This window comes from Lucilia sericata, unplaced genomic scaffold, assembly GCF_015586225.1.
Source record: "Lucilia sericata isolate MDLA Ls3-8-SP2 unplaced genomic scaffold, ASM1558622v1 Contig000629F_arrow, whole genome shotgun sequence".
Classification (NCBI taxonomy): domain Eukaryota; kingdom Metazoa; phylum Arthropoda; class Insecta; order Diptera; family Calliphoridae; genus Lucilia; species Lucilia sericata.
Genome location: NW_023994635.1, coordinates 41,066 through 113,154, shown reverse-complemented (window position 1 = coordinate 113,154; position 72,089 = coordinate 41,066). Strand labels below are relative to the sequence as shown.

At 29.1% G+C, this 72,089-nt stretch overlaps 1 protein-coding gene across 1 annotated transcript; it reads left to right on the top strand.

Moving 5' to 3' along the window:
• Positions 1-17,999: 17,999 nt before the first annotated feature.
• Positions 18,000-29,499, top strand: LOC119606849 (myb-like protein I; the record flags this gene model as incomplete). Its single annotated transcript, XM_037960497.1, has 2 exons — positions 18,000-18,242; positions 28,329-29,499. A coding segment is annotated over exon 2 (358 nt), but the record flags the coding sequence as incomplete, so codon positions are not given.
• Positions 29,500-72,089: the final 42,590 nt, after the last annotated feature.

Genomic DNA, 72,089 nt, shown 5'->3' with positions numbered 1-72,089 from the left:
TCTTAGAATGGTGGGTATAAAAATAATGCATAAAATGTGCGCTAAAAACGTATAAACTTGAAATAAGTTGTTAAATTCAAATCATTCAAAATTATGCTTTTATGGGTAAAATATGCATAAATAGGCACTAAAAAATTGGTGCCATATACACTAATAGAAAACTTGCATACAAATGCACAATTTGGTTTCCCTGTTTATAACATAAACAAGATTGTTATATATTCAATAAAATTTTTATGTGGTAATTATCACAAATTAGAAAATTATTTATTTGTTTCTCTTTTTGTATTTGTTTGAATTTTAAATATAAAATCAAATAACATTTTCGGTATTTTTAGTTAGAAATACTGTAGTGAGAACAGTATTATGAGTTTTTACTGATGTTTGTAATGCCATAAAATTTACCATAAATTTGTACTGATCGACCCAGAATCATGTCAGGACACATATCGCATATGGCAATATAAAACTTGGCACTTATTAATTTTTTGGGCGAATTCCTTTTGTAATAGTTAAAACTAACATTTCCATATAAACATTATATATTCTAAATGCTTATAGATAGGAGGAGTCGATTAAGCCATGTCCGTCCGTCTGTCTGTCTGTTTATCTATCTGTATGTCTGTCCGTCTGTTGAAATCAGTTTTCTGAAGACCCCAGATATCTTCGGGATCCATATCTTCAATAATTCTATCAGACCTGCTTTCAAGAAGTTTAAATCAGCAAAATCCGTCCATAAATAATGGAGATATAAGCAAAAATCCGAGACAACCTCTGAAAATTTCATCAAAAAAAGACAAATTTTGCATGCTTTGATAAATAAGCAATGTCTGTGGCGTTGTTTTTTTGTGTATTTTGTTTCGTATGTTTGGATATCTGTTAGTTTCATTGAGTTGTGTATTAAGCGTTGTTGTTACTTCTTTTGTTTTTATATTGCTTAAATAATGTTAGAGTCGGGATAATGAAATAAATTGAAATTTTGTAAAAGTCGAATATAGACTTCTTACTTCTTCATCATTAAATTGCTTTAATATATCAGAATAAAACTACTACTCATAACTGATGTAGAATATTATATGTTCGGTAATGGACGACTATACTTTTTTAAATTTTTCTATTGAATTTTTGCATCAAATGTTGATTAAAATTATAATTTTTTTAGAATTATACAATATGAATACTTTTTGTTCTCATTGGGAAATTCATAATTTCATTATTTTTATATTTTTAGCAAATACAATATCTATTATGGTTCTCCGCAGTTGAATGCTGACTAAATAATTAATTAAAAAAAATATTGATAGTTTATTTTTAACTAACTTGTTTTCTACCTTGTTATATATGGGCAATTTTGTGTCAAGTGACATAAGTTAAAAAAACGATTTGGATGGACAATGTGACTCTTTTAAAATAGAAACATATTAAAAAATGTGTCTAGAATTTATGAAAGGGATACTCCTATCCCAAAAAGAATTGCACCTAAATGTAATGTAGGTTACGTTTTGCATTCCTTAAAAACAGTTTCCTAGATAGCCGGCCTTCGGAAGAGCGTAGGGGTATTAAACTCTCAGGTATTTCGTATACCGGATTCGCTAAATTAAGCCTTGGACTTTATGTCATTTTGCTCATTTTGTCTAGAATTTATGAAAGGGACAGTCTTATCCCGAAAAGAATTGCTCCTTGATGTATGTTGGCGTTTATTATTAATTTAAAAAGTGTCCTAAATATCCGGCCGAGCGCAGAGATTTTAAACTCTGGGGTATTTCGAATACCGGCTTGGCTAAAAAAAGCTTTTTGATAAATATAATCTTTGAAATCTATGGAATTTATGCCATTTTGCTCATAGACATTGTGACACTTTTTAGTGTTAAAACATTCATGGACATTATAACACGCCACTGCACAGTGGGGCAGAATGGAAATTTTTTGGAAATAAATCTGGCATTTCTAAACGGCTGATCCGATCGGGATAAAATTTGGCGTGAGCGTAGCCAAGGAGTATTCGAGTTTAAGTTTTGAAGATGAACCCTGCAGATGCCCCAGGGACGGCGCTGTGGCGGCTCAAAGTAGGGTACCTACGACATGTAAAATTTTTAAACTCGTGCCATTTTTTTGTTTTTCACCCAAATACAAAGATTTTTATATTTTGTGAAAGCGCTCGACGAGATCTTGAAAAAACATGCTTGGACATACTACTTATCTCTTATAATATCCGAGTTATAGGCATTTAAAAATTTAGTGATACAAAATTTACCATACCTTGGTCCGCCTTTTTTTGAATACCGGGCGTAATTTTGGACCAAATGGACTCAATTTTTTCTTGTTTGTTAGACAACAAAATTTCCAATAATATACAAAAAATTTCAGATCAATATCGTTTACAGATCCAAAAATATACGTTTTTTAATTTAAAAATTCAAAAATTTTTAGATTTTTGGCGTTTTTTTGCCAAAATGTGTCTTAACTCTTTTATTAATAAAATAAAATTTTCTTTAAGAACATATAACAATTTTATAGTTTTCTAAAAGGTATCTTTACGCAGAACGCTTTGGCGTAAAAAACTAGTCCTATTTTTTGAAAATGTTGCCACTGCGTCCTTCCGAATATGACCTATTTTTTATCAAAACTTCAACTTTGGTCGACATGTTCTAAAATCCCAAAGCTGGGATCAGAAAACTGAAAGCAGTTTTGGAAACCTCAATATGTTTTCTATTTACTCCAAAAGTATTTTCCCAGCCCTGAAAGAAATGTGGACCCTATGGGCAAAAAAATAAAAAATCCCATTTTTGGGATTTTCATTCCTATTTTTGGGAATTGCGGGATGCCCTTTGACCTTTTCAATTTTTTTTTTGTATATTCTTATTTGAAATGAAAAATTTAACAAGCGTTGAAAATTTCATTGAGTTTTGTTCATAAATAAAGATTTTGTCATATATTACATATTTGTTTAATTTCTAAAACTATGATTTATATCAAAATTTTAATAGGATCGCAGATAGCTACAACAATTTAGTCCATATTTATCCCTTAATATCATTTTTTAGTTAGATATGGAAATTCTCGACCCTTTACAAAAAATTTCAAGCCAATATCTCAATTACATTCAAAAATATGTTCATTTAAACCTGTGTCCTTTAATTTCATCTTTTTCATATTTTAGTATTAAGTATGACAGAACATACATTTGGTGTTGAATAAAATATTTGGACAATTTTTAAAAATTATTTAGTTAATTATTTTATTATAATATTGTATATTAAATAAAAAAATTATAATTTTATTATGAGCCACGCACAACAACACCTAAATCACCCCACACAAATTACCTTTCCCGCCCACCGAAATATAAAACACAATTTAATACAATATCATCAGTTAGTATAATAGCTTTTTTTATTTGAACTGTTTATCTTAAACATAATACAATTAATTCTTACAACCTACTTATATAGTTAATTCCTAACACTACTTATTTTCTATAAAATAATCTGTCATATCGGTATACATATCCAGAAGGTAATATAAGTCCTTTAAATCTTCCTTGTTTTGAGATGATAGAGTTTCATAACAAATCCATCTTTTTCGCATAGTTGAAAGAACAGGATCAGAAGATAGAAGTAAACTATTAAAAATATCTTCATTCTGTGATTGCCTGGAGCATTTTCTTGAGCTGAATAGTTGAACATGCTTAAAATCTCGATTCCTCGCTTCCTGGGCTTCTTCTGTTAACTCTCCAAGTGGAAGAATATTCGATTCAATTATTATTTGACCATGACACAATACTTTGTGTACTGTTGGTGTTAGTTCCCTCCATGTATACAGAGATACAAGTAATTTAGAAATTTCAGATGTGTATTCCCCAAATTGATTTTCATTAATTTTATGTTTACTATTCAGTGCCATTAAAATAGTTTTAACTCTTCGAAGCAACTCCTTGTCGATTCCAGTTATTTTTGAAGTAATTTCAAAATCACGAAAAAACCTTCTCGACGTATTACCGTCATTTGTACTACCGCAACTTGAAAGTGGTTTGTCGATGTTTAATCCCATCTGAACTTTAAATTCTTCTTGGATTCTGCTTTTTTCCGCAGCTCTCAGTTCTTTCAATTCTTCATTATTTTTTGTTGATTTAGTAGGATAGTTTTTTTTTTTTCCTGGATCGCCTTGTATGATGGTAATATATTGTGTCCTTTTTCATGCAGAGCTTTTCTTAATATTTGGTACTTATTTCGACTGAGACCCAGTTCCAACATAAGCGCTATTGCTTCCTCTTCAGTAAAATTTGATTATGATGTTGGAGTTGGTATACTTTCCACAATTCGCTTAAGTCGTTTTGGTGATGCATTAGGAAGAATAGTTGCAATATGTACGACATCCATAGGTTGGTTTTCCTTTTTCAGCATTTCGTTAAATGTATCAGCAATATCCTCACTTGAGATTCAAAAAAGTTTTTGTGTGACCCTCTTTTTTTTTTTGACCTTGAACATAAGTCTTCGTATGACTTGCAAGGCGCTCCTGTTGATGTGTTGTAAGTTGAGATTTCCGTAGTAGTTTCCATCCAACTACAAAATTTTAATCGAAATTTCTCTTGATTTCCATCCACAGACTTACTTTTTACATCAAAAAGTTTTCAATTTTTGATATGCCTGTTTTGTCTACTTTTCTACTATATGTAGTTTTTATATAATTTGAAATGTCTTCAATTCTTTCTGGCCCTTTTGAAGATATACTCCATAAAACGGAACACAACTCTTCGTACTTTAATGTAATCTTCATTGTAGATTTATTAAATATGGTACTTAAAATCTGAGAAGTTTACTTATATACCAATTCTTGTCATTTCCGATACAGGTATTCCAAAGTAAAAAAATTACGAATTGTCTACCTATTAACATTTAGGACTATATTACTATAACCTGTAATTCAGTCATTGATATTTCTTATTAGTGAATGAATCGAAATTATCATTACCTGTATATTTTTACCTCCATGATCATAAACGAAACAGAACGAAATGATCTGTCGAAAAAATTTAGGTAAAAAATAGTTATAAATTTTTGAAAATTTAAGCATAATAGACCCTTTCAATTATAAGGATAAGCAAACAAATAGAAAATAGGTAAATATAAGATTTAAATATGTTCTGTCATACTTAATACTAAAATATGAAAAAGATGAAATTAAAGGACACAGGTTTAAATGAACATATTTTTGAATGTAATTGAGATATTGGCTTGAAATTTTTTGTAAAGGGTCGAGAATTTCCATATCTAACTAAAAAATGATATTAAGGGATAAATATGGACTAAATTGTTGTAGCTATCTGCGATCCTATTAAAATTTTGATATAAATCATAGTTTTAGAAATTAAACAAATATGTAATATATGACAAAATCTTTATTTATGAACAAAACTCAATGAAATTTTCAACGCTTGTTAAATTTGTCATTTCAAATAAGAATATACAAAAAAAAAAATTGAAAAGGTCAAAGGGCATCCCGCAATTCCCAAAAATAGGAATGAAAATCCCAAAAATGGGATTTTTTATTTTTTTGCCCATAGGGTCCACATTTCTTTCAGGGCTGGGAAAATACTTTTGGAGTAAATAGAAAACATATTGAGGTTTCCAAAACTGCTTTCAGTTTTCTGATCCCAGCTTTGGGATTTTAGAACATGTCGCCCAAAGTTGAAGTTTTGATAAAAAATAGGTCATATTCGGAAGGACGCAGTGGCAACATTTTCAAAAAATAGGACTAGTTTTTTACGCCAAAGCGTTCTGCGTAAAGATACCTTTTAGAAAACTATAAAATTGTTATATGTTCTTAATAAAAATTTTATTTTATTAATAAAAGAGTTAAGACACATTTTTGGCAAAAAAACGCCAAAAATCTAAAAATTTTTGAATTTTTAAATTAAAAAACGTATATTTTTGGATCTGTAAACGATATTGATCTGAAATTTTTTGTATATTATTGGAAATTTTGTTGTCTAACAAACAAGAAAAAATTGAGTCCATTTGGTCCAAAATTACGCCCGGTATTCAAAAAAAGGCGGACCAAGGTATGGTAAATTTTGTATCACTAAATTTTTAAATGCCTATAACTCGGATATTATAAGAGATAAGTAGTATGTCCAAGCATGTTTTTTCAAGATCTCGTCGAGCGCTTTCACAAAATATAAAAATCTTTGTATTTGGGTGAAAAACAAAAAAATGGCACGAGTTTAAAAATTTTACATGTCGTAGGTACCCTACTTTGAGCCGCCACAGCGCCGTCCCTGGGGCATCTGCAGGGTTCATCTTCAAAACTTAAACTCGAATACTCCTTGGCTACGCTCACGCCAAATTTTATCCCGATCGGATCAGCCGTTTAGAAATGCCAGATTTATTTCCAAAAAATTTCCATTCTGCCCCACTGTGCACTGGTTTAAACTACAATACCAAACCAACCTTATCTATAGGATTCGAACCTTATCGTACTTTAAACAGACAGACGGACGGAAGGACATGGCTCCCATCTACTATATTTTTTGATTGTGTGCATAAAAATCGACCTATAATTCTACCAGATATTTAAGTGAGTTCTGTGAAAAGAAATGCATTTCAATAAATAAGTGGATATTTAAAAAATGTACACTAAAACTTTTTATGAGCCTTAAATCTTGTACATACTGCTACTTATTAACTATAATTACATGCAACAGAATTATTCTCCATAATTGTTTATAATTAAGCTAAAGCATTATTATGAATACGATTTATATTTTTTTAAATCTAACAATACTATTTAGCACAATAAACGCTTCATTTTTATAAGCAGTTATTCATGTTACACCTCAACGTATTATTCCATTTTCATTTTTTTTTTTCATATTTTCCAACATTTTATTGTTCTCACGATTTTTAAGTATTTGATGTCTTTTATTGGAATTACGGTTGATGAAGTAGGGAGTCAACAAAAGGGAAACGAGAATATTAGAAAAAAATGTTATTATACTATAATGAAATATCTTGTAGTTTTATTATTTGTTGTTTATCCATGCATGGTACCATGGAGAAGTATTATTGTCGTAGAAATCATAAAAAATAATAGTTATAAAAAAGGTTGTTGCAATTGTTCTTTTGTCATTGTTAGATTTTTGTTATTATAACATTTAAATACATTCATATGATTATTTTGCAATACACACACATACATATATAGTTAAGAAATAGACTACTACTTATAAATATGATGTTTATATGAAACCATTCTAATATTCTCAGAGACGAACCCAGTTGATAATTTGGAATATTTTTACAATTGATTTAACATGTTATTCTTATTCTTTAAGATTCTTTTAACAGACAAATCAAAAGTTAGTACAACGATTTATACCATTTTAAAATTTGTATCATATATCCTTATGAACAAAATTGATCACGCTTTGACTCTTGCTCTTCCAATTAATAATAAATGGAATTTCGTTTAAAAAAATTGATACTTTTGGCTTTAGCACTTTTAATTTTGAAAACTTTTGTTTTTCCTCAGAAAATCGATTTATAATAGTAGCTAACTATGTACTTTGAAAAGAAAAATATTTTCCTAGTATTTTTGAGTCACAATTTCCATTTGGGTTTCAAAATGCTTAGAAGAAGGAGAAAAAATGCAGAATTAGAAAAAAAAAGAGAAAATCTAGAAAACAAAGATGTTAAGATTATAATAATAGCAACAAAAACAATAGCATATAAATACTATTGTTGTTATTGTGTTGTTAGTTGAATTGCCTAACGAAGCTGTATATGTACATTCTATATAAGCCCTATGACAATAATCAACAAAAGCGACAACCAAATGAATCCTGTTGCAAATACTTTTCTTGTTGCTTTTGTTTTAGTAGCACTTTCTTTTTTTATCTAATTTTTCCTCTATTATTACAAGGGCGTTAAGACTAAATAGAATAAAGAGAAAACAATACAATAAACGTATGTACATTACGATGGCTCTAAATCGAAATGTTCGATCCCAGGAAATTTTTTTTTTGAGAAACGGTTTTTAGAATGAACCAAGTTTTAATTTTCAGTGGAAACATCAGTACTTTATTTTTCTCCATAATAACGATGCTACCCTAATGTTCATATATTTGTATGTGTAAGCGTGAACGTATAAGAAAGGAGTTGTTATGTTAAACGAAATTAAGAAGAATTAAATAATATTGTAAAAAGGGGCAATTGTCATTGTGGTGTGTGTGAGTAAGCCTGTTTCTGGCTTTTAAAAATGCATGAGTTCGAAATGAAGTAAATTTACAAAATTGTTTATGAAAATCAATAATAAATCTTACATTTTCTGTAGATTTTCCAGACGTCTTGTCTTTTTATTAAAAAAAAAAAATGTCTAATGTATGTACATTAGGGTGTCCCGAGGATCACTTTTTAGTAGGAATAACTCTCAAACAGAGCAGTCCTCAGTTCCCAACCAGCTGGTAGGGAACTCAGTAGTAACAAATAAGAATTTATAGTCGGGCATTGTCGACCATATGATACCCTACACCACTGATTATGTTAAAAATGCTAATTATTTTTTTAATAATATTTCATTTAATTTTTTTTACCTTAATTCAGAAATATTTTAACAATTTGTTAACATAAGAGGGATTTTATAAAAGAGGGGTTAAAAGGGGGCAGGGCGTTAATTTGGTCCTATCCTTAAAAATTTTGGTAGAGAAATTTACGTCTACATTAGTTATTTATGCAGAATATCATCGTGATATTAGAGTTTATAAGTGAATTTTGACTATCAAGTCATTTTCTGAAGGGGACTTTATATTGGTTTTGGGTATTGGTTCAAATAAGGTCCGATCGTTACGAAAATCAGTAGTATTATTAAGATTAAAATAAAACTAAGTTTTGCCGCCTTTGGAAGTGATACAAGAATATTTAACATATTTATGTGCTCAAAAGCCCCACTTGTGGGGTACGGTTGTATGGGGGCTATTCAAAATAATGGACCGATTTTAACCATTTTCAAATTATCTTGAAAATTGCGACCTGTAGAGTACGCACAAGGTTTAAGTGGATACACAGATGGGCAGACAGTCAGACAGATAGACAGACAGACAGACGGACGGACATATCTAAATCGACTCAGAAAGTGATTCTGAGCTGATTTATATACCTTAAGGTGGGTGTAGGATAATACCCTTCCCACTACAGTGATGTAGAGTATTTAGGGTAGTTCCATCAAGTAAATTATCAATTGAGAATAAGACGAAAATTTGTGATCACTGTAATTTATAAATAAAAATATACTTTATCCTGAAAATAAAAAAGTGCAAAATTTCTTAAAAAATATAGATTTTTTTGTAAGATCAAAATTTTTGTAAGATCAAAAATGCATTCAACATTTTCAATATTATTCAAACTTATTTAAAAACTCAACAAATATAAATACCACATTTAGTCGAAAAAAACATTTCGATTCCTCCCCCACTGTGCAGTATCCATGGACATTATAACACTCGTCATTTAGGCATTAAAATTTCAAACAAACCTTCCTTTATATACTTATAAAAAAAACCTTAAAATTATAAATGTTATATTGTGATGTGTCCTGGTGTGTCCTTTCTTCCTGCTTTAGTTTAAATAATATATTTGAACTGGTTTGTTTTATTTCTTACGTTTGTTTTTTATTCTAAATACAACAATGTTGCATGCTAAATTGCATGCAATTATGTTGCTGTTGCTTCTTCTACTGCCACTACCACAATTGCTGTAGTTTCTGTTTTTCTATGGCTGTAGCTTTGTTTTTATGTTCTTTACACTTAAGCTGGTGTTGCTGCTAATGTTGTTGATATTTCGCTTTTCATTCATTTTAATTCTTATAATTTCTCTTTCATTTTATTGTGTTTATTTCGTTTTGTTTTCAGCACAGTTTTTTGTTGTTGTTGTTGTTGTCGTTTTAGTTGTCTCCTGCAATTATTTTCAAATTTTATTGTTAGTGGTGGTTTTATTGTTGTTGTTTTGTATATTTCATACAATTTTTGTTTCCTTTTTGTTCTTGTCACATTTTCTGTTGTGTGTTTGTGTTTTAATTACAATACAATATGCAGCAGTAACTATAACAAAACAAGTAGCAGGAGGTAATAGGAGTCAAAGCGTCAGCAGCACCACCACCACCATTTACATATTCTCATATAGGGAAACATTTACATATACATGAGTATTAACATTTGAAAAAACTTAAAACGCATACATACTATTTAAAAATGCTTATTTAGCTATAATATTTAAAAAAAAAAAACAACTATGCCACTTGGTGCATAAACGTGTAAGACTCTACCTTTACTCACATGCAATTAAGCTGAAGCATGAAGGTATGAAATATAAATGTATACACTGCTGGACATAGTTTCGAAGGCGCTTGTTTCTATATTTATAATAAAATATATTTTCCATAAAGAATTGTCTTTGATATTTAGAATTGTTTTACAAATTACTTCAGAATATTCCAAATAAAAACTAAATTGATTTTCAATAGCTCGTTTTTATATCCTTCACTTTCGTGAGAAGGGTTTATGTATATAAGTTTGTCATTCCGACCGACCCTATGAAGTATATATATTGCGAGTTCTTACAGATAGCGGAGTAGATAAAGATATGCCCGTCTGTTTGTCTGTCTGACCGTCTGTCTGTATGTTTATTGAAAAAATCAATTTTCTGAAGACCCCTGACATCTTCGGGATCCAAACTTCTCGAACATACTTTCGAGAAGTTTTCTATTGAAAATCAGCAAAATCGGTCCATAAATAATGGAGATATGAGCAAAAATCTGAGACAACCTCTGAAAATGTCATAAAAAATTGAAGAAAAAAAATTAACAACAAAAAGAAAACCTGTTATTGGTTTTTTTCAACTGATGTGGATTATGAGAAAAAACTTACATATATACATATGTATAAATGAGCAACAACAACACTTTGTATTGGAAAAAAATGTATGCGTGGATGTATTTGGTTTCATTGCGTTGTGTATTTTGTTTTTGTTGCTTTTTTGTGGATTCATTTCGTATGTTTGGATGTCTGTTGGTTTCATTGCGTTGTGTACGAAAACTGGCTAAAAGTGATTATAAGACACGTCATCAATGTATACTATACACAATCATCGGACATTCCTAATCGCATACCAGACACAGAATATGTCGGAAACTTTGAAGCGCTGATTCCAGATAGAATGTCTTGGCCAAGTGGAAAACTAGAGCAAACACCAGTAAGAATCCGTTGTTACATGGATGGTTCTAAATTGGGAGATAAAGTGGGCCTGGGGTTCTATATTGACGACCCAGAAACAGAAATATACCACCGTTTACCTAATCATAACACAAACTTCCAGCAGAAGTCCGAGCAATAACGGAATGTGTAAATTGGATAAAAATAAATATGGCGCCCACAGTCCTTAATATATTTACCGATAGCCAGAAGGCAATTAGGACGATATCAGGTAATAGAATTAAATCTAAGATCGTATTAGATTGTAAGAAAGCTTTAACTGAATACTCTCCCAGAGGTAAGGTTTACATCATATGGGTACTAGGCCACTCGGAAGTAGTTGGTAACGAAAGGCGAATGTAATAGCTTTAAATGGAAGAGAGCTCGAAGTAGTTAACGTGAGGAATGCAAACCCATTTGACGAAACAAAAGCTGAATTAAGAATATGGGTTAGAGAATACCATAAGGCCTCTTGGAATAATGAAACGGTGGTTTGAACCACAAAGATGCTATAGGGTGACCCTGATGAGAACAAGACGAGAAATCTCTTCAAAATGACCAAGTCTGAAGTTAATATGATGGTACGTATTCTGAGTGGATACACAGGATTACGAGCACATCTATTCAAAATTGGCCGTGCGGATTAAAACGAATGTAGAGCATGTGGAGAGAACAGTGAAACTCTGGAGCACTTTCTTTCCCACTGTCAAGTATTTGTCGAAGTTAGATCCAAGTATTTTGGAAGTAATGTTATTCCGAAAATAACATTCTTGACTAAGACTGATTAGAAAATTCTTAAGAATTTCGTCCAGGAAACTGAATATTGAAAAATAATATACTCAGTGAAAATTTTTTTCATGAAAAGGAGCGCACAACAGGCCCGATAGTGGCCTAGGTGTATTTCTTCGGATTTGATGTACTATACACCTTCCTAGCAACCTAACCTAATCTAGCACAAATTAGTTGTATATAATGTAAATGTATAAATACTGGTTCATTATTGTAGTAGTTCACTTTGAAAAAATTGTGAATTAGAGTCGAAGGATTCCATTTTGACAGGATCACACCTCAACTAAGATATAGTATTTAATAGTATTAGATCCAGTCATTAAGCGTGAAAAAATATCAGTAGGTCATTAATGTCTTTGCAGATAGCGCAGATTTTCCTTCTCTTTGCAACAACAATAAACCTAGCACGCAACGCCCTAGTAGCCTGCAAGCAACATCTACTACAATACTAGTATCTCTATGAAATTTAGCAGAAGTATGTTTTACATAAAGCTTATTTTATAGGGATCGGACCACATTTATATCCAGCTCATAATCATTTCTCCATCACTGTAAGAACTCATGTTGTAAGTGTATTAGTACTTTTTTTACATAGTTAACTTTCTATTATGGCTACTATTGTTATTATTTTTTATTGTTGTTTTTTTTTATGGTTTATTTTTTTCATTTATAATGATGAAAAGTATTTCATTATAATAATTTTTTAAGTGTAGCAAAGAACTCTATGCCGTATAATGCATACATCTTTCATACGTTTAGTTGTACGGGGTAACCTACAATACGTTTAAGTATGGGTGTTTGGGTAAATGTGGATAAGGACAATAGTGTATTTTTTTTTTTTTTTTTTGTTAGTTTTGTGTCCCATGTAGATTAAGTGTTAAAATAGGTTTAGAGTACTTAGCACACCATTTTACTTTTATACACATAAAAATAGAAAAATAATTTTTTAATTGTCGTTGCAAAAACTGGGTAGTTATTGTTAATATTATACATTTAAACTATAATAATATATATATAATATTTGTACAAAATATGGATAAATTATAGATAATTTATACCTGGATATATCAAAAATCATAAAAATTTAGTAGCTGACGTCATATAACTTATCTAAAAGTCAACCAAGAAATATTTCAGATAAAATTATTAGGACTTTTGTGTATTTTGATAAATAATTCTAATTCATAATACTATACACATACCAATCCAAAAACAACCTAACTGCTACTATTTTGACCACCACTTTACCATAAATATTTGCATGCATTACATTTTTTATGTCGCCTATAAAAAAATTTACTCGTTCTACCAAAATATTTGTCGTTACCTTTTACAAGTATTATTAGCAAAAGATTTTCAAGCATTCTTTTCTTTTAATTAGGGTAATAAATCAATTATTCCAATTAATTTGACAGAGTTTGTTATTTGAGTAGGGTTATTCTTCTTCTCTAAACACTCTCTACATCTCAGTTTGTATATGTGTATATCTATATTTATGTAAAATATGTAAATAATTTTTTTCTTATTTTGCAGCCTGAATATTGATTATATCTATATATATGTACATATAATATAATTTTGTTTTGTTTTTTGTATATGAGTAATTAAAATTTCAGGTTGTGGGGTTGTAAATATACTTTGCATTCTTAGACAATGTTTGGGTTTTGTTATTGTTGTTTTTGATGGGTCTTGAAATAATTTGTGCAACTTAAGACATTTTTTTACTTTTTTATTAATTGGTGATATCCTTTACATTTTTTGTTATAAATATGTATACTATTTTTTGTTATTTTATTATGTAAGTTAATTGAGTTGTTAATTTAATCGCTTTATTATTCATCAAGAAATAAAATTTTGTTTTACATATCGATACCATATATTCAAAAAGTGCTAAATCAATAAAGTCTAGTTTTCAGGAAAGCAAAAAAACTATTTAATTCGTGAAATATTACACTAAAAGACAATATTTCTTCCATAATACGTTTTTAACATCCTTACTAATTCTTACCTATGAACAAATTTTAATATTTTGCACATTTTAGCGACTTATTTAAGATAGCACTTTTTGGTCGACAAAAAAAAAAAAAACAAATATTTGTTCTAAGTTAGCATGTTTTGTTCAAAGAATAGAACAAAAATTTCTTCTAATAATATGCGTTATTTTATAATTTTATGAAATGTTTTTATACTCTTCACCTTCGTGAGAAGGGTATATATAAGTTTGTCATTCCGTTTGTAATTTCTATAATATAATTTTCCGACCCCATAAAGTACATATATTCTGGATCCTTATAGGTAGCGGAGTTGATTAAGCTGTGTCCGTCTGTCTGTCTGTCTGTCTGTCTGTCTGTCTGTCTGTCAGTCTGTCAGTCTGTCAGTCTGTCAGTCTGTCAGTCTGTCAGTCTGTCCGTCTGTCCGTCTGTGTGTTTGTTGAAATCAGTTTTTAGAGGACCCCAGATATCGGCGAGATCCGAATCTTCAATAATTCTGTTAGACATGCTTTCGAGAAGATCGCTATTTAAAATCAGCAAAATCGGTCCATAAATACCGGAGATATGAGCAAAAATCCGAGACAACCTCTGAAGATTTCATAAAAAAAACAATATTTTTTATGCTTTGATATAAGCAACAACAACAACACTGCTTATTCATTGAGTATTTCGTTTCATATGTTTGGATGGCTGTGTGTTTCATTGCCTTATGTATATTGTTTTTGTTTCTTGGTGCATTCAGTTTCGTATGTTTGGATGTCTGTTGGTTTCATTGCGTTGTGTATTTTTATTTCGTTTAGCGTTGTTGTTGTTTTGCTATTTTCTATTGCTATAATAATAATATAAACGGGAAAATGAAATAAATTAAAATTTTATAGAATTGATATTTTTTAAATACACTGTGGTGAAGGGTATATAAGATTCGGCACAGCCGAATATAGCACTCTTACTTGTCATATTTAAAATCGTTTATTTTTGGTATGTGATCGGAATTTTTTGGTCCAATTAAAAAAAAAACGTTATTTGAAAGTTACATCCGATGTTAAAAATAATGGACCTGGGTATGGAAAACTTTTATAAATAAGTGCTTGATAAAAACATAAACGTTTTTTCATCTTCAAGATCAAAATCGCAACAAAACGTTAAAAAAATATTTTAATTGTTTCCCTAATTTGGCTTATACTTAATATTTGTAATAACAATAAATCATTGACACGTATACGTACAGGTGTCGCTAATAAAAACATAGCAATTTCAAAATGTAAAACTTTCCACTTAAAATATAAAGATTAAGATGAAGTTATTTGGTTTATATGTTCACAATTTGTATTCTTTATGACGAGAACAACTTTGTCTCAGAGAGAAAATCAAACGGTTTGCAAGATATTAACCTGATCACTTTTTTGCAAAAATGACACCACATAAAAAGTGCATGACTTTGGGCAACACAGGGAGGTTCTTTTATCACGTAGTGGTGTCCGTATATGGTTATATTTTCAGGACATAAAAAAATACACACAGTGTAACACCATAAACTGTTATACTTGTATTAGTAAGAATTATACACTTGCCAAATGTATGCTGTTCTGTTATATAACTAAAAAAAATATGCCATAAAATATCTAAAATATAACAAAGAAGTCTTGAATCAAAAAAATACTGGGAAATTGTATACATAACATACATATACTTTAGAAAAAAATAACAAACTTCTTGAAGTGGTGAAAAGTGGTAAGTTTTCTAGATACATTCCTTTCAAGATAACCACAATAATAGACAAATTTTTATGAATTAAAATATATGCATAAATTTACAATTTTATCAACTAAATACTCTTGGCGTTTGGAATTTAACCTTTAAAACATTACTTTACTTTATGTTCTAGAGTAACTTTTTAGTCGAGTGCTTAAGTCTCAAATCTAATTGACATTTTATATGTGTACTGTGTGCGCCAGTATACGTATAGAATTTTTTATGTATATTTCTATTTTTCTGGTGTCTTTTTCAATAAATCCTATAGGGAATTGCATTATTTTCACATTATGTTTATTATTTTTACTTTTTTTTTATGTGGCTTTAGTTAAATACGTTTTGGCGCTTTATATGCGGTGTGCTATGGCACGGTGATGTGTTGTTTATAAAAAGGGGCATGCCACATTAAAACGAAGAAGAAGAAGCACATGTATAAAATTATGCCAGTAACCAAACAATCAACCATACAATATAGGAATAGAAATAAAAATCTAGAAATGTTTTCAGGCCTTGTGTGTTGGAAATGAAAATAAATGCGAATTTTCGAGCTATGAATGTGTTTGGTTATGCACATACGACGGAGGTATTTAAAAGGTATTTAGAAAAGTTAAAGATCTGCAAGGATTTCTGCTTGTTTGAAACATTCATTATAAAAATGTTTGAGAAAGGAGATGAGAAGTAACAATAAAAATTTAATACCCTTTTAAGCAACAAAAAATTTTTGAATTATTAAAAAAATATTATAAATTATCTAGAAATTGTAGACAGTAAACACTTAAGTATTGCCCTCTTTTGGTCTCAATATTTCTTTTTTACAATTTTTAACCAGTTTTTTTTTTTTGTATTATCGGATTTGTGGTCCTAAATCTAAAAAAAATCTCATTGCTTTAAAGCAACTTCTCATATGACCACGTACTTAGAGTCAGTCTTATATCAATAATGAAATTGTAAACATTAACATACATCGAGAGACTTACACATGCACGCACGTACACATTCACATATGGTGGCGAGATAAATAAACGAAGTAAAAATAAAAATATATATATATATATATTTTTTTGTTATACGTTCGTTTTTAATACCGAAGGGAATTTCACCATTTAATTTCTAAATACGAGGTCCTTATACATGTGTATGTGTGTAAGTGTGTTAAGGCGGTTAAATAGAAAAATTCAATAGTCTCTTGTTTTGTTAGCGTTAGCCTTATTGTTGCTACTGAACTCTTGTTGTTATCGTTGTTGTAGTTGTTGTACAAAAGGGTGGATTCGGCGCATTAAATGAAATCGATTTAATGCAAAAAAGGATTTAAATTACAAAAGGCCAAAAGCAACAGCAACAACTACAGACAAACATTCGCAGCAACAAAGAAACGAACACACGAACAACAATACAAAAGCAGAGCAGATGGCAGCGTAGATAACGTTGTTGATAACGGAAATTTTGTCAGAAGAGAAAGAGCAAATGAAAACAGATAACGGTAAAAACGTTGAACGTAAATGAGAACCAACTATAAAGAGTGTTTTCAACACAATAACGACTATATCTTATGATTTACAAACAGGACAAGACAGGAAAACGCTTGTTGCTGCATTTATTCAACACTTTTCGAAATTTTGAAAAATTATGTTGAATTTTTTCAATGTGTTGAGTTTCTTATATCTAAAGAGTATTTTACGCACATGAAGTTGTAATGGTTTATTGTGTTTCCTTCATAAAATAACACTCACTGAAAACAAATGAGTTGTTGCTGTTATCCCTATCAAAGAGTTGTTGATATTCTACTCCACATAACGTTAGAGCATCATCATCATTATCACGAAGGAATAAATAAACGAACAAAGAAAAACTACAACTCTATAGAGAAAAAATAAATAACACAAAGAGCATTTATACGTATGAGTGTTTAGGGAAACTTTCAACGTCAACTGCATCAGAGTTTGTGAAACTGTAAAATCGTACTCGGAAAATAAACACACAACATGTTTCGTTCAGCTGTCTACTACACACTCACTTATACATTCATACAAAAATTCCTACATTTTTCGTAACGTATATTTTTTCACTTCACAATACGTAGTTTTCCCTCTATGTGGCATTTTCACAATATTATTTTTCTGTTGTGTGTTTTATTTGATTTTCTTGCGTTTCGTTCTATGTATTTTTTTTTCCTTTTTTGATGATTTTAAAGCGAATGCATGAGTTTTTCAGTAAGAAAAGCGTCTCCTAACGGTTTAGTACGTACGCTTTGCGTTTTTTTTAGTATCAAAGAGTGTCGTTTATTTAATTTCGTAGGGATTCTTGTTGTATGCGAATTCGTTACTTTATTTTAACGTCTATTTTGAAAAGCGTAATAAAGTACTGGCGTGATTTTATTATTGTTGTAGTGTGCTCGTAAAAGTTTTGCGTGTGTGTGCGAAAAATGTTTTAATGAAACAAATAATAAAAATAATTCTAAATAAAATAAGGTTGGAATTTTTTAAAAGTTGTTTATGAAATAATTTGGAAATTTTAGAATTTTCTAAAGAATTTCCACAAAAAAAAACTTTTTGTTTCAGTGATTTTTTTTTGTTGGTTTGGTAAACTTGTTAGAGTTGTTGTCATTATGCATATATTAAAAAATTCACAATATATACATATTTTTAATAAAAATATTTATTTTTTATAATATTTTAAGTATTTGATAATTCATATCACACTGATTTAGTTGAGTTTACAAAAAAATTATGATATTTAGTCACTAATTTTAAATATTTTCTATAATATTTTAAAATTGTATATCATACAGAATTAATTTTTTGAATTCAACAAATTGTGTGCCCCCAATACTTGTACAATAAATAGTAAGTTCTAAATATAATGTTTGTTTTATGTTTGTATTGCTGGTCCGTGAATTACATTTTAAATATTTTTAAAATTTATAATTTTTATTAAAAAAAAAAAAAAAAAATAAAGATTTTAGTAACAAATCACTTAAAAAGTTTTTTATTGTTATTTTATTGAAGTATTATAGGGTTTTTATTTTCAATAGAAATTAAATTTATATGATTTGACTTTTTCAAAAAAATATTTATCAAAGAGGTTTTGTACCTTACCCTTTCCGATTATAATGAAACTTGGTACGCACATTCTTTGTATAAATACGAAGATTAGAGTTCTCCAAAATTTCCAAATTCATTACGATTTAGCTTTAATTGAGGTTAAAAGTTCACATTTTTTAAGATTTTTTTCAACAAGCATTAAATTTTATATCTTAGATATAGGCCTAATGAAGGCCTATGTCTTTTAGTTTGATCATATTTTAATTAAAATATTATAGTTTTAACATAAGGATAATGATATCGAAAACGCCTTTCAGTTATGAACATATTAAAAAGGGTATCTTCCATTTTCATTATTCCTTCACCAAAAAAGCTTATAGTGTTTTCAATAAAACATAAAAATTTCAGAATGGGACAATGTGAACATTTCAAATAAATAAACTTTTGGTAAAAAAAACCCACATCATTTCCATACAAATTTCAAAAATTATAATTTTATTTCCTGATAAGCTCAATAAAAGTCTGAAAAATTCCAAACAAAGAATAAATAATTTATTAACAAAAACTTATAAATTTTTAAATTTGTATGGAAATGATGTGAGTACTTTTAATAAAAGATGATTTTCTTGAGATTCCCTCATTGTTCCCACTCTGAGTTTTTTATATTTCTCTCATGACATTATAAGCTACTTTTGGTGAAGGAATACAAAAATGGAAAGTAGCTATTTTGAGATATCTTTCAATCAACAACATTTTTGAATATTATTATCCTTGTATTGAAATTATAATATTTTAATAATAGTAATATTAAACTGTAAGATATAGGCTTTATTTATAGACTAAAACTATTAAAATCGGTTAGATAGTTTAGAAAATATATGATGTCAAATTTAATGCTTGTTGAAAAAAGTCTTAAAAGTATGAATTTTAAATCTCGATAAAATCTAAACCATAATGAATTTTGGAGAACTTTAAATTTTTTATATACACGAGGAAAATGCGTATCAAATTTCATAGAAATCGGAAGGGGTCAAGTTCAATATCCAATTTTTTAGTTCGAAATTTTTTGAAATTATCCAAAGTTAAAGAATTAATATAAAATAACAATAATAATCATAAATCAAATATCACAATAGAAAGAAAAAAATCAAATACCATAATTAAAAAAAAATTGTTTACCAGTTAAACCCTCTAACATCACTTTGAACTTAGTTAAACATTTCATTACATTTGTAATTAATTCAATTATGGTATTAATTGGCTTTTCACATTTTTCCCCTTACTTTTCTTCTTATGATTTTTTGTTTTGATATAAATTTAAAATTTGTTTCAATAAGCTATTTGCAACAAGTGAGAATACAGCTGCGCCTAATCTTAAAATAGTGTATTTTAAAGAAATGTTAGTTTGTTTTAAATATATTTTTTAAATATTCTTATTATTTTTATTGTTTTAAAATTTAATTTTTTTTTTTTAATTTAAAAAAATCTAATTTTATTAAATAATTCTTTCCATCCTTTATGGTAATCGTTAACCGTTACAAATCTTATATAACACCCTGTAACAATTTTGAAAAAAAAAAAACTTGCACACACAGAAAAGTTGATATGCATGTGAAACAAGAGTTCATTTATAGCAATTCTGCATACTCCGACTTTTATAATCAGCTCTTATGTCCTTGTAAAAGGACTTCAAAATTTTTAAGGACTTACAATTTCAAACGGATATTTTAAATATTTATATGTGTTGTATGATGCTAATATTGTTATCAAATGAAAGCTGGGAATCTGTACATTCCACCTTTGAACTAACAAAATATTAATTATTAAAAACAATATATTTTTGTTCAATTTTTAAACCGTGATTACCTTTATATGCGTCAGTTATGAACAGATACTCATAAAATTTTGTACATAGATTTCGTTTTGTATAGAACTTGTTTATGTCACTCGTATTTTAAACAAGGAAAACTTTATTTAACCCTTTCCTGAAGGGAACCTTTTATAGGGGCTATGGTCAGTTATAGATCAGTCCTCATTAAATTCGGAATGAAGAATTATGTTATTTAGTATATACATTTTATGTCAATTTTCATCGTTGTACTAGTAATTTTCTGAATCCTCCCCATCAAATTTTCTAAAGAGGACCTTATATGGTGCGTAGGGTCAATTATGGACCGATCCTCAAAAAATTTGGTTGAAAGATTTTGGCTCATATGAAACTTACTTATACCGAATTTCATCCCTATACTCGTACTTCTAAAACAGTTATGCCCGTTAAAGCTGTTTTTTGGAGGTCCACTTGTATGGGGGCTACCCGAGAACAAACCTTATCAATAAAGAATATTTATGTAAAATTTCAACCATCTAGCTTCTCCCATGTGGGCCCTATCGTGATTTCAACAGACGGACAGACAGACAGACGGACGGACATGGCTAGATCGTCTTAGAATTTAATAACGACCCAGAATATATATACTTTTATGGGTCTACGACTAATATTTCGATGTGCTACAAACGGAATGACCATCTTTTTTGATGGTGGGTATAAAAAGGTCTCATTTTCGAAACAAAAATTGTTAACTACTTTTTTGGTACAAATTTTCTTTAAGCTTCCATTTCCTTTTTAATCCTGTTGAATTGAAATAAATAATTTTATTTTAAATCAAAGGTTCTCAGCTTCATTTGATATTAATATTAATACCAACTTTTTTATATAAATTTGAAGTCGTATGTCCTTTAAACTTTAAGGTCCTTTTACAGGGCAATAAGTTCTGATTATGAAAAACTGTGTACACAGAGTTAATACCAATGGTCCACAGTTTCCTGTACAGATAGATTTTTTCGTGTGTGAAAATGAGTGCTGCAAGGTGTAATAAAATCTAAACGACATAAGCTATATGCTTTTATTATCAGATGTGCTTTGTCTTTGTATGAAACAACTACCCTGGTGTGCAAAAATTACCAAGCATACCTGACCATACCATTTTCCTTTATATCTTCTTCCTTTTTTGTAATATCTCTTGATATTGATGATACTGCACCAAGTCAAAAAATGTAGTTTCATTTAAAATTTCGATATGCTGAGAGCAGTTCTTGAAGTTTGTATTTATAAAAAAAAAAAAATACAAACAAATACAATCCAATAATTATGTACTTAATTAAGCTTTATTTTACATACTTCATCGACCTTCTTAAGTTTACATATTTGTGGACATTAAAAGATTTTATTTTTTAAGATTCCAATCTAACTTTGGAACCTCTTTCGCAAATTTCCTTGATGTTATATACAACTAACGATGCGAGATTACAAGTCTGTATCCAGCCCTCATTGACAGTATTGAATAAATATCTTATCAAATATTATGAAAAAAGAAAATTAAAATTTTATAAAGTTAAAGCGATAGGTGTAGTTTGATCCTTATATCGATTTGTCTATATATCAATAATTCAATCAGACATGCTTCTCTAAGTTAGCTATTTAAAACCACCAAAATTGGTCCATATATAAAGTAGAAACGAGCATAATTCCAAAAAATCTGTAATTTTAATTTTATTATTTTTTTATAGTTTTCTGGATATGATGTGAATTTTATATATTGAAAGTTATGTATTATTATTGATATACATAATGCCTGAAAAAAATAATGTGTTTAAAATATATAAAAATATGTGTTTTTGTACAATAAAAAAAATAAAATTATATCTTGAATTTTTTATTTCCGGTTTAAATTAAAAATATAACGTATTTAGTTTGAACTTATGTATTTTAATTTAAATTTTTGCAAATTGTTTTCTATTAAGTACTGTTAAAGAATTTTGTAAAAATTTTAGTAAAAGGATTAAATTTTTAAAGTAGTATTGTTCAAATGCTTTGCATTTCAAAAACCTTAAATATTTATTTATATCATAAGTACTTTTTACAAACAAATGTATTTTAAAAAGTAGAAATACAATATATTTTGTAATATTCCTTACAAAATACCACAATTTCATTAAAACTCAGCATTAAATATTTTAGAAATTTTAAATTAAGAAATTTATTTTTATAAAAGCCAACAACTTTAAATACCGCATTCAACAATTTTCTTTTAATGTTTGAAAATCTAAATGGCTAAACATGAAATAAAATTACCAACAGTAAAACGCAAAGATGAAGTAATTGATGTTAATAATTTAATTATAATCACTTTTAATTTTTCATTCATTTCCATTTAAAAGCTTAAAACCACAGGCAAGAAATAAACTCTAAAAGGTTTTCATTTATACTCGAGAGAGGGCAAGGGAAAACACACAAAATTTAAGAAGAAAAAAAAATATATTACCATTTAAATTTGGGTCAACATTCATTTTTGTTTTGGCGTTGCTGTTAATGTGCAAACATTTGTTTTAAATATTACAAATTGATAAAGATTTTTTAGTTACGATTTGGAAATATATACCAACATATTTGAATTTAATTCGAATGATTCAAAAGAAAATAATAAAAATTCATTATATAATTTATTGCAAAACAGGATTTTGTGTTGGCTTTATTTATATTCGGTTGTAAAAGTCCTTATAATATTTTAAGAAAATTAACAAATGTTAATATACACTACTTTATGATATTTCATCTGAAATTATTCTTCATTATTTACGTTAACAACATTTTATTTATTTTTCCACAAGAAAGGAAAAGAAAATATTTCCTTTTTTATTCCAGCCCTAAGTTAAATGTATTTTATGTATTTAAATATGACTTTTTAAATTATTGTTATCTTTGTATATATTTTCTCTTTTTTTTTGGTTTTGCTATTATTTTTTCATTTTGTTTTAATTTTCGGTTTCTTTTTACGCATTTTAAAATACATAATAATTAACAATAAAAAAACGCAAGTTTTCACTATACTGACACTATATAAACAAATATATATATTCGGCTGTGCCTAATTTTATATACCCTTCATCATAATGTGTTTAAAAATATATATACATATATTTTTATTAATTTTTGAAAAGTATATAATTCTGGTTCCTTATTAAATTTTAAGGCGATTAAGCCATGTCCGTCCGTCTGTCTGTTGAAATCACGTGGGAGGAGCTAGACAGCTGAAATTTTGCATTAATATTCTCTATTGATAAGGTTTGTTTGGTATTGAAAATGGGCGATATTGGTCAACGTTTTCGGATAGCCCCCATACAAGTGGACCCCTAAAAAACAGCTTTAACGGTCATAACTGTTTAAAAAGTACGAGTAAAGCGATAAAATTCGGCATAAGTAAGTTTTGTATAAAGCAAAATATCTCTACCAAAATTTTCGATCGGTCGGTCTATAATTGACCCATATAAGGTCCCCTTCAAAAAATGACTATAAATCTCATGAAATTCTACACACATAAGTTTTATATGAGCCAAAATCTCTCTACCAAATTTAGTGAGGATCGGTCCATAATAGACCCCATATAAGGTCCCCTTCAGAAAATTACTTAAACGATCACTGCTGGCTTAAAAATACGTTAATCTTGTTACCGAATTTCATATAAACCCCCTTCAGAAAATTACTTTAACGCTAAATACTGGCATAAAAATGCGAGTACAGCGATGATATTCGATGTAAACAAGTTTTATATGAACCTAAATCGATCTACAAAAAGTTATGAGAATCGGTCAATATTTGACCCTTCCCTCCTTTTCTGAAAATGTTAACAACAGTTAACTTTTTATTTATAAAAACTGAATACAACACCAACATGTGATCAACTTCTCAAAAGCGACAGAATTATTAAAAAGTTACATACCGAAGATATCTGGAATCTTCAGAAAATTTAATTTAACAGATAGACGGACATAGCTTAGTAGACTCCTCTGTTTATAGGGATATAGTTTATATAACATTTGGATTCGGAAAATCACACAGAATTAAAATGTCTTGTATTCCCTTAATGTTTTAGAATTAGAAAGCTGTTTGATATATTTAATTCGTTAAAGTTGAGTATGAACCTTACGTATCCAAAATTTAAGCTTTTTATCTGTTAAGAATATGATCACTTAAAAGTTGAAAATTAAAAAAAAAGGTTTGAAATTTAAAACAGATTCAAAATTCTACCCAATGGATTGACTTTGTGTTAAAAAATGATTTTCAGCAGATTTGGATGTGGATATTCCATAACAGATGATTATTATAGTGGTAGTATAGGGTATAAATATGTGGGGGAATAAGGCATAAGGCATGTTCATAAACCAGAGAAAGAACATTAAATGAATAACTAAAGAACAATTACAATAAAAAAGAGCATAAATATGTATGTAAAATAGAGTGTCCCTAGAAACAGCCTTTTAAAGAAACTAATATAGGAATACCACTAAACCAATACGCAATAATTTACTGAGCACGAGAAAAATAACAGAAAATTTGGAAGGGCCATAGTTTTGAATCTCATCTCAATATGTAAAAAAAAAATCTGCAATTTATCCAAAATTGATCTCAAAAGTTCGGTAATTTTGAGATGATTATGGAAAAATATTTATAAAATTTTTTTAGAGTATTTTTAGTGCACAAAATGATTTGTAGTGGGTGGGTACAAGGTATATTATTTTCACTTTTTATCGAAATGGGTGTCAAAATTGTGGTAATTTTTAGCTAATACAGAAAAATATTAAAAAAAAATTATCATTTAGTTTGATCCATTTCAAAATTTTTTAGATTATTTTATAATTTATGTGCCCCTTATAATGCATTAAAAACCGTTTTACTGACCCGTAATACTCAAACAAACATTTTAATAATTTTTCTCGCAAGAAGCTTAAAATTTAGAAATTTTGAGCTCATTATACCCTACACCACTTTAGTGGGGAGGGTATATTGGGTTTGTGCTGATGTTTGTAACATACAAAAGTATTCGTCCTATAACCTTAAAGAATCGATTAAGCTATGTCCGTCCGTCTGGCTGGCTGTCCATAGAAACCTTGTGCGCATGGTACAGGTCGCAACTTTAAAGATAATTAGATGAAATTTGGCCCAAGGACGAAGTTTGTTGAAAATGATTAAAATCGATCCATTATTTCACCTAGCCCCCATACAATAGAACCCCCCGAAAAGGGCTTCTGAGCTCATAAAAAGCGGCACAACTAAGTTATATACAAGTCTTGATGACCTCGCTAAATTTCATAAAGATCGGGCTTCATTTGACCCTAGCTCCCATCAAAGTCCCCTTTAGAAAATTACTTGAATGCCCAAAATTAACTTATAAACACAAATATCGCGATGAAATTCAACACAAATAAATATTATATATACATATATAATACATTCACAAAACTTTATCGGGTTTGGTCCATATTTGATTTTCAAGCGCTGGTAGAGAACCCTAATATACAATGTACACCCTAATATACAATGTACATTGTATATTAGAGTGGTCCCAAAGTGAAAGATGCTTATATTCTCTCGAACTAAAGGTAGCATTTTACAATGCCGATAATTTGCTTCTCGTTATTATATGTATACGGGAAGATAAGCTGGCGGAAAGATCACCATATGTAACTTAAAACGATTTATCTGCATGTAAAAAATTTAAAATTTTAAAGAAAAATTTAAAAAATTTTAATATCTTTGAAATATTGTAAAAATCGAAAGCACATCTCAAAGACTTTTCATGCGATGTCAAAATTTCTTAGATAGAGACCTTTTATAATTTGACCCAGTTTACCAAACATTACCCTGAAAAAAAATTTTGAGATATGGCATCATTGAATGAAATAATTTTTACGTTTCGTTAGGAATATCAGTATAGGGGGATTACCCTATTTTACATATATTCCTACATACAATATTTTTATATACAACCAAAATAAAACAACATTATTATACTTTGTGAAATGTAAGGAAAAACAAACAAATAAACAACGATTTCACATCATCAACAACGATTAAGAAGAGACAACAGCTGCAACAACAAGCCGTTGTTATCTTTTGTACCCTACATTAATAGTATGTTATACAATAGCATGTAGATATCACTGTGTGTAATTTTTTAAGTCATGGATGAATAACCATATACGGACACCACTATATGATAAAAGACCAAAAATAAGAAGACCCGTGTCTTCCAGTTTTGACCAAAGTCATGAACTTTTTTAGTTATAAGCCCCACAAAGATTTGACGCCTAGGTGTCATTTTTGAAAAAAGTGATCATTTTCTCAGGTTCATATCTTGCAAACCATTAGGAATTTTGATTTACTCTCTGAGGGAATGTTGTTGCTCTTATCACAAAGAACAAAAATTGTAAAAATTCGTCATGATCAGAATCACAAAAATTATTATTTTTTTTTTAATGTCTTTCCATGTTCAGGTCTATAAGTAGCAAACCGTTCCAAATTTAAGAAAACAAAAATGTACCTAAGATCTCAATAAACAATTTTCCAGAATATATGAACTTCCTAGGAATGATAGGTAAGTCGCAAAAGTGAAAAGTTTCCTGAAAATTGTTTTAATTCTGATCATCAAGATTTTGTTCTTTGTGATAAGAGCAACAACATTCCCTCAGAGAGAGCAAATAAAAATTCCGAACGGTTTTCAAGATATGAGCCTGAGAAAATGATCACTATTTTCAAAAATGACACCGAGGCCCCAAATCTTTGGGGGCCTATAACTAAAAAAGTGAATGAATTCGGGCAAAACTGGAAGACACGGGTCTTCTTATTTTTGGTCTTTAAGCATATAGTGGTGTCCGTATATGGTTAATTTTTTCGTGTTGCACTGTGTATTTGAATAAGCCATATCCTAAAAATAAGAAATAATCAAAACAATAATTTATTTTAAATAAATATATTTTTTGGACCGAAAAAAACAATTTGGTTTAAAACGTGACTTTGTTTGTGACTTTGTAATCAACAAATATAAAAAAAAAATCAATAAACCATTTATTTATTTTTATTGACTCTTTTTTGATTATTATAATAATTATAATAGATATGTAAGCCGAAGAAAATCAAAGCTAATTACAAAATGAATGGAATCAAAACTTAAATATTTTACAATTGTTAAACCCTACAAACATTATTAAACTAGATAATTAGTTTATCTCATTTGCCATAAACTTCAATAAAATACAGGTGATGTATGAGTAATAAATAACTTATACCTCTCGAAATACTCACTTTAACTTCCGGATATGTAGTGTTAATTGTGACTGATCCCTGCCGATTATGGTTTTAATTTCTCACTTGCCTTTATTATTACATACATTATCTATATACTCACTAAATACACATACATTTGTATATTTTTTAAATAATAGTTTGTATGTTTTATTCCATACTAGTTATTTGGCTTTGCATATTGCTTTTAGCTATATTTTTCGGTAGCATTTGTGGCAATGTTTTTATATTTGTTTTTATACCATAGCATACAACTAAAACAATCACAAACAAGCATCAACAACATTAGAATGACAACAACTGCTAGCTAGTATTCAAAATCCCTGAAATAAGAAAAACGAAATAATAACAACCAAAATTCTCTATTCTTTTAGTGTGAAATTCGTAATAGCAAACAAAAAAAATGAAACAGATTTGAAGGAAAAATTGTTAGAGAACAAAAACTGAAAATCGAATATACATATAGTACCCTGTATGCAGCAGAAAAAAAAACAATAAAAAACGAAAGCAAACATCTAGCATGGAGAGTGGAAAGCAACATTTGTGAACTTCCGGTTGAATAACTATATAAGTGCTAACACAGGGAGACAGAAAATTCAAGGGAACGCAAGTAGGAGAGAGTGCAGAGAAGCAAAAATATACAAAAACATACCAGAAAAAATAACAGCAAAAATCAACAAAAGCTAACAAAACCAGCAAAAATAACAAACAAAATAAAAAAAAAACTGAAAATTGTTCAACAAACTCCCACATTCACACACAGAGACATTCATACAACACTAACACACACACACATAAAAGCAGACAAACATTTTGCAATTGCAGTAGAAAAAACATCACATGCAGACACATTGATTTTAACAAAAAAAAGTACGAAAAAAATATATAAAAGTATACACATATAATAAAAAGTGAAATTTTATAATTTTAATACCAAAACGAAAGAAAGTTTGTAAAACAAAAATTCCCTTGTATACAATATAAAACGCAAAAAAAAAATAATATTTATTTCCTAAACGACCTTTTGCCAACAAAAATAATTTAAAAATAAAATTTCTAACGTACTTTGTATTGAAACTGAAAACGTTTTAATTTAAAGTGAAAACAGAATTACACTTCTAATTGCAGTTAAATTCAAGTGATTTAAAAACCAATAACAAACAAAACCAAGAAATACACATAAAATTATGCTGGCCATGTCAACACTCATGATGCCAGCACCTACTATAGCCATGGGTGCGGCACCACCACCGCCACCCACACAAATAACAATGGGTCCTCATAAGCCACCGGAAACTAAACTCTTAGCCATACATCCGGCTGCTGCTGCAGCTGCGGCGGCAGCTCATGCTCAACATCATCATCAGCAACAACATCCGGCTCATATGCAACAACATAATGGTCAACATACTCAACAACAGCAGCAGTTGTTAGCAACACATCATCAACAACAGCAACAACCACACTATCAACAGCAGCAACAACAACAACAATCGGATCGTCTCTTACAGCAACAACAACAGTTGTCAACTACTTCTAAACCAGGTAAGTGAATGAACTTTTTGTGTTTTCTGTTTGGGAAAAGGTTTTAATATATAAATATGTACACATGCACTAGAGTGTTCCGTGAAAAAGCTTTTTTGTGTATTTGATTTAGGTTTAAGTTTCAAATCATGTGTATTTATGTACTGAAAACATACTGAACTGATAAAAGTTTAGACCTTGAAAAATTTTATTTCTTATTTTTTACGGACTCATAATATGAAGTGTGCCTACAAAAAACTTTTTTGCGGTATACTCTAATATGTACTTATAGGATAGTACTACTAATGTACATTTCTATTTATTTTCTTATCATATCTATAAAAACATAATAAATATTTAGCATACCTTATATCTTTGGTACATTGAGTAATTTCTGTCTACAAATACAAACATATCGTTAGAATTACTAAACTTTTTTTTAACATTAACAGACTATTCATCCAATTTTTTGGTACATTTTTTTGGGCCTTTATAACTTTTGAACTAATAAACAAAATAACATTTTTGTAAATATTTTGAATATATCTCCCAAAATTAGGAGACACCTGTTTCGTACTTTTTTGGATGTAAAAGGGAGAAAACTTTTTTTTGGTACTTTTTTTTAGCACATTAAGAAAACTTTTTCGATTTATTGAAGTATTCCTATTAAATTACGGACTAACTCTGTAATATTTGTTGAAACAAAATTTTTGCTATTTCACTGGGGAAAAAAGTACCAAAAGGTGGAAAAACGGGAAATTTAATTGTATTCAAACTCATTGAGCCAATTTTTATACTCACACAAAATAAGCTATTGGTATATTATTTTGGAATTCGAGTACAAAGGCCTATATAGAACCGAGTAAATTGCTTGATACTTTTTGAAAGCACAATTTTTCTGGAACAAATGAATGCAGATTTGAATCGTTTGAGTTTTATCTGTGATATAGAGATTTAAATACGGAGCATTTTGTAAAGTTAATTCTCAAAAAAATGTATTTCTAGACGAAAAGGGAAAAAATTGTTGAATTTATTTCACTTTTGGTACTTTTTCTTTCTTCAAATGATACTCTTTATATGTTCTATAATATGAATTCAAAACACATGATTATTAAACATACACGGTTATCATTGAATAAGATTTTTTAAGAGAGAACGTTTTAGTACTTTTTATGGTTTTGAACCATATAAGGATATCTAAGGAAATTTTATTGACCTATGTAGATTCTTACGTTCAGGTCAGTAACACATTCAACAGATGAATTAGTAGAAAGAATAAGAAAGTAATCTTATATTTATATTGATAAATTAACTTTTGCCACTTTCTTATTCAAATAACTATTTTCTATTAAAATCGGATTTACTCTAATTAGAAGTTCTTTCTCCACTTAAAGTCCAGCAGGCGTACTAAAATAAAATGTTGCCTTTTTATATGTATAAAACTAGTGTAAATAATTTCAGTTTATTAGTGTCAAGTAAAGCATCAGTTACTGCCACTTGTAAAATGTCTGACGGCTTTGTGTATCTTTTAATTTATTATTTTTTTCTAACTCTCATACTCAACTTAGGCCTAGAGACAAGTTGTATTAAAATGAAGTTAAGTAGTTGTATTATGTTTAAATGCAAAGTTATTGCATGATTTAGCTGTTGTTTTAGATGCTCCTCGAGAGTTTTACTTACAGATATCCTACAGTAGGCAGTATTACTTACACTCAATTTAGGCTAATTTATTAAATAGTACAAAATCTTTTCTGAAAACGAAAACTTTAAAAATAGCTAATAAATCAGGAAATCATTTATGATTATGAATTAGAAATTCTTTAGTTTATGTAGCAACTTTAATTTCCGGTTCTGACCGCATAAAACTAACTGTCTCAGTTATCCTTGTTGTTGTTTTGTTTATTTTTACCACAAAAGTTTGTTTAGACATAAAAGACTGAAGAAGTAATTTTCTTAAAACTTTAGAACTTCACACTATTTAAAGTGTGGAAATTTTCACTTTTTAGCATAATATTATTTATTTTCAGAGAAAAGTATATACACAAATAGTATATAAAATAATATACATTTTGTAGTTACTATACCATAGAAATATATACATATGTATATTTACTAGGCACTTAAATTGTATATATGTATGTATGTACATACATACAATTGTGTATATTTCTATATACAGTGTGTATTTACCTATATATTTATCTCTAGTTATGGTTATACCATTATTTTACTTCCGTTTGTATATTTTTGTAATGAAAGTAATATTTAGTTGTATACAAAAAAGGATAGTATACGAAGAAAATATATTAGAATTTTTAGAAAAATATTCCTGTTTAGAAAGAAATAAGAAGTAAACAAAACAATAAGAGTAATACTCAATATTTAAATATATAATCTTCCCGGTTTTTGAAAACACATATTCCAAAATGCTTTAGATATTCTTTGGTAAATTTTTCAGATTTTTTTTTAAAAGAGTCTTTAGATTTTCTATTATAAACCCTTTAAATTCTACAAATTATCAATGGAATTAAGGAATTCTAATAGAATTTCTTTGGAAAATTTTTCAAAATTTCTTTAGAAAGTGCTTCAGTATTTCTCTTAAAAACCTATTTGCTTGCCTTTAAAGCGCCTTGGCGACACATCAAATTGTTTGACTCAAACGGTAAGTTTTTTGATTGTGTTAGTAAAAAAACTCACACCGCATATATACATGTGAGTTTTTTCACTAACACAATCAAAAAACTTACCGTTTGAGTCAAACAAATTTGATGTGTGGCCGTGTCGCTTAAAAACTCCGTTATATATTCCTTTAGAAGATTTTTCAAGTTACAAAATTTTTTAGATCTATTTCGAAAAGATTGAAGATATCTGGTAAGGAACTGAAGTCCTTTCCAAAAAAAAATATTTTTCTCGTATTTACTACCTTATATGCACCTATATATAGAATATTTTATTATTTCCTTTCTTGAAGTAATAGTAAACTCAGCACCATGGGATTACTTCTCCCACAACTATGAAGATTTTTCTTCAAATTACTATTTGTAATTCAACTACCGGTATTACATGTAGACTTTTGTTGGTATCAACTTAAATTGTTATCCGTTTTAATTCTATTTTAAGTCTTGTTTCCTTTTTTTTTGCAAATTAAACGATATGGATTTGTATAAAAGTGCCAGACAGTAGGCAAGTGTATCTGTTTGACTGGGAAATTTGCAAGCAAACTCCTATCCATGCTGACTACCATAAGCCTAAATGTATTTAGGTTTTTCTTTGTTTTTGCTTAGTTTAACTAGAGGCTTGTTTGAATATAAAATACCCGGAAGTTGTTGAAATTTAATAAAATTAATTTATATGTATGTATATAATGAGAATAAAATAGCTATATTTAAAATCAATATATTATATTTAATATTAACATTATTGTTAAAATTTAATTTAACGAAAATTAAACAAACAAGTAAAATTGTTTAATTCGGCTGTGTTGAATCTTGTATACCCTCCATTATGTCCTGTAAATTTATCGTTAATTAAAATCAATATGAACATTAAAAGAGGACCTTTAATAAGGGCTTGGATTAAAGAAAAAAACTTACGTTATGTCAAATTCATAGATATGATGATATTTTTAAGTCTGTAATAAGACTTGAAGTCATTTTCTAAAGGGGATCTTATAAAAGGGTTAGTTATGAACAGAATCTCATAAAATTTTGGTAAAGAGATTTGGATTCCCACAAAGTTTAATATTTCATCGCTATACCGGAATTATAATGCCAGTCACTTAAAACGGATGATAGATATTGTAAGTATTTAAGACGATTAATGTTCTATTTTTTCATTTTAGTGATTTTTAATTGTTGATAAATTTAAATGATAAATTGAAAATTTTACTGGTAATTTTAATTATTAAATAAAAATGGTAAATTTTAATTATTAAATGAAATTTTACAAATATTATGTAGAATGTATAAATTATGTTCAATTCGTTGCAGCACTTTTACTAAATAAATTTTGGTTTATTTTTATACCCATCACAGAAACTTGGGGCGGTATATAGTTATGTCATTGCGTTTGCAACACATCGAAATATCAGATAAATATATATATTATTGATCCTCATTGGATTCTAAGAAGATCTATCAATGTCCCTCAGACTGTCTGACCGTCTGTTGAAAATTCGATAGAGCCAGAACGTCAAACGCTGGACAGCTGAAACTTTACACAAATACTTTTTATTTATGCAAGTTTTTTGGTATTGAAAATGTTCAAGATCGATTCACGATTTAATCGAACCCCCATCAGTTTATAGTTAAAAATTAATTCAAAAATTTAGCATTAGGATAGAATAGTGGTCGCATTAAAAAAAATAATTATTTCTTTAAATTTTAGAGAGCTAGGTGCATAACTAAGCCCATCCCTCATTGAAAAGGTCTTCAACGAATACCAGCCATTCATATTAATCTAATTAAATTCTTGCATGGGGCCACCATACGAAATTTAATTTAGGCCTTATTCATAAACAAGCTTTAATTATACCCACCATCAAAAAAGATGGGGGCATATTGTTTTTGTCATTCCGTAACACATCAAAATATTCGTCTAAGACCCATAAAAGTATATATATTCTGCGTCCTTATTAGATTCTAAGACGATCTAGCCATGTCCGTCCGTCTGTCTGCTGAAAACTCGATAGAGTCCAAATGGAAGTAGCTAGCGATCTGAAATTTTACTCATATACTTTTAGTTGATGCAGTTTATTTGGTATTCAAAATGGACAATATCGGTCCACGATTTTACCTAGCCCCCATACAAGGCCCCTTCAGAAAATGACTTTATAGCTCATAACACAGCGGTGAAATTCGCAACAAACATGTTTTATAGAAACGGCGAACATATTTTATAGGAACCTAAATCTCTTCGTCCAGTTTTATAAGGATCGGTTCATAATTGACCCTACCCTCCATATAAGGTCCCCTTCCCACCCCCTATGAGGGTGTCTTTAGCGTTCATTAGTGGCATACGAGTAGATATGTATAATATATTCAACATAAACAAGTTTTATTGGAACTAAAATCTTCTTACCGGCTTCAGAAAATTAACTCTCATTAATTACTTAAAAATACGACTTAGACGATCAAATTCGAAATAAACAACTTCATTACGAAACATAATTTATGTACAGAAGTTTATGAAGATCGGTCTATAATTGACCCTTATATAAGATTTACTCCAGAAAATGACATTATTGGTTTCCTTCAGAAAATTACTTTAAACCTCATGAATGAATTAAAGGTAAGAGTACCGCGATGAAATTCGATAGAAATAATTATTGTATAAACCAATGAGGATAGGTTCATAATTGACTCTACCCTGCATACAACCACTTTTAAAAAAAAGTTTATGGTTATAAAAATTGGACAATAAAAAAATAAAATTTTTAATTTTAAAGAGCACGGTCCATATTTAAGACATCATTAAAGGCGCTCTTCCAAATATAACCCTGATGTTCATATTAATATCGACATATGGTGATAAATTTTAACATAGGTCTAACATTCATGAGGCAGTATTGTTTTTCGGCAATGATTTGATGGTGGGCATATAAGATTCGGCATGGCCGAATATAATACTCTTACTTGTTTTATAAACAGTTTATTAATAAAAAAGATCAAATATTTTATAAAATATCCTTTACTACATTAGCCGAATAACACTCTTAATTGCTTTATAAATGACAATATTTCAAATTTCATGCTGGTATAGCTGATATTACCTTTGTAGGCTTTTTCAAGAAATTCTTTCCTTACAACCCCCACCCCAGCATTTGTTTATAAAGATAGGCTTATCAAAATTATATGTACCAGCATAAAAAAATTTACAAATAAAAAATTCAATTAAGAAATTAATTACAAAGTTTTGCAAAGAAAAAATATTTCCCCTGTTAATCTGTGATAAAAAGAATAAATTGCCTAAGTTGAATTTTAAAAGTTAAAGAAATTTCTAAAAAAAAAATTATAAAATATTTATAAATACTTAAGTTCTCTAAAACAATAATAAAACGATTTTTTTTTTTTAATATAATTTTTACATAAAATGAAATATACACTTTTTCCATGTTACTACGGAAATAAGGTTGGATTTTGGGACTATATGTGGTTTTTAAAAAATTGAAATTTTTACTTATACATACATATGTACATATTTATAAATACACCTACACATTTTTACGTACACAAAAAATGATTGCTGCAAAATTTTATTTACTATGCAAATATTATTACTATTTATTGTTTGCTTTTGTTCAATATAAGAACAAAAATTCATTGTAAAATTTTTCATTAATTATCGCAAGTATTTTCATACAAAATGTTAAAATAAGAAAAAATATGCCACAATAATAACAACAAAAGAGTGTTTTTTGTAACAATTGTTTTAATTTTTTAAATTCTGTACACAATGCGAAATTTTATTTTCATGTAAATTAGTTTATATATGTGTGGTGTAATATTGTTTTTTTTTTCTATCGTACAAACTAAAAATTAAAGCAAAAAATTATTATATGCACTTCCCTTTATTGATGATTGCCAAAAAATAATGTTAAATGCTTTGGAAAAATCGTTATTGTGTTATTATACTAATTTTTCAATGAAAAGTTGTAGCGTTATAAAATCAAATAAATGGCGGGTTATAGTCGGTCAAAGGTGTCAATGGTTATTTTAATATAATAGAATTTAATTTTGTAAGTGAATTTTACTGAAGATCTTAAACTTATATAAAACTCTATAAAGATTTATCCCTAAAAGTGTTATGCGAGTATATTTTTACAAGAAGTACTTAATGAAATCCATCTACACATTTATAGACAGAAATCCTTAAGAATTTTAAATAAAATTTCTTCAAGATAGCATGCATTTCTTCAAGAGATCTTTCGGATCACTTTTACATGAACTTCTTTCAAAGCTTTTTATATCTGTGAATAGTTTAGCAATTGTGAATATAATCTCTAAGATTTTCTTAGGAACAACTTGAGGATTTTCTATAGAACAACTAGAGATGAAGTTATTGTGAATACATATATTGTAATCGGTGCCGAAAATTAAATTAAATTTAATATATTTGTACCAAAAAAAAGAAAGGTTTTTTCGTCACAAATGTATTATATTTCGTTTTCGGTGTCGATGTCGATGACGGTATATGCGGAAACCTTCCTTTAGTGTTACCGCTAGCCACCGACATCCCAGGTGACTAGCTATTTAATCATGTGCATGTCCTATGAGGAAGTCAATCGTCACCACAAAGATTACGAAGAGACAAAAAGCTTAAATCTGTTTTAAGTATCCACTCCCGCTTCCAAAGTATACACTAAAGTGACGATTATCTTCATCCTCATTTACAAAGAGTTCATCCGCGACGAAAGACGAACTCGAGTCAACCAGGTGGTTAGACTGTTATGTAAATCATTGTCCAGGGTACTCGTAGCAGGTGTAGGTTACCATATTGTCAGCCATGTCTGACTATATTTTCTTTTTTTGAAAAAAAAAAAAAAAAATAAACTTTAATAGAAGCTTTTCAAATTAAATTATTTCTATCAGTGGATAAATTATAAATGTCAGTGGATTCTCTTTTCCCCCGTGGCATTTCCATCTTGCTGTCATTATAATTGGGGAAAAGGGGTGCTTCTATGCCCGAAACAATTAACTTGTGGTATCAAATGTATCCTCGACCTATCTTTGGAATGATTTGACTTGGAGTAGAACTAGGCAGCCTTATGATCTGGTACTACGGGAACCGGTTGCCCATAGGATAGAGTTTTGAATTTTTTTTTTTTTTTTTTTCTTACACGGTAAAGTCTATAAATTGGGATGAGTTCGTTGCTATTGCCGAGACAACAGATACCCCGTAGAGGAGTAACTGTGCCTCTAAGCGTTGGAAAATAGTTGTCAAGTGTATATGACACGCGATGGATGTAGGGGTATGCGGGCTCACTCATCCGTATACCCAGAGTGAGTTTGTCGGATGAATGGTACGTTCAGGTACGTTCAGGGTTTACTCTGTTTACACCAGATTTATCACAGAGTGTTCTCTATAAATATGAACAAGTCCACGGCTTTTACGAGGGATTCGTATTTCGGTAGACCGATTACGTAGCTAGATGCTGTTGCAGATTAAACATAGGACATTCCATCTGTGGTTGTAAACGTAATTGATGTTTTTGCATTTTGGAAGTTAAGCAACGCGGCATTAATTGGCAGAGATTAGATAGCACGAGTACTTGAGCAAAGTGTTTGTACGTGCAGCGGTAGAACTATAGAAATTGCTATCGAAGTGTAAGAAGCACAAAAGGGGAGGTGGTAATAATCTCTCCCTATAGTTGCAAAAGTACCACCGTGAAATAAGGCCAACACGATACTTACTCTTCAAGTATTCAATAGATGATCTTGTTGCTTGTTGCTGCGAGGCCGACCATATAATATCTTACAACAGTATTGAATTTTTCATTAGTTTCGATATGTTTTTAGTAAAAAATATGAACTGATCTTAACAGAATTTAGTGGAGGGATTTTTGTTGACATTTAATTATGTGGAATTTCATTGAAATATACGTGATTATAAAGAAATTAACGACGTTTAAGCTATGTGTAATAATGGACCGATATCAACCAAAATCAGACTTGGGTCAAAAGTAATGTGTGCACCAAATTTCATCCAATTATCTTCAAAATAGCGACCTGTAGTTTGATTACACGGTTTACACGGACAGATTAGTCGGACTGACGGACGGACGGACATGGTTTAATCGACTCAGAAATTTATTATTAAAGGTGGGTACAGGACCAATTATTCTATGCGTTGCAAACAAAATTTTCCGCCGTTTTCATGTTTTCTATATAAACATTTTCAGCATATTTTCAAATTTCCAAAAAAAAAAAAAAATGTGAACTTTTTAATAGGAAATTTTTCACAGGCTAATATATTCTTTCAAAAATTTCGCTGCTTTAATAATTTTCTATAAAAAAAAACATAACTGATATTATTTGAAAAATGTTCGTTATTTGCAGCTTATTTTGTAAAACCATTTCAGTTTTATTATAATTTAACATCATGCGATAAAATATAGCATTGAAAAAGTATTACAGTTCTAAAAAAATCGTTTATGACATTAGCAAAACGAACTCATAAAAATATTGATTAAAAGTCAATAATTTTCATTCTGGAAGCTTAAAGGCACCAAACCATAAAAAACAATACGTTGAAAAAATATGACGCCTTACTGTGACCTTGGTTTTGTTACATTTAGTTTAGTTAGTTTTTTTTTTATAGTTCGGTCAATATGGTTAAAATGGCTTTAGTACAAATATAGTTTGTAATAGTTAAAAGTAAATGTGTGGCAACAAGGAAAAAGTACGTAAGTACATTTTTTGTATTTTTCAGAAAAACGTTTTTATGTTTTAAAATCCAAAACATAAGGACAGTAAATCACAAAAACAAATGTCGATATATTTTAAAGTTATGATCAGGATATTTATAAAAAGAGATTTCAAAATACCATAACATGAGATATGTTCTTTTTCATTTTTGCCACAGAAATAAAGTTTTCACAAACAAATAATAGTTTGATGTTGCAAATAGTTATAGTCACAAACTTTTATTTTCAGTTTGATTCTTTTAGCACTTAGATTTTATACACACACATACATAGTTCGGTCATTTGAAAATATATTTATGGGATAATAAAGAATAAAAAAGCAGAAACTATTCATAAAATTAGATTTATTTTTGTTGATAGAAAAGGGTGTGCAAAGACTTAAAGATTTGCAGTTGAGCTTTTGAGGGATGCAGTATTTAGAAATTTTTTGGAAATAATTAACCAAATGTATTTGTTACCTTAACAGCTATAAAATCAAAGAACAATGTATAAACCTTATTTTAAATTGCATTTTATAATAAAAGCATCAAACAAAATATATAGCATTCGAATAATGTCAACTGTAACAATTTCTACCATAACCTCAAATCAATATAGTGCATTAAAAAAACTCCCCTGTTTAAATCGATTACGTTAGCATTGCATTCTTTTGAAATGATAAATTTAAAATTTTTCTCGAAATATTTTTACTCTCACAAAACAAAAAAAGTACGTGATTATCAGAGATTTGCATGTGCATGATTCCATCGTTATTGGCAAATAGTTTGTGCATCCAAATTTTGGCATTTTCAATTAAAAATATTTTCGAAACGAAAACTGAAATTTCTTTGCTCGTCTAATGAAAATTGTTTTCGTTCGTATCTCTCGCCCCCACCCGTTTTTTGCCACCATCTTCTGATGGTACATGTAGTTGTTATTACAGTGGCTGTCGTTGATTTTGTTTGATATGTTGATGTTGTTATTGCTTTTGCTTTAGTTTGAGATAGGTAAAACTAACGGTAAATGAACGTTGAAGCATCACTTTCACACAAGTTTGAATAAGTATATACAACATACTGCAACAAGATTTCAGACACACACACACACATTAAGATGCATATAGTATATGTATGCATGTGTAAGTAATATTTGTGTATAGACATTGTCAGTAGAAACAGCACGTGGTAAGTAGTATGAAGTTCTTTTACCCCACTTTAGTTGTTAGTACGAAGAAGCAAAGCGAAACAAACTAAAAAACTAAGAAAACTGCACTCAATTCAAATGCAAACACCGTGCATTTAATTTAAAGTTTGCGACACCTTTTCTGTATCTATATTTTTTTCTCCTTTTAGTTGCGTCAACAACATCATCATCTTCATAAACATAATCATCTTTGTACCCTACAACACTATGCATTTATGCTGATGTTTGTATCGCATAAAAATATTGTACCTACACCCACCTTAGTATCACAAAGGGATCAATATACTGAACCCAAGTGTGTCCCCAGTGAAGATATCGCCAACCTACACCCACCTTACCAATGCATCCATACAAAGCATTTTTTTTTTAGAAAATCTGATTGTTTTCTAAAAATTGCCTAAATATTAAAATCCTACATAACTGCTAAACAATCAAATCATTACTTTGTCACAAGAACCACAATTGGTTTAGGGTATTATATAGTCGCACATGATTGACTGTATTTTCTTACTAACTTGTTTTATTCAGCTAGCGGGTGCTTGTATTTGTTTACATTTTTTTCGACAACAATCAACTGCATGTCGTTTGAAAAGTATTCTTTGCTTAGTTATCTTAGAAGGGGATAAAAACATTTCATTTCCATTTTCAGAATTCTTTAAATGCGTGTATATGAGTGCGATTATCAACAAGAGCTCTTTTTCAAATATAGCAGTATATTACAACACATTGAATCGACTGTTGCTACTGGTGAATTTAATGATTGTGATGGTGTTGCATCTTGTTAAATGCCAACAAAAAACAACAAACCTAAACAAAAACAGCTACACCAACAACAAGTATTAGTGTGAAAAAAGCCAACGTCTAACTAAGCAGCTTATATTCAGTGCTCATCATACACACTTTAATGGCAAAACAACTCAACGCAACAATTTTAAAGTCGACTTTAAGTTTGTAATACAAATTTCCCTCGTTTTTATTTTCCAGAAAAAAAATGCGTAAATCAAGTCCAAAATTAATTTTTAAAAAGTAAAAAGTACAAATGGAGGTATATTATTACAAATTATATTCTAATCTAGTTCTCCGACATGACACTTGTAGTGAAGCATACCAGATTCTCGAAAATATCGTGTAGAACTACTATCGTGTAAAAGCAGGTATAGGTATATAATTCTGTACTTTAGACACCCATGCTTCCCTATTTCTTTGTTTCTAAAGTTGGCCAAAACCATGCAAATTTGTCTTCCAGTTCACCCAAAATAATTTCACAAAATTCTCAAAAATAAATAGATGAAAATTCAAATAAAACGATAATTCGCTATGGTTATAATAAAATAACAATTTTTCTCGAGAACTAGAATAGCTGAGGCAAACGGATTACACTTAAATTCCAAAACATTTATTTTTATGCCCTATGTCCGTCCGTCTGTCCGTCTGTCTGTCTGTCCGTCTGTGTGTCCATGTAAACCTTATGCGCACGGTACAGGTCGCAATTTTCAATATCAATGAAAGGACGAAGCATATTATTTAATTTTTGTTGTCACAATTTTACAATTATACCATGAGTTGTTAAACATTTCCTCTTTAATTTTTTATGTGAGGAGGACAAGTTAGATATTTAATATATCAATGGATTGAAAATTAAGTTGTTTATTCAAAGTTAAATAAATAAAGAAATTCATAGAAGCCTTTTTTAAAGTGGAAAAAATACGATTATGTTGAATTTTTTAGGAGACAAACTATTTTTATTTATAAATATTTTGGCTGTTATGAAAAAGTCTATTTTCATTGAAAACTAATGAACTAAAAAGAAAATGTGAAATTTGTTATCGCGAATTCCTCAATTCCAAAAACAGTTTTCAAAAGTTGGTTTTGTGGGCCCAAGAGATCCAAATTCAAACTGGACAGCACGTTTTTTATACCAATGATATTTCTTTAGAATCAGGCAAACTATTACAGTTACAGCATTATTACCCAATAAGTGACCACAAAGCTCTTAAAGAAATGGTCTAAGCTTTCTTTTGAGTAAAAAAATACAATAAAAACGTTCATTTTAAAAAAATAGGGGAAAATTAAGTGCCAAATATTGAAATTTTTTTTTTTTTTGGATATGCCACTCGCGTCCCATTATGGGATTATAACCCTTTAAGCTTTCTTTTAAGCAAAACAAAAAATAAAATGGGCCCATTTTGAAAAAAAAAATAAAAAAAATATAAAAAAAAATTTTTAAATTAATTTTTTTGGAAAGAATGAAGAAATAGCTATCTGAACTCCCTTGGACAATTTGTTCTAGGACAGATAGGTGAAAAGTTACACTCATTTTAATAAAACACTGTATGACCAAAATGTCCAATTTTGACCCCCTCTGACTCCGGCAGTTTTTGACTGATAGAGATGTTGTTTCCAATATCACTAACCTTGGTGCAAATTTCATCCAAATCGGAAGACATCGATTTTTAAAGTTGGGTCACTTGACATGAAATTCCCCATATACTAGTAAGAGGAGATGCTGCAAATGTCAGTAACTTAACTACGTTTCATTATATACGTATATACCTTTGTGTATGTACGATTACAACATTTACCATACCATAAAGTGTTGATATTGTTTCTGTTGTTATTGTTTCTCAACGTAAGTTTCGTGTGTTTTTAGTTTGTTATAGTAGTTTTATCGTCAAAATTTAGCTTTGGTAAAGGCAAACACCATTTTATACCATCAATGGGCCACACTATAAAGTCTCATTTACTGAAACGTGAGTAGAGGTGTCGTTAGGATGGTTGGTATCAGTTCTATATAATGTTTATTTTTATTTTTTTGTCAGTTTTGATTTGGAATTTATTTCGTTTTATTTTCTGTATTGCTGTGAAACTAAACTGAACTTCTTTTTCTAGCTTGGCGGGATATGGTGAAAATTTAAAATTGTTGTCTGTATCTGTGGTGTATTCCGTGGCATATAAAAAACTTCAAACTCACATAACCAAATAATACATGCATACTATGCAATCTATATATAACTGTGTGTGCTTTTGCTATAAAAGCAGCAAATGAATGAACGAATGAATAAATAAATGTATGAATGAATGAACGAACGAAATGATGATGTTGTTGATTTTCTTGTTCTTAAACAAGCACCCGCATTCAGTTTTGCGATTTTCTTTTTCCATTTTTTCTACTTTTGGTGAATGTGTTTTGACTAGTGTGTATTGTCTATATGTAAACACATACATTCATAAAATGCTAGTGTATTTGTGCGTGTGGGTGTAACCCAGCAATTTATAAAAGAATCAATGTATCTTTATTAGAAAGTAGTTCAAAAATTGTTTAACTAGTTGGATGATTTGAATTTATACTTTTTTGGATCATTTGATAGATTTGTACTTTCTGTAATGAAAAGTCATATAAATAGAAACTCTTTTAATCTTTTATTCTTTGTTCTACATTTTAAGTGGTTTTTAAACTCTTTTTTTGGGGTACAAGTTACCCAGAAGTTATTGTTTAAGAAGATGTTAACTTTTTCAAATCATTTGTTCACGACACCCTCTACGAACTGCTGGGATGTTTTCGTATTTTGGGTGTATTTAAGTATACAACGACTGTGGGTATGGTTTGAAAGCATTTATCGACCGCAAAGTGAAATGAATCTGTTTAAAGGATTTTAATTTGCTGCTTTAGTATGTAGAACATGAAACATGAATACAAATACTAGTGTACACCTACACACATATGTATATATAAACGGCGATGCAGTTAAGCATTATCATCATCCATGGCCCACAAAAATATTTTTAGTTTCACCACTTCTGGCTCATTCTATAAGAATCGTTTTATATTTATTATAGTTTGTACGAATGTATATAAACTTAAGTGGCCAATAAAGTGGGGACAGATCTGAAGAAAAATTTCCGATTTGTATTTCCTGAAAGTGTTATGAAAATCATTTAATTTGTTTATCTAAACATATGAGAAAGTAGTAAGAGATTATTATACATAAGTAATTTTCGGAAGGTCGTTTTTTAAAGCCTCAATTATGAATCCTCATTATAAATAGCAGTAAATCCTACTCTGGCCCTGATAAGGTGAAACTTAACACATATAAATCTAAGAAGAATAGGTTGCAACATTTCATTAAAAACCTTTTTCTTCGTCCAATTTTCTTTTGTACTTATATAGTTTACAGGACTGTTTAAATGTTTTTTATACTTGTTTGTTACTTTAATCTAGTTTCTATTTCTTTAGCTTGTTTTTCTTAAGTATGCGTTGTATTTTTTCCACCTATATTTACTTCGTATTGAGCATAAACCAAGAAGTCAATGAATTCATTGCAAATTGAAAAATTAATTCAGTTTAAGATAAGTTTGTAGCTGCAGCATTAAATTGAAGAAATTATCTTTATTTTTTCTGGGTTTTTGTTGTGAAAGTTTTTGTGTGCAACCTAAACGTGAGTGGAAAAGATTGCAAATTATTTATATTGTAAAGAGTTTTATTGTTTTATTTCTCAATTAAGTTTACTTTTTATGTTATAATTAATTGTTAGACCTATTAGAATTACTTTAGCATAATTTCTATTCATATTTTAATAAAAATGAATAATGTTGAAGTAGTTAATTTAATTTTAATACTAGAATTAGAATGCTACTTGTATGTTTATAGAATTTATATAAATTTATGCAATTTCTATATTTGTACCCTATTGTATTTCTAATTAATATTTGTACCCTACACTTCAATAGTGGGAAGGCATTATGCGTTTGCACTTTAGCCATGCTCATGTTAATTTTATAGTCAAACTACAGGGCGCAGTTTTCAAAATAATTTCATGAAATTTGACCCAATGATTTTTGTTAAAGTATGCTTCATACAATTGACTCCTTGAAATATCAATATCAAAACAAGTAGAAAGTACAGTCGGGCGTGACCGACCAAACTTTAAGGTCCATTTACAGGGGCATAAGAGCTGATTATGAAAAACTGAGTACACAAGGTTAATACTAAAGGTCCGCAGTTTCTTGTACATATAGATTTTTTCAATGACCGTTACACGGAAACTTTCACTTTCGTGAGAAGGTTTGCCATTCCCTTTGTAATTTCCACACCTTCACCTTTATTAGAAGGTTTATCAATCGCTTTGTAATTTCCTTAATATAATTTTCCGACCCTATTAACTATATACATATATTTTGGATCCATATAGATAGCGGAGTCTGTCGGTCTGTCTGTCTATCAAAATCAATTTTCTGAAGACCACAGATACCTTTGGGATATAAATCTTCAATTACGTGCCCCGGTAGGCTAGTTGAAAGTGAGGGTTGTGGTTTCGATACCTAACAGAGACCCTGGTCTGCTACACTACAACGGGCGTATGGTCTTCGTCACCCTGCTCGCTAAATTAGGTGAGAACACAATTTGTAATTGTATTGTAATCAGTGTTGCTACGAGTTTCAGGAAAAAAATGCCAAATCGGACATTATAAAAGGCCAGAAAAGGCTAATACATTTGAAAAATAAGACTAGAAAAAGGCTTACTTTTAATACTTTAAAATCTTTACTAAAAAAGTTAAAAAAAATATAGTTCGCATTCCGACCATATGATACCCCAAATCAATGATATTAGAAAGAAATAGAATGACATTAGATCCAAAATTACCAATTCTCACAGAATTTTTTAAAATATTTATATTTGTATTTAATTTTGTAAAAAAAAACTGCATATGTACCAAACTTAGAATTGTTCTCTTTTACGATTCACCTTCAAGGTAAAAATTGCAAAAAACTTAAAAAAAATTCGATTTTTTTACGTGTTAAAAAAATATCTCAAGTTCTTCTCTAAATTAGGCGTATACTTAATATTTGTAATATCAATAAATCATTAACACGTACACGTACAGGTGTCATCAATAAAAACAGTGCAATTTCACAATGTAAAACTTTCCACTTGAAATGAAAAAATGAAGATGACGTTTTTTGATCCTATATAATATGTTCTTTATGACAAGAGCTACAACTTTGCTCAGGGAGTAAATCAAAATTTCGAACTTCAGAGGCCCATAAAAAAGTGGAAAAGCTGGGAGACACGGTTTTTTCTGGTGTCTTTTATCACGTATGATTACATTCCCATGACTGACACTTTGTCGACAGTAATTCGATTGCATATATCGACCTTTGGATGAACTTATATATACATAATTCTTTACATATGTGTATACGAATTGCTCCATTAAAGAGTTTGGTAAAAGCCCAGGAATCATTGTAATCTTCCCAGATTTCTAGTTATTGAGGCATTGTTTACAATAATTGAGAACAAGTCTATGCTTTTTATAGCGAGTTATATATTATATAATCTGGTATGTTATGGATAGAGATATTTTTTATTACTAAGTATTAGTATAATCAGAAACTAAAAATGAAATATCCACATATATAAAACAGTAACAAAATATATAAAATATAATTTTTAAAAGCATTATTACAAATAAACTTTTAATGCGTGTATTTTTTAAATATTAATGAAACAAAACCAAGTTATTGAATATTGTATAAGAAAAATTCTATTGAATAAACATTAATATTGTTTAATGTATGTATTTCTTGTTTTTTTTTTTCACTATATCTTTCCCCCCATTATGCCACAAAAGCGATTATGTGGTTTTAAAAACATTGCAATTACAAACCGTTGAAATTTTTTTTGTTATTGCTGTTAAACAAAAGCTTTTAATATATAAAATATAAATATTATTTTGCATTTGTAAATTTTTGTGTGTACTTTTTTTTTAAATATGTATGTATATTAGGGCGGTAACTTGTTTAAATGGGCAAGAATGTAATTCATAAATAAATAGTAAAGATAGTATTTCAAATTTATGTAGCGAGATTTTGATCAAATTTTGTTTGAATATTCCTTTAAAATCCACCATAAAAATTAACTTAAATAAAAACAAAAATATTAGGAAAATCTTAAAATCTTTAAAACTTAAACATTAAAAATACACTCTCAAAACAATACAACAACGACAAAGAGAACCTCAAAAATCGATTTGGTCTATGCTTATGACCACATTAACTGGAATCCTTTAACTCTTTATCCTAGTTCAAAAAACAAGTATGATAGTGAACGTGTGTACAAATTTTAACAAAGGCGATATCAGCATCACTTAGCACATGAACAGACGAGTCATTTCTTTATATAAAAAAATGTATATAAGTACATGTGTGTATATTGATAAGGATGTCTTTTTACCTAACCCTCGGTTTACACTATATATTCGTTTATGAAAAAGTCAAATAAATCGAATTCGAAGTATTTCGTATAGGAAATCATTATTCCTTTAATAGCTGTTTCTATGAACTCAAGTGATGTGGATGAAATAAATAATAAATTAAACCGGTTTATTATATCCTACAACTCCATAGTGGGGAGAGTATTGTGCATTTATGCTGATGTAGCACCCACAAATTTAAGTGCTACAGCCTCCTTAAAGTATACTAATGGGCTTAGAATCACTCAAAATCAAACATATCGTCTGTCTGTCCGACTGCCTATCCATCTGTCTATCCGTCTCTGTGTCCATGTTAACCTTGCTCACGCTACAAGTCGCGATTTTCCAAATGTTGAAATTTGGAGCCACATACAACAGTACCCCCGTGAATAAGTAGAATCTCTAGAAATCATAGTCTTATATAAGATTAAATGATACAGCCAAATTTCGTAGTGATCGGGTCTCATTTGACCCCAGCCCCCATACATAGTACCCTTCAGAAAATGACTTGAAGGTGAAAATTCACTTTTAACACAAGGGTTTCTCTTCGATGAAATTCTACATAAATAAATTTAATGTCATCTCAAATCGCTTTACCAAAATTTAGAAGGATAAGAACATATTAACCTTTGCCCCCATTGGTAGCAAATTGTTTAAATATTTCGGATTTAAGTTAAAATGTTTATTCACATTTTTAACATACTCACTGGTGTAGAGTATCATATGGTCGGCCATGTCCAACTGTGCATTCTTACTGTTCTTTCTAAAAAGTCGAATTTTCTTAATATGTCTTCTGTTGTGTGTACAACAAATTTCATATAAACTAGTTGGCCAGTTATGACTGTTTTAAATGTATTCCTGGGGGTAAATTAAAATCGCGAACCTAAATTGCACAATCAATTTGCAGTAATTAAAAAATGTATATTTTTGGATCCAATTGTGTTTCCACCAGACAGAAGGACATGGCTAGATTGCCATAGAATCTGTGTAACTTAAGGAAATATTTCGAAAAATATATCATATAAAATATGTATGTTGGAATTTAACAGAAATATAAAACTTCTTAAAAAATTTAATAGTCCCACAGTATGAAACTCTATCACAGATATTATATTTAAAATGATCAGAAGGCCGATTCTGACACAATTTTGTATACTAACAATCCCTATTAAAGCCCACCAGAGACAATATTTGCAACTATTCTAAATGACCTCATGGTCCGGTAGCAACCAATATCACTATTGTGCTGTACGGTATAAATATGTATACAATACAAAATTCACATACACATATACATATATAAATATAATCTTATTGAGAAATATACAAACTTATAGTATAAATATATGTGTCTATGATTTTAAATTTAAGCCACGTTAACAAGTTTTTATATAGAAAATACTACATATACATACATATAAACTTGATACTAAACAGTAAACGAGCATACATTTCTTTATTATTATTTTTTTGTATACAGGTATTCTATGACAGTTTAAAGACACCTGCTTTTCATACACAGAACACCACATACACATGGTAATAATAGCAGCAGTAAACAAAACAAAAAAAAAAAAAAAAAAACAGAAAGAAAAAGTCATACTCGTAAAACGACACAGAAAAATACCATTGAGGTTTTTCAGTTGAACTGAACTGAATTGAAATGCTATAAAAATGAAAACTATACACTACAAAATAAAAACATTACATTTGGTATTCATGAAATATGCATAAAATTTGAATTAGAAAAATGAAACACATGCATACAATCATACTCAGACTCTTAAACATATACATACTAACACTTAGATCCTTCACATACTTAAGCAATTTTATTGCAATACATATATATATATATATACAATAAAATACACATGAAAGTTTTGTATACTTTTTAAAAGTGTTTAGAGAGTATATATGAAAAAAGAACCTAAAAAGATTTAAGGAATCTTTTTTTTTTTTTTTTCCTTTTGATTGGACCATTTTACAAAGACATTTTTCCTTGAAAGAGATTATTGTGTTGTTATAAATGTTAACAAGTGTTTAAATAATAAACTAAAAAATGCTTTAAATGGGATTTTTTTCTAAAAGCATCGTATCAGTTGAGGTTTAAATGGGGTCAAACTTAAATAAAAGAAGAAAATAATTGCTTTCGTTTTTTTTTTTTTTTTGCGTTTCTTTTCACTTTGTACTATAAAACTTTAGGTGAGAGTTTATCTTAGATTTTAGGGAGAAATGTTTAAATAATTTATGAACAGTAAAAATTTTAAGAGGAAGTTTTTTCTTCATTCAATATATTCAGAATTTAGTTTTTTAAAATTTTATAAAAAAATTTGTTAAATTTTAGAGAATTTGTGCGAAAATTCAGAGTAATTAAAGTCGGACAAGATATTGGTTGGCTATGTGGATTAATCCTCATGGTATATACCGCTTAATGATTGTTGTATATCCCATGAGGATGAAGTTAAAGTTATTAAAGTTAAGTATATGTACGAAAAATTATTACCAAACATATAGTTTTTCCTTAATCAAAAATGTTGCTAAGCGTTGCATTTGCACCGTAGCGTATGATTATTGTGATATACGCACCGTAGTACTTTATGGCATTTGATATTTGTGCTTTAAAAATCTATAGATTTTGAAAAACATATAGTTTTTCCTTCGTCAGAAATGTTGTTAAGTATGATTATTGTGATGAATCTAAATACATAATTTCATACGCACCGTTGTACTTTACGGCATTTGATATTTGTACTTTAAAAATCTATAGATTTTTAAAGCACATATTTTATAAAATATGTGCTATATATTAAAAAACACAGTTTATTATTTCAGAAAAGAATTCATGTGCCAATAATATTCAAATTTAACAAATACAAAGAATTTTTAAATAACAAATAAATCTAAATGATTTATTAAAGGCGACTTGCAAAAAAAAAAATTTGCAAAATTTTAACGAATACATGAAAAATGATATGTGGTCATTTAATTATATTACAATAATAACGAATGAATGATTTTTTCCCATTGAATAAATATAAAATTTCATTTTAATTAGTTCCAAGTTATGCCAACATTTTTTTCACAAATTTAATTCTTTTTGAATACCACATTCTATTTGTTCAATAGGTTTTGACCGTGCCAGAACATACATATTTAAGCTTACATATTATACAATTGAACACAAAAAACTGAAATTAAGAAATTCCTTTTTTAAAATTAAAAACTGTGAAAAAAATGTTGAAACTTGGTTACATTATTTTGATCATTTGCGACCCGCATTTATAGTAATAAATGGTCTGGGTTTTAAAAGGGATTTTTTAACATTTATACATATACACATGTGTAGCATTAACGTACATATAATGTCATGTATATAAGGTTTAAATAAAAATTTCTGTGTAAATACTCATACATATATGTATGTGAATAGCCAACTGAGTCTGGATGTTGTAGCAAATATGAATGGATTTTTATACTTATTTTTTATTGTATAAATTTTATATAGACTCATACATGCCTACATCTATTTCCCAGCAATTATAAATGCAGTCAATGTATCCCATTTAGAAAAAAAATTGTAAATGTCTAACTATATAGTCAGTTGCAATTTATAACCTGTGAATGTACTTTGCTCTTTGCATACAAGGTTTACTCAGACATACAGACGGACATATCTAATCAACTTAGACACTGATTCAGATTAGAATCTAAGATGCAAAAAGAACTAAAGACATATTTCTGTCTAATTCTAACACTTATTACAATAAAGCAGTTCATTGACAATAAATCGTTTAAAAATTGTGATATTAATAGCAATTTCTGAACAAAATTTATTAGTTAAGATTATAAGTTTTCAACATTTTGTAGAATTCAATTTATTATTGATCCAGACCGCTATCGAAGCCACTCTTCTAGTAATTACCCATATATATTATTCATATCGGTAATCGTATTTTGGTAAAGAAAGAAAAAGTACATATGTTTATTGAGTTCAGCGGTATAACTAAATGCAAAAGATTAAGTATAATATTTTCATTCTTTAAAAATATCTCAAATGTATGTTTTATTCCTACTCATACCCAAAACACCCCATAGTGTAATTATTATTACATTACCATTAGTTTTAACCCTAGTAGAATAGGTTAACATAGCTACTCCGAACTGTTGGGTTCTATTAATACATCTACACAAAAACATTTAGTTAGTTAAGTTCATACGCTAGAATAATTTTTATGATTATTTTTTCCTTCCTTAACTCTAGAGAAAGTATGTGTAAATAACAAGTCATATAGCAAAGGGTATATGTATATTTACTCATATATTTATACACAAATATTTATTTATACTTTAACTTATATAGTCATATATACACATACATATATGAGTCATTTTGTAAAGAAATAAAAAAAAATAATGGCACGTTTATCTGAAAAGTCTGGAAAATATTTAGTTATTATTATTGCGATTTTTAGCTATTGGTAAAATGTTAAGAACGTCTTTGAAAAATTTGATTCAAATAAATTTATGAAGAAATTCATTATATATTGCGCAAACTCTGGCAGCTTTTAGAATTAATATGGCTAAACGAATATAACGATTTTCTTAAATTTTTCCATTGAGCCTTGTGGAAGTCTTAAAGTAAAGGCTTAAAATCTTAATATATTTTCTTTCTTCTTTAAGCTATCTTCACCTGAAGATTCATATGTATTTATATCCTACACTACTCTAGTGCGGAGGGCATTATGCAATGAGCAAAAATATTGGATTTACACCTATCTAAAGATTTACTAATCAACTCAAAATTGTTTTCTTATTCGATTTGACGATGTCTGTCCGATGATGCAGAAGAATTTTTAAAAAGTATTTTTATATTTTTACATCATGATTTAGTTGAAAATATTTTTTTAAAGCTGACAGAATTAATTTTCAGATGGCATGTAATCTGCATAAAATCAATGATCAATCCTTTGGACAAGTACACGGTCACACAGACGGACATAGCTTAATCGAATCAGAATGTGATTCTGAACCAACTGATATAATTTAAGATGGGTGTATGATAAATATATTGTGTGTTACAAACATCAGCATATGTATACCCACTATAGTGTTGTAGTGTATACAAACTAGCTTTTGAACTAGTGAATGTCCACAATTAGTGAATTGTGGACATTCAACTCATTTTCCGAAGTGCACTTTGTATGGGGGCTAGAGTCAAATGAGGCGCGATCATTGCAAAACTTGTCAGTTTTATTTATGATTATATTAACCTCAGTTGTGCAAATTTCTGGTTAGTAGTATATTAGTATGACGTAGTTATGAGCTAAAAAAATCGGAAGGTCCGGTTGTATGGATGCTAGGACAAAAATTGGACAGATCCTTTTAAAATTTATTGGTGGGATTTATGGTAAAATTTCTAAAATTTATTGCAGATTATTTGCAGGTTTTCATCGTGATATTAGTGTTTATTAGTGAATAGTGGACATTGAAGTCATTTTCTGAAGTGGGCTTTGTATGGGGCTAGGGTCAAATGGGACCCGATCATTTCGAAAATTGGCAATATTATTTAAACTTATATAAAATTAAGTTTTGCTAATTTTTATAGAGAGACTGATACATTTAACAAAATTATGAGGTCAAAAGTCCTATTCGATGGTCCGGTTGTAAGGGGCTAGGTGAAATAATAGACGGATTTCGAACATTTCCAATAGCCTTCGTCCTTGGACCAAAAGAGGCGTACATGCCAAATTTCATCAAATTATATTAAAAAATTCGGCATGCGTACATTGTTTACATAGACGGACAAACGGACAGAGAGACGGACGGACAGACTCAGAAAGTGATTCTGAGACGATTGGTATACTTAAAAGTGGCTGTAGGATCAATATTATTTGGATGTTACTAACATCAGCACAAACGCATAATACACTCCCCACTATAGTGGTGTAGGTTATAAAAACACTTACCATACCATATCTAAATTTAAAGCAAAACTTTAACAGACTTACAACATTGGGATTTTTCATTTATATTGTGTTAGCAAAATATAGAAAAGGACAATGGGTATAGGGTACATAGTTTCCTATAAACACAGATGTGTATCTTGGCGTAAAATGAAAAATCAAGGATTTAGTTTTATAGTTAAATAATATTTTCTATACCTATATGGAACAAAACGCAGAAATATGTTGTGTATTTTTATGACAAAAAATATTAATATCGTTTACATGCAGAGTTTCCTTTTTTTAATATTAAATAATTTTCTCGCCGGATTTTATTAAACAAACAATTTTGCTACAGTTTGCATTTGTAAGCAGCTAAAGTCAAATATACATACAATACGTTTTTATAAATATGTATTAAACAGGAAAATATGTATTATTATTTATAATACTAAACGTTATTAAATAGCGAATGTCGTAAAGGTATACATGTATAACAATAAAAAAGGTTTTGCTATTTTAAAATTTAGTATAATAAACTTAGATTGAAAAATTCCCAGCAAAAACTAGGTAATGACTTTCAATTGTAATTACTTATCTAACAACATACTTTTTAATGACTACTATATATCGTCTGGCTTAGACAGAAGTAGTTTAATAAGGTCTTACTTATAACGTGTTACGTAAATACTTTCTAATTCATTAGTCATCTTGCCAGTGAATATATAGAAGCTGTATACGTTTTTTCATGTAACTTACAATGACTACTTTTCCTAATTACTTGTAATCGTTTGTAGTAAGTACTTGCCTCCAATGACATCACCGTGTTAAAATAATGACTTAAAATGCTATTGTGTAAGTAAATTTTAGCATTTTAACCCCTTACATTATAATGAATGTTTTTACTGGGTTCATAATATTATTTTTAACTATTTTTAATGAAACTAATGTTCCATCTAGGCATATAATTTTAATTGCTCTATGTGTAAGCTGGTCTGGAATTTGAGTTTAAGAACATGTTTGACTGTCTACGTAATAACTCAGCAATTCTCAGATGAATGGTGCTCGTGTTCACGGGTATGATACCCATGAGTATGTAAATTTTTTAAGCTGAAAAGCCAACAATATGACTTAACCCTTAGAGCGTTTGTAGTTTAATACTTAGAGCCTAAACACAGACATGTAAAAAGTTGAAATTTATCAGGAAATTTTAGCAATTTCACCATGTATGTTAAATCCATAATAGGAATCCATGTATAGGAATCACCATCAAAGCATGATCTGTAAATATAAGGTGAATATAATCATTGGAATAGGATCTTTAATGTGGCCTTGGATTGTCGAATTCGTCTATTTAAACCAGTAATTTGTGTTAAATTATGGCGATCATATCGTGTCAACTAAGGACCGATCCTAATAGTATTTGATAGAGAGTTTTTGGTTTCTGTAAAACTAGTTTTTTCGAATTCATTCGATTTTCTGATATTTTTACTCCAGTTGCGACTATTTAAAGAGTATTTTGGGCGGTCATTCAATACCAATCAAGATTCATCAATAAGAAATATTTGTATCGTTCGGATTCTATATTGTTTTCAACAAAGACAGAGAGACGGACCACCATGGCCGTTAGTCAATGTTAATAGTATAAAAAACAACCTATACAGCTTTTTAAAGTTTCACGGAGAAGTGCTTATATAACACATTATTAATAAGAAGTTGTTAGACTAAATCTGTGTAATCAGGACGATATATAGTTGTCATTAAAAGTATGTTAATTGATAAGTGGTTATAATTTGAGGTCATTACCAAGTTTATTACTTTATTTAAATTAATTCTATTTTAAACGAAAGAACAACTTTTCTATAAAGCTTAATCTAGAATTTTCCCTAAATATACATTTTTATGCAGTTTTTGAGAAAAATAATACATTAAAATTTTCTTCTTTTATGAGATTTTGCACTTTCTTTTCAATTTGCGTATGATTTTGTTAAAACCACTTGCTTACGAATGACAAACAAAAATGATTAAAGCATATGCATTATTTTCTTTATTTTATAAAAAATAAACTAAGCAGTTGTAAATCCCTTAAAGAATAAACTGTCAAGAGTGTAACCAAAACCAAGCAAAAAACATACATACGTATGTACATGTAACCGAACTAATACTATGAAATCTGTATGTTTTAGTGAAAATATCTGTATATAAGTGAAACACACATACTTTTAAGTATCTCATGTATTTAAACTAATGCAAACACTTCCATCGAAAAGCACTTTCTAAATATGCATGTATACAAATCGCCGCTTTCATTTAGAAATGATATAACTAATATTTAAAAACTATTTAAAAATTAAAAAAAAAACTTCTTTAAAATCAAAAGGAAAGAAATTATAGGTAAAAATTATATGAAATTTTTAAAACTTAAGTACAATTTAAATTGTTTGTTAAAAAGTGATTTTACATAGAAATAATAATTTATCAGAATACATATGTATGTACAATAAAAGTATTTTAAAATAAAAGTATGATACGTCCTTTCTAAATGAAGTTGACGAAATATACAAACTATTTTACCATATACACAGACAAAGTCATATATGCATTTTTTAACATAACTACACACACATACTTACATCCATAAAAATATTGTTTTAAATGGTAAAAAGAAACTGGCAAACAAACTCGAACTTCTTGTATATAAGTGATAAGTATTAGGAGAAAGCTTAGAAGAAGTAATATAGAAAAGAAAACCAAGTTTAGAAAAATTAAAACAATTCCTTCAAGATGAAAACCACTAACCCAATCTTGGTGCACAGAAATACTTACTCCAAATAGAAAATATGTTTGTACTATACAATTTTTGCATCTCCATATAATCTTATATTAGTATGTATGTATTTGTGTATGTAGTCTCAAATAAAGAGTCTTATGGTTAAAGTCTTATTTCAGTTTTCGTCTCATTTTTTACCATAGTATGCAATCATCATGTGGATTTCTATAAGCATTAAACAGTTTTTTTTAAGAATACAAACTACGAGGGATGTGCTAAAAGTTAGCTCGAAAACTTGCGTGTGTTCTTTTTTCAAATTCCAAAGATAGACTTTATATATTGTCTTAATATTGCAGAAATAAGAGAATACCTTGGTTCATATAAAATGACATTCAAAGCGTCTGTGAAGGATTATGACATGCTCTAGGAAAAAAAATCCACAAAAAAATATTTAGATTTAATTATATATAAAACACAAGGATTATGACATGCTCTAGCAAAAAAAGTCCACAAAAAAATATTTAGATTTAATTATATATAGAATCATATATTTTTTTTGATTTCATAAGTCATATGGACGGACAGACATTTGCTGCCGAAGGTTTTTCTACCAAAACGACCAGAGAAATTGACTTATGATTGGCTATCACAAAAACATCTCTAGTGAAAACTTATAAGATATAAATTAATAGTTACATAACTTATCGGGATCTAGTTAGTTGGGGAAAGAACTTCGTTCTTTAACATTCAGCGAATCAAGAGACGTATAGTAGAGTGCAAAGGAAAAATAAATACAAACTCCTACTTCAAAACTTCACACACTCATAAAAGCTTAAAAGTATAAAAAAAGCATACAAACATATTTACTTATGTGCAACAAAGTAGACTTTACATAAGAGTCTTTCATATACAATATTTTTGAAATAAACATACAATTATGTATGTATATAGATTCAAATAAGTATGTGTGTTTAGTATCAGTCAACTTGGTTTAGTATCAATCTACTTTTCTTTCATCTAAATATTTTTTTGTAACTTGAAACTATTTGCAACCGCTTTAACAGATTTTCTCCAAAAAAAAAAAAAAAAAAAAAAAATGTGTTTACATATAAACACATACTCAAAAAAAAGATTCCTTTTCATTTTCTTAAATATCATTTCCTATATGCTGATTCGTTTTTTCATCATTTTCTTTTCAATTTTCTTTACTGTTTGAGCTGCAGCTTCAAAGTTTTATTGTAGAAAAAAATAGATTTGAAATAGCACAAACAATTTAAATGAAAAATTCTTGAATATAAGAAATACATACATACGTTTTTTTAAATTTTTTCATGTGCGTTTTACATACTTACATGTGTATGGGTTTTTAATGATAAATGTATATTCTGATGCGTTAAAATTTTAAATGCTGATATACATAAATTGTGTTTAAAAAACTTGTTGGTGGAGTTTTTAACTGAGTGAAAATTGGGTATTGAAAAATAAGGCCCTATACAAAACTTAAGAACATTTTTTGCTGAGTTCGTATGTTAAGGCATAATGATTTTTAGGAACTAGGTTAAAATTTGGAACAAATTCAACAATAAACAACTTAAACAAGAATGTTATATTCGTCCATCACGAATCTTCTATACCCACCATCAAATTTTGTGCCGTAAAATTAAAATAAATTTTGGAAGGTCTTCTCAGTTATTTGATATAATATATCATATTATGTTGAATTTTGATGAAATTTGAGTGATTTTCGGATTAGGGCCTTTAGAGAGATTTGTGTTGCTATATGAAGGCAATAGGATCATTTATGAACCGATCTTTATAACATTTGTTAGAAAGATTTTGGCTTGTAATAAACGCGACTATAAACTGGTGTTTACAAGTCACTGCCTGGCCTAGACCTTGCATGAATTTAAAAGAGGTCTAACCAGAGCACCACATAATCTGGTACTATGGGTGGCCAGTTGCCCACAGGACTTGTCCTGGAAGGGGGTGCTTGGTTAAAAGATTGATTCACTGTGAAATATAAATTTTCAAGATACATTTCTGTTGTCGTTCCTAGATGCAAGGAGCGGTACAAATTACAGAGCATAACTGTGGATATTAATAAAATGTTGGATTTGAGCTGATAATGCAAAGATTGGGTCATACGATGGTGTTGATTGTTTTTGTATTCGAGATTCGATTTAGTCTGATGAATAGTTGATGGAATTGACGAATGATGCTGATGTATTCTGATTCAATTTCGTTGGATGGAGTGATGGATTTGACGGAGAGATGTGCTGAACTGAGGTTTGGCAAAACGGATGGTTCGAGGTCGTCGCTGCCGTTTCTTTAATTTATCGACGATTTTCCTTCATGGTTGAGTGTGTTAGAGTTTACTCTAAAACAAGCTCAACTTATCACAGTGGGTCTTTGTGGCCACTGAAATAAGTCTTGTCTATTAAAATGATCCGTGTTTCGGACTACCAATTACGTCCCCTAAGTGCTGTTGCCGAATCAACAGAGCCATCTCAGTAGTGTGCTTGAGCGACATATAAGGTTTTTCCTTTGTCGGGGTTAGATTGAGCTTGCTCATGACACCTGTTTTTCCTCAACGGGACTACTATGGCAAGAGATTAGATAGCTCGAGTACTTGAGCAAAGTGCGCGTATAATGGACCACAATCCATATACGTAAATTGCAACCTGCGTATAAGAAACACAAAGGAGCGGGGGTGAGTCGTTATACTTTTGTTCACCCAGTGAATAAAAAAGACCACCGTGGCCATTATTGTCCATTTTGAATACCAAACAACCCGCATCAACTAAAAACATCTGTGCAAAATTTCAGCTATCTACCAGTGTCTTCAACAGACAGACGGACGGACAGACAGACATGGCTAGATCGTCTTAGAGTCTGATAATAACTCAGAATATACATATATACTTTAATGGGTCTTAGACGAATATTTTTATGTAATACAAACGGAATAACAAAAACAATATACCCCCATCTTTTTTGATGGGTATAAAGAGATAGATATACACATATTTTAGGTAGTCAGATTATCCTTAAGGTGCACGATTATAATAATGTTGGTAAAAAATGTGTACAAATTAAAAATTTTAAAAATCGTTTAACTCACCTGCGGCTGTTGGAATACAAATATATCATAACACATATAAGTCTCTTAAAAGATCTAAATATTGAGGTACGCAGCTACAGTACTTCAAAGAAGGACGAAATTTGTCACAAGCAATTTTAACTTTGATTTTGCTTGAATTTTACAGCTTTTGAATCTAAATACATATCAAACGTCGAATTTGGAAACTTATGAGCCAAAGTATTATAACTTCAAAAAACGTAATACTTGTGGATATAAGTCAGCTTTATGGAGTAAAAAATTTATGTATTTAACCATATAGTCGAAACTTTTTTCTTGAATGTACCAAATTTTTTAAAATACCTTAATTTAAACCCTCAAAGCTGTCAACAATGTCTGTGCCCCATTTTCTAATACTGTTGACCCAAAACTTGTAATACAAAATTCCACTGACCCTCTTTACAAGTTTTTTTTTTTTTCTTGTATGACTATTTATTTTTTCATAGCACATGCAGATAACCTAAGGGAAAACAGTCTTTAAATTTATTTAATCTTCGTTTAGTATTCTTTTTAAGCTTTGACTTATATTCACAATTATTCTACAATTTTATATTTGTTGTTATTTACCATTAGACTTATTTACAATTCTTTTTATAAAGTCTGCCAAACAAAAGAATGTCCAACGATAGAAATTTTTATTATTTTCTTTTTCTAAAAGCAAAAAAAAAAAAAATTAACAAAATTTTAGCAAGATTATTTAAAGTAAATTTTAGGCATTCTTTATTTAATGAATATTTACAGTAAAAATTTCATAAAAAATTAAAAACTCCTTTTTAATTTTTTAAGTGCTTTACTTTCTTAAGAATCACTTATAATTTTCCCCCTTATCTGTAACACTAATCACTCAATTAGCTTCTTTAAATCATTTAAGTTTATAAAAAATCGGAAATACTAATAAAAATATTAATTCGATGATTGGAGCAAAAGAAAAAAAAAGTGCAAAATAATTTATAACTTAAACATGATTGAATTACAAAAATTCCATAAATTCCAAACATTATTAGTTTTATAGTTTACCATCCATAAGTCTCGAAAAAAAAAATAAAAAACAAATATAACAGACACAGTGTCTGTCTTTAACACATTTATTAAGTTCTGTAATGCTACTACTCAATATATATGTTTATATACTTCTGCTTGAATACGTTCAGAATTTTTTTGTTTTCAGAACAAAACCCAAACTAAAGGAAAAAAAAAAGAATTGAAATAATACAAAATTGAAAAAAACTAAGAAATTCACATCTTGGCAAGGGTCAACAAATAATAAAATAATAATCAAATCATAATGTTACATCCGAACATCATCCTACCATGAAGCTACTTAAAGCAGGATGCTAGAGAGATTTTCAACTTAAACGGAACGTAACGTTACTAGTGATATAAGTAGTAAGAGGAATAGTAAAAAAAAATAAAACAGAAATTGAAGAAACATTATTTCCAACAATGTGTTGGAGTGTTTACTAAGAGTGTAGGAATAGTACTATTCTACATTACCTCAAGGAAGGAAGCAAAAACATACAAATTTCAATATAAAAACTAAACTATAAGACAGAGATGTCCTGATTGGTAATTATTGTTAAATAATTATTACAATTCAACTGTATATAGAGGATCTAAGGCTTATTTATACATCAGCTACTGGATAGTATTTATTTATGCTCAGAATAACTTAAAAACCTAACAAAACACAGAGTAGCCTCCGATAGGCTAATCGTTAGTATTCTAGTCTATCAGGAGGTCATGGGTTGGATTCCCTGAAGAGACCCTGTTAAAGGAAACCGCAATAGGCCCGAAAGTTGCCTAGGAATATATCTTCGGGTCAGAGGTAACAAACATCCTCCATACAAACTGTCAAGGTTAGGTTAGATTATATGGGTTGCTCGCTAGTAAGCGATTTTGCTCGAAGGCCTTGTGGCCCATTGTGATACCCTTAGAATTGCCATTCCCTAATATTGAGAGAATGTTTCCTTCCTAATTTCGTTGACTGATGTCAGAGTGCCTGCTACGAGCGATGCAAAGCTTTGCGCTACAAACTTTTGCTTGTGTTTTCTCGCATAAAGCTTCGCTTTCACTCTGACATGACACATAGGAAAACACAAAGAAAGATTTGTAGCGCAAAGCTTCGCATTGCTTGTAGCAGGCACTCTGACATCAGCCTTAGTTCGTTCGGTCTCCCTAAAAACTAGCCGGTTTTTCTAATAAAATCGATCATTTTTACTAGTGACGCATCTCTGAGGCAGTACAGATCATGGAAAAGAGCTCTACCAATATAGAGTAGTCTATGCTCTTGTAAGGCAGAGCAGTCACATAGAAGTCGTTGTACCGATTCCACTTCTTCTTCTTCCTAGTAGCTTTTACAATAGCGATAACGTGGGTAGCTCATACGTTCCGACATATGTCCAATCATTTGAGCAAGGGTTAAGACTAGGGGCAACCCCGGATGCCCTCATGTCCTGGATCCCGTATCAACTCAATGTGATGTTGTGTCAGTTGTGCCAATGATTGAATACAATTGAGAAAACATTTCGACTTAATAACATTGGAGTTAAGAGCCTTGATTGATGCAAGGCTGTCCAAGTATATATGTATAGTCGAATTTTCGAGAATTAGTTTCCGGATTCTTCTCGCGGCTGTATAGATGGCATATATCTCTGGCTGAAGAACCGTGTAGGTGTCAGGTAATCGAAGAGACAGTAGAACATTTAGTTTTTAGGAGAAGATTCCCGATACCGTGTCCCTTTCTGTCTTTGAGCCATCAGTAAAGATTGGATCACGTCGTCCCTTAGGACAGTGTTCCCTGCCCAATCATCCCTTGTCGGTATTCTGGTCTTGAATGACCTATTAAAATTCAGTGTAGATAGAACGTAGTCTGTTTGCTGCCCCATGATTGACCTGTCTATATTTTGTAGGATGGTGCTATGACCAATGCGATCGTGTTTCAGTCCGTTCGTCTGTTTAAGTCAAGCATCAGACTATAAAACTATGAGTCTTCATTTCTTTATGATTATCTCAGAGCAAAGATTCCTAATTGGACTTGATCTCCTCGTTAATTTAAAAATTCCTTTTTGCTAAGGATTCTAAAGGTATTTCGTAAAACAAATCAATATTTTGAAGCAACTTACAAAACATTTTTGTTATTTTTATATAAAGTAAGCATTTTATTTTGCATTGAGTATACAATGTTGGACACTCATTTCTCTTCTAAATCTACAATGATGAGTTTAATGATACTATGAGAAACAAAAAAAAAAAAAAACATCCTCGCGCTATATTTTCTTAAGAATTCGGAAAAAAGAGATTTTTTCCTATACATAGCAGTAAGTACTTTATTGTCTATGGCGTGGGTTTTGTAAAGAGATTAAATCGTTTTCCTTATTCTTACCCGTAACAATAAATATCCATACAAAATGGTATCGGTGTATATAGCATCCAATACGTATAATGTTGGTATTTCTTAAACCAATAATGTTGCATTTAGCTAGCAAAGGATGTTTTCCAGTTAACTACTTAAATATTTTATTTTTCTGTTTTATTCTTGTTGCAACGGAAGATTGTAGAGGGTTTGAAATATAGTGAGGAACACCTGTTTTCTTTAGTTGATTTTTCTTTTTTTCGTATCTACAAGTTTTCAGTTTTCCCGGAAACTTTTTCTTTTTTATTTATGTTGATTTTTGCTTTACTTGCTGTTCTTATTTGTTGTTTATTTTACTTTATCTTACTTCAGTTTTAATTTTCATCATTAATCGATTAGCATTCTGCACTTATTGTTGTTCTTTACTTTAGAAGCTAAAACAATATCACGGCGCTGAGGACGATGATGATGATGCGATGTTTGTTTTCAGCTTTTCTTAAGATGAGGACATATTGGGGAAACAATTGAGGTAATAAATGCGGCTGCAGTACGAAATAAATTAATTAAATTAATTAGAAGGGTATATATAAGTTTGTCATTCCATTTGTAATTTCTCTAATCTTTCCGACCTTATAAAGTATATATATATTCTGGATCCTTATAGATAGCAGAGTCGATTTAGCCATGTCTGTCTGTCAGCCATTCTGTCTGTATGCCTGTTAAAATCAGTTTTCGACATGATTTTTAGAAGAACGCTATTTAAAATCAGAAAAATCGGTCCATAAATAACGGAGATATGAGCAAAAATCTAAGACAACCTCTAAAAATTGTAAACGAAGGGTGATCACAAAATAAGCTTATTTTTCGATTTAAACGTGTTTTAACGAAGTTATAAGCGATTTAAGATTTCGACCTGAAAATCGAATTTTGAAGGAAAATATGGGTGATCACAAAATAAGCTTATTTTTCAATTTAAACGTGTTTTAACGAAGTTATAAGCGATTTAAGATTTCGACCAAAAAATCGAACTTTGAAGGAAAACATGGGTGATCACAAAATAAGCTTATTTTTGATTTAAAAGTGTTTTAACGAAGTTATAAGCGATTTAAGACTTCGACCAAAAAATCGAATTTTGAAGGAAAATATGGGTGATCACAAAATAAGCTTATTTTTCAATTTAAACGTGTTTTAACGAAGATACAAGCGATTTAAAATTTCGACCAAAAAAGGGAATTTTGAAGGAAAATATGTGCGATCACAAAATAAGCCTATTTTTCAATTTAAACTTGTAAACGAAGGGTGATCACAAAATAAGCTTATTTTTCGATTTAAAAGTGTTTTAACGAAGTTATAAGCGATTTAATAGAACTTTAAAGGAAAAAATGGGTGATCACAAAATAAGCTTATTTGTCGATTTAAACGTGTTTTAACGAAGATACAAGCGACCAAAAAAGGGAATTTTGAAGGAAAATATGGGCGATCACAAAATAAGCTTATTTTTCAATTTAAACTTGTTAAACTTGTAAACGAAGGGTGATCACAAAATAAGCTTATTTTTCGATTTAAACGTGTTTTAACGAAGTTATAAGCGATTTAAGATTTCGACCAAAAAATCGAATTTTGAAAGAAAATATGGGTGATCACAAAATAAGCTTATTTTTCGATTTAAACGAATTTTGACCAAAAAATAAGCTTATTTTTCGATTTAAACGTGTTTTAACGAGGTTATAAGCGATTAAAGATTTCGACCGAAAAATCAAATTTTGAAAGAAAATATGGGGAATCGCAAAATAAGCTTATTTTTCGATTTAAACGTGTTTTAACGAAGTTACAAGCGATTTAAGATTTCGACCAAAAAATCGAATTTTGAAGGAAAATATGGGTGATCACAAAATAATCTTATTTTTCGATTTAAACGTGTTTTAACGAAGTTATAAGCGATTTAAGATTTCGACCAAAAATATCGATTTTTGAAGGAAAATATGGGTGATCACAAAATAAGCTTATTTTTCGATTTAAACGTGTTTTAACGAAGTTATAAGCGATTTAAGATTTCGACCAAAAAATCGAATTTTGAAAGAAAATATGGGGGACCACAAAATAAGCTTATTTGTCGATTTAAACGTGTTTTAACAAAGTTATATGCGATTAAAAATTTCGACTAAAAAATCGAGTTTTGAAGGAAAATATGGGTGATCACAAAATAAGTTTATTTTTCGATTTAAACGTGTTTTAACAAAGTTATAAGCGATTAAAGATTTCGACCGAAAAATCAAATTTTGAAAGAAAATATGGGGAATCGCAAAATAAGCTTATGGAAAATATGGGCGATCACAAAATAAGCTTATTTTTCGATTTAAACGTGTTTTAACGAAGTTACCAGCGATTTAAGATTTCGACCAAAAAATCGAATTTTGAAGGAAAATATGGGTGATCACAAAATAATCTTATTTGGCTATTTAAACGTGTTTTAAAGAAGTTATAAGCGATTTGAGATTTCGACTAAAAAAATCGAATTTTTATGGAAAATGTGGGTGATCACAAAATAATCTTATTTTTCGATTTAAACGTGTTTTAACGAAGTTATGAGCGATTTAAGATTTCGACCAAAAAAAATTTTTGAAGGAAAATATGGGTGATCACATAATAAGCTTATTTTTAATTTAAACGTGTTTTAACGAAGTTATAAGCGATTTAAGATTTCGACCAAAAAATCGAATTTTGAAGGCAAATATGGGTGATCACAAAATAAGCTTAGTTTTCAATTTGAACGTGTTTTAACGAAGTTATAAGCGATTTAAGATATCGACCAAAAAATCGATTTTTAAAGGAAAATACGGGTGATTACAAAATAAGCTTATTTTTCAATTTAAACGTGTTTAAACGAAGTTATAAGCGATTTAAGATTTCGACCAAAAAATCGAATTTTGAAGGCAAATATGGGTGATCACAAAATAAGCTTATTTTTTAATTTAAACGTGTTTTAACGAAGTTATAAGCGATTTAAGATTTCGACCAAAAAATCGAATTTTGAAGGAAAATATGGGTGATCACAAAATAATCTTATTTTTCGATTTAAACGTGTTTTAACGAAGCTATAAGCGATTTAAGATTTCGACCAAAAAATCGAATTTTGAAGGAAAATATGGCTGATCACAAAATAAGCTTATTTTTCGATTTAAAATAATAATAATTAAAATAATCTCGACCAAAAAATCGAATCACAAAATAAGTTTATTTTTCGATTTAAACGTGTTTTAACGAAGTTATAAGCAATTTAAGATTTCGACCAAAAAAATCGAATTTTGAAGGAAAATATGGGTGATCACAAAATAAGCTTATTTTTCGATTTAAACGTGTTTTAACGAAGTTTTAAGCGGTTAAAGATTTCGATCAAAAAATTGATTTTAAAGGAAAATACGGGTGATCACAAAATAACCTTAGTTTCCAATTTGAACGTGTTTTAAAGAAGTTACAAGCGATTTAAGATTTCGAGTAAAAAATTTAATTTTGAGGGAAAATATGGGTGATCACAAAATAAGCTTATTTTTCAATTTAAACGTGTTTTAACGAAGTTATAAGCCATTAAAATTTTAAGATTTCAACCAAAATATCGATTTTGAAGGAAAATATGGGTGATCACAAAATAAGCTTAGTTTTCAATTTGAACGTGTTTTAACGAAGTTATAAGCGATTTAAGATATCGACCAAAAAATCGATTTTTAAAGGAAAATACGGGTGATTACAAAATAAGCTTATTTTTCAATTTAAACGTGTTTAAACGAAGTTATAAGCGGTTAAAGATTTCGACCAAAAAATCGAATTTGAAGGATAATATGGGTGATCACGAAATAAGCTTAGTTTGCAATTTAAACGTGTTTTAACGAAGTTATAAGCGATTTAAGATTTCGACCAAAAAATGGAGTTTTGATTTATTTTTCAATTTAAACGTGTTTAAACGATGTTATAAGCAATTTAAGATTTCGACCAAAAAATCGAATTTTGAAGGAATATATGGGTGATCACAAAATAAGCTTATTTTTCGATTTAAACTTGTTTTAACAAAGTTAGAAGCGATTTAAGATTTCGGCCAAGAAATCGAAATTTGGAGGAAAATATGGGTGATCACGAAATAAGCTTAGTTTGCAATTTAAACGTGTTTTAACGAAGTTATAAGCGATTTACGATTTCGACCAAAAAATCGAATTTTGAAGGCAAATATGGGTGATCACAAAGTAAGCTTATTTTTTAATTTAAACGTGTTTTAACGAAGTTATAAGCGATTTAAGATTTCGACCAAAAAATCGAATTTTGAAGGAAAATATGCGTGATCACAAAATAATCTTATTTGGCTATTTAAACGTGTTTTAACGAAGTTATAAGCGATTTGAGATTTCGACTAAAAAAATCGAATTTTTATGGAAAATGTGGGTGATCACAAAAAAATCTTATTTTTCGATTTAAACGTGTTTTAACGAAGTTATGAGCGATTTAAGATTTCGACCAAAAAATTAATTTTTGAAGGAAAATATGGGTGATCACAAAATAAGCTTATTTTTTAATTTAAACGTGTTTTAACGAAGTTATAAGCGATTAAGATTTCGACCAAAAAATCGAATTTTGAAGGAAAATATGGGTGATCACAAAATAATCTTCTTTTTCGATTTAAACGTGTTTTAACGAAGTTATAAGCGATTTAAGATTTCGACCAAAAAATATAATTTTGAAGGAAAATATGGGTGATCACAAAATAAGCTTATTTTTCGATTTAAAATAATAGTAATTAAAATAATCTCGACCAAAAAATCGAATCACAAAATAAGTTTATTTTTCGATTTAAACGTGTTTTAACGAAGTTATAAGCGACTACAGATTTAAACCAAAAATTCGAATTTTGAAGGAAAATATGGGTGATCACATAATAAGCTTATTTTTCGATTGAAACGTGTTTTAACGAAGTTTTAAGCGATTTAAGATTTCGACCAAAAAAATCGAATTTTGAAGGAAAATATGGGTGATCACAAAATAAGCTTATTTTTCGATTTAAACGTGTTTTAACGAATTTTTAAGCGGTTAAAGATTTCGATCAAAAAATTAAATTTTGAAGGAAAATATGGGTGATCACAAAATAAGCTTATTTTTCAATTTAAACGTGTTTTAACAAAGTTATAAGCCATTAAAATTTTAAGATTTCAACCAAAATATCGATTTTGAAGGAAAATTTAAGCGTGTTTTAAAGAAGTTACAAGCGATTTAAGATTTCGAATAAAAAATTTAATTTTGAAGGAAAATATGGGTGACCACAAAATAATAAAAGTGTTTTAGCGAGTTATAAGGGTTAAAGGTGTCGACTAAAAAATCGATCTTTGGAGGAAAATATTTATGATCACAAAATAAGCTTAGTTTCCAATTTAAACGTGTTTTAACGAAGTTATAAGCGATTTAAGATATTGATCAAAAATTGATTTTAAAGGAAAATACGGGTGATCACAAAATAACCTTAGTTTCCAATTTGAACGTGTTTTAAAGAAGTTACAAGCGATTTAAGATTTCGAGTAAAAAATTTTATTTTGAGGGAAAATATGGGTGATCACAAAATAAGCTTATTTTTCAATTTAAACGTGTTTTAACAAAGTAATAAGCCATTAAAATTTTAAGATTTCAACCAAAATATCGATTTTGAAGGAAAATATGGGTGATCACAAAATAAGCTTAGTTTTCAATTTGAACGTGTTTTAACGAAGTTATAAGCGATTTAAGATATCGACCAAAAAATCGATTTTTAAAGGAAAATACGGGTGATTACAAAATAAGCTTATTTTTCAATTTAAGCTTAGTTTGCAATTTAAACGTGTTTTAACGAAGTTATAAGCGATTTAAGATTTCGACCAAAAAATCGAATTTTGAAGGCAAATATGGGTGATCACAAAGTAAGCTTATTTTTTAATTTAAACGTGTTTTAACGAAGTTATAAGCGATTTAAGATTTCGACCAAAAAATCGAATTTTGAAGGAAAATATGCGTGATCACAAAATAATCTTATTTGGCTATTTAAACGTGTTTTAACGAAGTTATAAGCGATTTGAGATTTCGACTAAAAAAATCGAATTTTTATGGAAAATGTGGGTGATCACAAAATAATCTTATTTTTCGATTTAAACGTGTTTTAACGAAGTTATGAGCGATTTAAGATTTCGACCAAAAAATTAATTTTTGAAGGAAAATATGGGTGATCACAAAATAAGCTTATTTTTTAATTTAAACGTGTTTTAACGAAGTTATAAGCGATTTAAGATTTCGACCAAAAAATCGAATTTTGAAGGAAAATATGGGTGATCACAAAATAATCTTCTTTTTCGATTTAAACGTGTTTTAACGAAGTTATAAGCGATTTAAGATTTCGACCAAAAAATCGAATTTTGAAGGAAAATATGGGTGATCACAAAATAAGCTTATTTTTCGATTTAAAATAATAGTAATTAAAATAATCTCGACCAAAAAATCGAATCACAAAATAAGTTTATTTTTCGATTTAAACGTGTTTTAACGAAGTTATAAGCGACTACAGATTTAAACCAAAAATTCGAATTTTGAAGGAAAATATGGGTGATCACATAATAAGCTTATTTTTCGATTGAAACGTGTTTTAACGAAGTTATAAGCGATTTAAGATTTCGACCAAAAAAATCGAATTTTGAAGGAAAATATGGGTGATCACAAAATAAGCTTATTTTTCGATTTAAACGTGTTTTAACGAATTTTTAAGCGGTTAAAGATTTCGATCAAAAAATTAAATTTTGAAGGAAAATATGGGTGATCACAAAATAAGCTTATTTTTCAATTTAAACGTGTTTTAACAAAGTTATAAGCCATTAAAATTTTAAGATTTCAACCAAAATATCGATTTTGAAGGGAAATTTAAGCGTGTTTTAAAGAAGTTACAAGCGATTTAAGATTTCGAATAAAAAATTTAATTTTGAAGGAAAATATGGGTGACCACAAAATAATAAAAGTGTTTTAGCGAGTTATAAGGGTTAAAGGTTTCGACTAAAAAATCGATCTTTGGAGGAAAATATTTATGATCACAAAATAAGCTTAGTTTCCAATTTAAACGTGTTTTAACGAAGTTATAAGCGATTTAAGATATTGATCAAAAATTGATTTTAAAGGAAAATACGGGTGATCACAAAATAACCTTAGTTTCCAATTTGAACGTGTTTTAAAGAAGTTACAAGCGATTTAAGATTTCGAGTAAAAAATTTAATTTTGAGGGAAAATATGGGTGATCACAAAATAAGCTTATTTTTCAATTTAAACGTGTTTTAACAAAGTTATAAGCCATTAAAATTTTAAGATTTCAACCAAAATATCGATTTTGAAAGAAAATATGGGTGATCACAAAATAAGCTTAGTTTTCAATTTGAACGTGTTTTAACGAAGTTATAAGCGATTTAAGATATCGACCAAAAAATCGATTTTTAAAGGAAAATACGGGTGATTACAAAATAAGCTTATTTTTCAATTTAAACGTGTTTAAACGAAGTTATAAGCGGTTAAAGATTTCGACCAAAAAATCGAATTTGAAGGAAAATATGGGTGATCACGAAATAAGCTTAGTTTTGCAATTTAAACGTGTTTTAACGAAGTTATAAGCGATTTAAGATTTCGACCAAAAAATCGAATTTTGAAGGAAAATATGGCTGATCACAAAATAAGCTTATTTTTCGATTTAAAATAATAATAATTAAAATAATCTCGACCAAAAAATCGAATCACAAAATAAGTTTATTTTTCGATTTAAACGTGTTTTAACGAAGTTATAAGCAATTTAAGATTTCGACCAAAAAAATCGAATTTTGAAGGAAAATATGGGTGATCACAAAATAAGCTTATTTTTCGATTTAAACGTGTTTTAACGAAGTTTTAAGCGGTTAAAGATTTCGATCAAAAAATTGATTTTAAAGGAAAATACGGGTGATCACAAAATAACCTTAGTTTCCAATTTGAACGTGTTTTAAAGAAGTTACAAGCGATTTAAGATTTCGAGTAAAAAATTTAATTTTGAGGGAAAATATGGGTGATCACAAAATAAGCTTATTTTTCAATTTAAACGTGTTTTAACGAAGTTATAAGCCATTAAAATTTTAAGATTTCAACCAAAATATCGATTTTGAAGGAAAATATGGGTGATCACAAAATAAGCTTAGTTTTCAATTTGAACGTGTTTTAACGAAGTTATAAGCGATTTAAGATATCGACCAAAAAATCGATTTTTAAAGGAAAATACGGGTGATTACAAAATAAGCTTATTTTTCAATTTAAACGTGTTTAAACGAAGTTATAAGCGGTTAAAGATTTCGACCAAAAAATCGAATTTGAAGGATAATATGAGTGATCACGAAATAAGCTTAGTTTGCAATTTAAACGTGTTTTAACGAAGTTATAAGCGATTTAAGATTTCGACCAAAAAATGGAGTTTTGATTTATTTTTCAATTTAAACGTGTTTAAACGATGTTATAAGCAATTTAAGATTTCGACCAAAAAATCGAATTTTGAAGGAATATATGGGTGATCACAAAATAAGCTTATTTTTCGATTTAAACTTGTTTTAACAAAGTTAGAAGCGATTTAAGATTTCGGCCAAGAAATCGAAATTTGGAGGAAAATATGGGTGATCACGAAATAAGCTTAGTTTGCAATTTAAACGTGTTTTAACGAAGTTATAAGCGATTTACGATTTCGACCAAAAAATCGAATTTTGAAGGCAAATATGGGTGATCACAAAGTAAGCTTATTTTTTAATTTAAACGTGTTTTAACGAAGTTATAAGCGATTTAAGATTTCGACCAAAAAATCGAATTTTGAAGGAAAATATGCGTGATCACAAAATAATCTTATTTGGCTATTTAAACGTGTTTTAACGAAGTTATAAGCGATTTGAGATTTCGACTAAAAAAATCGAATTTTTATGGAAAATGTGGGTGATCACAAAAAAATCTTATTTTTCGATTTAAACGTGTTTTAACGAAGTTATGAGCGATTTAAGATTTCGACCAAAAAATTTATTTTTGAAGGAAAATATGGGTGATCACAAAATAAGCTTATTTTTTAATTTAAACGTGTTTTAACGAAGTTATAAGCGATTAAGATTTCGACCAAAAAATCGAATTTTGAAGGAAAATATGGGTGATCACAAAATAATCTTCTTTTTCGATTTAAACGTGTTTTAACGAAGTTATAAGCGATTTAAGATTTCGACCAAAAAATTTAATTTTGAAGGAAAATATGGGTGATCACAAAATAAGCTTATTTTTCGATTTAAAATAATAGTAATTAAGATAATCTCGACCAAAAAATCGAATCACAAAATAAGTTTATTTTTCGATTTAAACGTGTTTTAACGAAGTTATAAGCGACTACAGATTTAAACCAAAAATTCGAATTTTGAAGGAAAATATGGGTGATCACATAATAAGCTTATTTTTCGATTGAAACGTGTTTTAACGAAGTTATAAGCGATTTAAGATTTCGACCAAAAAAATCGAATT